The sequence below is a fragment of the Symsagittifera roscoffensis genome, unplaced genomic scaffold, assembly GCF_963678635.1.
Source record: "Symsagittifera roscoffensis unplaced genomic scaffold, txSymRosc1.1 SCAFFOLD_93, whole genome shotgun sequence".
Taxonomy (NCBI): Eukaryota; Metazoa; Xenacoelomorpha; order Acoela; family Convolutidae; genus Symsagittifera; species Symsagittifera roscoffensis.
The window spans coordinates 94,220-166,308 of NW_026971600.1; the positions used below are offsets into that span (position 1 = coordinate 94,220).

At 36.0% G+C, this 72,089-nt stretch overlaps 3 protein-coding genes across 4 annotated transcripts; all 3 read left to right on the top strand.

Moving 5' to 3' along the window:
• Positions 1–336: 336 nt before the first annotated feature.
• LOC134856541 (proprotein convertase subtilisin/kexin type 7-like) lies at positions 337–32,832 on the top strand. Its single transcript, XM_063872809.1, has 13 exons — positions 337–838; positions 21,617–21,751; positions 22,341–22,429; positions 22,798–22,871; positions 23,000–23,145; positions 23,709–23,847; positions 24,061–24,173; positions 26,129–26,222; positions 27,585–27,884; positions 30,868–31,024; positions 31,306–31,599; positions 31,870–31,996; positions 32,199–32,832. The coding sequence occupies exons 1-13, from the start codon at positions 404–406 to the stop codon at positions 32,499–32,501; spliced, it is 2,406 nt and encodes an 801-aa protein (XP_063728879.1). The 5' UTR covers positions 337–403; the 3' UTR covers positions 32,502–32,832.
• Positions 32,833–57,231: 24,399 nt separating this feature from the next.
• On the top strand, positions 57,232–59,274 carry LOC134856534 (nose resistant to fluoxetine protein 6-like). The gene has a single exon (XM_063872802.1). It carries the CDS (start codon positions 57,302–57,304, stop codon positions 59,054–59,056), a length of 1,755 nt encoding a protein of 584 aa, XP_063728872.1. The 5' UTR covers positions 57,232–57,301; the 3' UTR covers positions 59,057–59,274.
• A 169-nt stretch (positions 59,275–59,443) lies between these two features.
• LOC134856538 (uncharacterized) lies at positions 59,444–68,939 on the top strand. Of its 2 annotated transcripts, none has more exons than XM_063872806.1 (4): positions 59,444–59,779; positions 63,879–64,074; positions 67,457–67,673; positions 68,589–68,939. In XM_063872806.1, exons 1-4 carry the CDS (start codon positions 59,526–59,528, stop codon positions 68,837–68,839), a joined length of 918 nt encoding a protein of 305 aa, XP_063728876.1. In that variant the 5' UTR covers positions 59,444–59,525; the 3' UTR covers positions 68,840–68,939. The 2 variants fall into 2 exon arrangements, with proteins under 2 accessions (XP_063728876.1, XP_063728877.1); XM_063872807.1 differs by having other exon boundaries at positions 67,460–67,673.
• Positions 68,940–72,089: the final 3,150 nt, after the last annotated feature.

The following is a 72,089-nucleotide window of genomic DNA, read 5'->3' on the forward strand; positions in this document are numbered from 1 at the left end:
GAACTATTTGCGTACCGGATACAGTAGCGGAGAACAAGTCAAAATGTTTTTACTTTCTGTGTACTATACACAAACTGAGCAAGTTGAGTTTTCAGTTCTTATTGCTATTTAAATAACAGGAGTTTGAAATGTCAAGAGAAGCTTTTTAATTAAACGCTTCGGTTCAATTTGTTTCCTTTTGCGAATTAATCAGACATTTATTTTTATGCAAGTTTCGTTTTTGATAATAATTTTTCATTAATTGTACTGATAGCGAAACAGTTGGCTCTCCCACTGGTGTAACGAACGAACTGAATCGTTTAAACAATTGTTAATCTTTTGTTTAATTTCAGAAGTGGAATGGAATAGCAATTTGTGACTACAGTTAGCGAATATCTACATGGCGTGCGTAAAATGCTCCTGAATGTTTGTAATATACACTTTGATACTTGTACTGTCATCACTGCTGCCACTAACTCATTGTACTGCTGATTCGTCAACAAAGTTCCGAGAAACAAAGAATGACTCACGAGTCCTCGTTTTCGAATCGTCCTCGCTCTTTTTAGTCCTGAATTTCGACAACTTCATTCCGAAGAACTGTGCCTATAACGTAGACCGATTAGGAATGCTTGACAGCAGTCTGAATTATCAACTTACTATTTCGGACTGTGATTGGAGTATGGATTTGTTGAGGTCATCAATTGAGGATTTGGACCTTCAATTTTATAATAACCATGATTCGGTTCTGGAGCGGGAAAAGCGAACTCCGACTGCGGAAGACCTTATCAAGTTTGAAGATCAGAATCGACTCAGGTTGGACAATATCACGGACCCCGAGTTTGGAAACCAGTGGCACTTAGTAAGTTAAGCTGAATTATTGGGCCTTCGAAGCTATCTTACTTTTGTCCCCACCATCAAGTGGGTAGGAATCATTCACTCCGGTGTCTTCCTTGCGCGAAATCAAGTGTTATAGACCCGCCTTCTTCAGGACTGCGTTGAAAAGTCTGAAAAAATTGTTCTTCGGTGTTGAGACAAAACAAGGTTCTGTTTTTTTTTTGCTTTTCAGGCTACATTTTATCAGTAAAAGTGAGACCAAAAAGGTTCTGAATTATTAACATCTCAGTCTATATGTATGCTTGCGCTTAGTATGCTTCAATCATTTTACCTTTGGTTCATAATGAAATTAAAAGTTAGACGTTAGTATTAGTCAGACTTTAGCAGTATAGTCACATGCGCTTTGACATATGATTGGTAATAAGTAAACACAGTTCGTGCTTGTTTAATTCCTGTTGGACCGGAAAAGCTATTTGTTTCATACAACTGTATAATTAAAATTTTAAAAATTTTGCAATTCGCTATATCTTGGAATGCTTCATTAATACGCAGTTTGGTTTAATATAATCTCAGTTTTTATATAAAAAATTAGTGTAGCGGCCTTTAGTTAATTAAATTTTAAATTATAATTTGTAAATTTGAGTTTTTGTGCATTTTAAAGCTTGTGCAGCCCAATCTCTGGCGATTACTTGCTCATGTTTGCGATCTGCAGTCTCGCCACTGAGATACTATTATTATTACAATGTCCTGCTCAGTGAATGTCCCATAAAATTTTGATAAGTTGTCAAAACCATTGTTAATTAGTTCTTTAAGCAAATATCTGCCTCTCCTCTCGTTAACTTTCAGAGACAAATATGTTTCTTGCATATATGTATGTGATCGGAACTTACCTACAGCTCATTTGTTTCCAATTACCTAAGATGTGCAGGAATTTTGGGTTCAGGTTTTTTATGCAAATCGTGGTAACACAAATAAACGTCATATGGAGTCAAGAAGATTTATTCCTCCTCAGTCGCGATTCGAGCTGCAATGAATTACTGAATTAATTTATCAACTTCTGATTATTTCTGCCTTTCAGACAATGTAAGGTGAATTGTTTATTTACAATTGTTGTTCACTTTTTTGTCACAGATACCTTTAAAAAGTCTTATGAAGAGTAGATATGATCGTAGTGAAGTCTAATATAGTGGAACCTGATCTAAACTACATTTTATGATTGGATAAATTAGATATTTTACCAATGTAAAGTATTTAATATTAACCAATCATGATCCATCTAACTAACAACCCACTTATTTGTAAGTGCTGAAGTTACTTGTAATTTCAGCACCAGAGAGATTTGAATTTAACTTAGAAATTAGTTGGACTCTCCCGAGCACTTCAGCAGCCGCAATAAAACCAGTATACCCTAGATCTATTGAGCCTAGCAGAGACTAGTTAAACAACCTGAGACTAGATAGTATAAGAGTAAGATTAGGATCGGTATTAGACTAAGAAGTTGCACGAATCTATCCGGCCGAAAATAAGATAGCGTGACGAGCAGACGGTGTACCCTATCCGAAATTACTCTATGAGTTAACCAACTCGGTCCTAACTCATCTGGTGCGACCATAAGTCTCGAACAAGACCTTAATAGCTTAGAATTAACCAAAATAGATTAGAAATTAGACAAAAACATTTAAAAAATGTTATACGACAATAATTTAATCGAAATGTCTCTACGACTCAATAGATCAGAGCCAATATTCCGAACCATAACAGAACTACCCGGAATTGGAAGAAGACCTCGAACCAGAGACGACATACGACAAAGTAGAAACTTGCCATATAGCTATATGATAGTTAGGCAAAAACCAGAACAAACTTTTATATTTAGAATACTACTGGCAATGAATTTAGATTTTCATTTGCAAACATAAAACCTTGAAGTTAATCTTCAAAATCATTTCAGGCGCTAAACAAAATTATTAATATACAATAACGATTGATAAAAAGATCTAAGATCGTTTTCCTAAAACTCTGCAGTAATATACAAAACATGTTTGAAAAATATTTATTGAAAAATAAAAATAAAAATTAGTAGCATGACAATAAATGGTTAGTAATCATAAATCATCCTGTTGTTTCAACTCCATCATCTAAAACATAACAGCAATCATAAACCCACTAATATCATCAAAACACTAAATCTTTCCTTTACACACATTTAAAATTTTATTAAAACTTAAATTCACTTAATTTTAAAACCAGATCATCAAGGCTTATCCTTGGATCTTAAATCATTTTCTACTTAATTAAATTTCAAAAATTGATCATCAAGGCTTATCCTTGGATCAAACAGAACAACTTTGTTCTCCCCCACCCAATTAATTAGTGTCTAACGACCTCAAACGTCGATTCACTACCCAACCCTTTCTAAAGACCCAAGACTAATAGAAATTTTTAAACAAAACTAATCATTCAAATTAGGATAAACAGTGAAGAACTTCGGTTATTCATCCTTCACTTGACCCCCCCTCTTACCAGACCCAGGATAAATCTTAGACTTAGTAAGTTTAAAATAGTATCTAACGAACTACTCGCGTTCTAATTATACCTGAACCTTGTGGATCGATTTACTATTCTCCAACCCTTGAACACAATCACTACCCCTAAGTAAGATTAAGTAAGTTAACACCTTAACTTATACTAGCCACGAGAAAGTAAAAAATCATTCTTCGGAATCGATATACTTTTCTCTCCAACCCTGAACAAATAGACCCAGGTTAAGCTAACCAAAAAATCGTAAGAACTAACAGTTTAAGAAAAATAGAAACCATTTAACAACCTTTTGCATCCGTCATCCTAAACCTTATGTCATTTAAAAACCTAGGAAATAAACAAACAATCGTTTTACACAATTGTGAAATAGATAACAAAAAATACGACCTTGTAATCACACCTCATACACAAACAGTTGGATACATTCGAACAAAACGACAAACACTAAAAAGAAAAATAATAACGAAACAAAGACAAATAACACGAAAAAGATTTTCAAAAAATCGAAACGCATTTTCAGAATCAGAAACCAACAGTTTAGACGAACTTTACAAACTAAAAGAATCAATAGATAAAAATTACCCACTTCACGATCAATTATATTTTTCTGACTCAGAAACAACTTCAAATTCATCAAAAAGAGGAAAAAGAAGAATAAAAAAGCAGTATAAACACAAACCAGTACATTTATACAATTGGAATCAACCAATTCGACACATTAATAATTACATATTAACAGTCATCGAACGAAAAAATGAGCTGAACGCACACCCCAGGTGAAGAAACTCCAGATGATGATGAAATCTTTCCTTTTATAGTAGACGCAGATACTGATAGAGGACAACACATATTTTGTCAAAATTTACTCGTAAATTTATTTGAACCCGGAATCAGTCCATGTAAAACAGAGTTCCCAGATGTAAAAATCAAAAGACAAATCATAGACCACTACTTAAAAGATATATGCAACATAACACAACAGTATGGAATCTACTCCATAGAATTCACCTCACCAAACCATAATAATAGAAAATATACAATTCAAACAGACGATCTTGATTTAGAATTTTCAAAAGTTTTTTCAGAATATATAAAAAGCATCCAATATCATAACTCACAAAGAGCAAACTCCATATTCACCAATGAAGTTTTCGCAATAATATATAGTTATATTTCGATATTAGAAAACAAAATCCCAATAACAAATGTCTCACCGACAGAAACATCTAAACATTTAAGAGTACGACATGAAATCACACTACTCTCTAGTTATTTAAACATCATTAAAGAAAATTTCACGAAAGACGACGTTTCACAACATACAAAACACGATCTACAAAAAATTTTGGCATGGTTCATAATAGATTATTTCACACACAATATTGATTTAATTGCACAAGCAAGAAAAAATTTTAGACCCCAAAACTCGAACGATGATACCGCTATCACAGAACAATCAGATTATGTTTGGGACCCCGAATGGTCTCATCCCGCATTTATAGGCTTCCCACAAACAATCTCAAGTCAAGCAATAAGTACGATATCTTACATAAGAGATTATGTAAAAGTAATACCATTAACCATTGATGCAACACCATTAAACTATAATACATTTTTGCCCGATACACAAAATAATAGTTTAAACTCTACAGTAATACACAATGAAAACCTCAATGGAACTAGGAATCTTACTCAACAAGATATCCAGACACCATCACACTTCATAAATGAAGAAATTGTACACACAACAACTACACAACAAAGTATTTCACCAATACGCCCAAATTTAACAACACCAAGAAATACAAATCCTTCACAAACACAAGTAACCTTACAATCAACCGTTAAACCTTCGGTTGCCCCTAAATATTCACATATGGATTACCAAACATACAGACCCATGACAATACCATCAAAAACACGCAAAACATTCACTAGAAACAACTTTGCAGACCATAATTATAAATATACACATCCATTAAAAACATATAATCAACCACAAAGAAATTTTAACCAATATACAAGATCTCGAAATTGGGATAACCCAATGACCCAACCTAATTCAATAAATTTCCAAACAAATCCTCCACAGGATCACAGTGAAAATTACCCATTTTTTCAACAAAATAAAAATAAAAAACAGACATCGTATCAAATGGATTATTTATCCTCAGATGATGATTTCTTACAACCAGATATATTTGCACCAAATACTCAAGAATATCGTAGACAAGGAATACAGAAAACACGTACAAATCATAGAAATTTTTCTCCACAACCAATAGATGCACAACATCAACAACCAATTCAACAACAAAATCTAATTAATACACAATCCTTTCAACCAATTCAACAACAAAATCCAATGACTGCACACTCGTATCAAGCATCACAAATGCAAAATGAAATACCACTCCCATATTATCTCCAACAACATGAAATAACAAGAAACCAACTTTCGAATTTTTCTCAAATGCCAAATGCAGCAGAATCATTACAAATGACAATGAATCCATACCTTATGGGTGGATCATCAATAACATCAAACAAACCTTTAATGGTTTTCACAGGAACAGACCCTGAATACTCTGTAGAAGATTATTTAAATGCAGTAACAGCAAACCTGATTTTAAATATTGGACCTGAACCAATTAATACGCCACTACATCAAAATTGGATACATCGACGCACAGCGTTAATACAAACAACCTTAGATGGCGCAGCCCAAAAATGGTTTTCAGTACTACCTCTAGAAATAAAATCAAACTGGAAAAGGTTTACACAAGAATTTTCAAAAATGTTTGACTCCGAAAGAAACAAACAACAACAAAGAGTTTTATGTAATGAAATTCGCAGATTACCAAACGAAACCATCAAGCAAATAGCAGTACGAATCGAAACACTAGTTCGAAAAGCATATTCATTAAATACACATGACTATAAAAACACAAAGATGACAGAAATCTTAATGATGACCTTAACACCACAATTAAGGAAAATAGCAATAAAAAAGAGAGCATCCCATCCTTCTTCAATTCGCGAACCCGATTTAGATTTTCGAAAACTAGTAGACAAATTAGAACAAGCAGAAATCACGATGAAACTAGAAGAAACGGAAAATCTGAAATTACAATACGTTAACAGAATTGAAACGACTCCCACTAATATTAATAATATACAGGAATCAGAGACAGACCTCGTTGAAAAAATCACTGAAATTCTCAATATTTACGAAAAGAACCCAAACTTTAAAGGCAAACCATCTTTCAAAAAATGGTGTAATTATTGCCGACGATACGGACACAGTATTTCTGAATGTAGACAAAAACAGCAAGACAATCAAAATAAACCTCAAAATTATAAAGAACCAAATAAATCATTCTATCAATACATGAAAAAAGATCAAAATCTACCGAACAAAACAGTCCACAGCAACAACAGTTCAGGAAAACCACTCCCGAACAATACAAATTATACAAGAAATCAATCACCATATAACTCAAGTTATAGAGGAAGATCACCAGAACGAAGAAACACGAATAATTCATCACAAAATCACTACTATAGACCAAATAGTCGAAATAACTACTCCAGATCAAATTCAAATACACAACGATTTGTTTCTAGATCTAATTCCCAATCAAGAAATAACTACTATCCAAACAATCAATCACGAAATTCATCATACAATAGGAATAGAAACTACTCCTATAATCGAAATAGAAGTTATTCAAACAACCGAAACCAGAATTACCCGAACAATCGATCAAGGAATAACTCATATAATAGATCGAACTATAACAGACCAAACAATAATTACCAAAACAGATCGCGAAATAATTCACAAAATCGACACTCAAGTTATAATAATCGTTATAGAAATTATTCCCAATCACCACACCGGAATAATAATAACTATAATAATTCTAATAATCGCCACAGAAGTAGTACACCTAAACATCAAAGACAAATCAATCAAGTACAGTCTAATCCAGAAACAACATCAGACCCTCCAGGTATTGATGACACAGTAACTGATACGTTACAACTCAATCAAATAAACTGTACATCATCAGATTCAGAAAGTGATACTGAAAACACTCTTTCTATCAATATGATAAAAGTCGAAAATGACTATGAATCTGTCATATATGAACAACCCTTTCCATCACACATATATGAAAATCAATCAGAATTTCTTCAAAATTATTACACTACACCCATAAATTCCACACCAACGACGCAAGAAACAAATGAGATTAACACTACAAATCAAATCAATAAAAATACCAAAACAAAATGCTTGAATACAAACCATATTTATCAAAATATACAAAAAGAACAACCCAAAGAAAAAATTTGGACAATACCATTTCTCTTAGAAAGCCCAAGAAATAAAGAATTTCAACCACCAGACCTTGAAATAGATTTTTTAATTGATTCAGGAGCAGAATCAAACATAATAAACATCCCCACATGGAATGAAATAAAAACTTTACACTCAAAGCTAACACCTCTTGAAACCTCCAGCAAACTAGCAACAGCACAAGGATCAACATTGATAAACTACGGAAAAATCCAATTATTTCTCCTCCCCACCAGAACAATGGAACAAAGCAAAATTTTAAATAAGCCATTTAAACAAATATTCCATATCACTGACATTAAATATAATATCATTGGAATACCATTTATTTCGAAGTATATACCAACAATTAACATACTAAATAGTAAAATATTAATCAAAGATAAATATACAAAAACAAAAGAAACATCCTTAACATTTTTTCAAAGATTAAATAAACAACCACCATTCTTTTCAAAATTCTACCCGATATTTAACCAACAAAGAAAACACCTAAAACCACTATCAGGAAATATCTATAATTTTTCAATCAAACAAGTTCACCAATATGATAAAGAACAAAACAAACAAAAATTTTATATGTCAGAATTTGAATTCAAACCTATTCACAAATTTTTCAAAATCACAATCTCATCCATAAAATATTTGAAAAATTCGAATTCCGATATCATTTCCTTACATGTCTATAATAACACACCTTACCAAGTAACATTACCTTTAGGACTTTTAGGATATTGTGAAACCAACGCTACAATATCACCAATACACGAAAAAGCCTATCGCGTAAATAATATACTCCAATTACTAGATATTTGCCAATCTACAATTCTTAATGAAGAATTATCTATAAATAATATAATAAGTAACGAAAACAGAAACACGGATTATTTCACAAAAACTCCATATTTCAAACCTACATTCAACATAAGTAACTACACAGAGGACCAACAGAAATTTTTAACAATGTTTAATTTCCAACATTCACAAATCACACAAGACGAATTCGAAAAATTAGCCAAACAGCTAATTAAATATTCATCAGTCTATGCAACATCAAAATTCGATGTTGGGAAAATCAGTTCATCACTACATCTCCCGTTAAAACCAGACGCAGTTTTCAAAAAACAGAGAGCAAGTAAAGTACCAATTCACTTACATGATAAAGTGAACAGATTACTCGATATTTTAGAACAATACAACATTATATCACCAGTTAATAAAGAAGAACAACCAAAAGGCAACACATTTATCAACCCCGTTATCATTCTAGCTAAAGGAGAATCATTAAAAATCGTTCTCGATGCTAGATACCTCAATTCACTCATAGATGAATCAAAATGTAATTGGCCCATTGAACCAATACAAGTTATTTTAACAAAAATAAACGGCAAATACTTTACAACCGCCGATATGAATAGTGCATACAATCAAATGCCACTAGATGAACAATCACGACGTTTAACACAATTTGTTATCGGAAACCAACAATATGAATTCAACCGCTTATTCTATGGAATATCCATAGGACCAGCAGCATTTTCAGCTTTTATGAGCAAAATTTTTAGACCACTGATACTCAAGAAAAACGCAATCACCTATTTAGACGATGTTTTTATGCAATCACAAACAAAAGACGAGATGTTCAATGTTTTAGAAAAATATCACCAAATACTTCAGAACGAAAATCTGAAGGCCGCCCCCGATAAATCACACTTCTTTTTGACAAGAGTTAAATTCTTAGGACATAATATAGAAAGAAAAACAATCACTCCATTGAAATCACGCATTGACGCTATTCAAAAACTTCAACCACCAACAAATAAAAAGAAAATCCAAGAATTTCTTGGAATGTTAAACTTTTTAAGTAAATATGTTTATAAAATGCAATTATATCTACGACCATTTTATAACATCCTTAGACAACAAAATAATTTTGAATGGAACACAGAACATCAAACACAATTTGAAGAAATAAAGAAACTTTTAACTGAACAAATTTCAAACACAATTCCAGATTCAAATCAACCATTTTATGCAATGTGCGATGCTTCGAACTTTGGCATCGGTGCAGCACTATTACAATCACATAATGGTACAAATAAAATGAACCTCATATCAGCAAATTCTCGATTATTCACTCAAGCAGAGCTACGACTCTCAACTCTAATGAGAGAATGTACAGCCATAATATATACACTGACAGAATATGAATTTCTGATACTTGGATCAAAACATCCAACAGTTCTATTCACAGACCATAAACCAATCATCTTTCTCTTTACACAAAAATCTAACCCAAACCACCGAGTTTACAGATTTCAACTAATTCTAATGAAATTTCCAAAATTACATATAGTTTGGACTGCAGGAAAAAATCTTGCATTACCAGACACCTTAAGTCGAAATACACCACCTGAATTACTTACACGAAAAACAACAGTTGAAATACCCAAAAACATAAAATTCTACCTTGCAGAAAACGAAACATCACCCCGATTGGAATGCAAATATGCAGTAAAAACTGATATTGAACAATCACAAATAAATAGTTTACAACATTTCCCACTTTATTTAGATTGTCAAAATAATCATTATGAAGTTGATTTACTTGGAACATCAACTTTCAAACCAATCCCATATTCTCAATGGATAAAAAATAACACCCAACAAAAACGAACAAAACAACACCCGCCTAAGAAAGACCATTTTCCACTAATTGAAAAAGAAGATTTAACTGATAAAATAAATTTATCAGGACCACAAACAAATGATTCAAAATACACAATAAATCAAGTTTTTGACCTTCACGACCCACTTGATACAATACCCTTATCTAAATTCGAAATTGAAAACATTTTTCTCCCTCCAACAGAAACGATTACAATTTCAACACTGAAACAATATCAAAATCTTGACCCGATAATTAGACAACTAAAATCATGGCACAAATATAAAACTAAACCTGTCAAAGCAGATTCAACCATTCTAGGAAACAAAACACTCCTCCGATACTTTCGCAAATTTAACAACACAACAATTAACGAAAATACAGACCTTTTAGAGTATAACCTGAATGAATCTACAGTTCCATGTCTCCCTTTAAGTATGATTCTTATAGCTTTTAATATTTCACATACACAAAATATTAAAGGACACTCTGGATCAGAAAAAACATATTCAAATTTTATACAAAATTTTTACTTCCCAAATGCACCAATTTGGATAAAAGTACTATGCAATGACTGTATAGTATGTCAACTAAATAAACCTTACCCAAATCAAAAACAAATAGCACAAAAACAAGATTTTAAAGGACAAAGTTTGTACTTTAATCATCGTATCTCATTTGATACTAAAGGACCAATTTCACCCTCATCAGAAGGAAACTCGTACATTATGGTAATTGTTGACGCATTTACACATTATGTAGCACTTAACCCAGTACCACATTGTAACGCTTATTACGCTTACACAACACTCTATGAACACTGGATAGCAAAATTCGGACTACCAGAAATTTTAGTTACAGACAACGGTACAGAATTCATAAATAATGAAATTATCACACTATGTCATTTATATAACATTAAACACAAACCACGTACATCTCATGCACCTTGGACAAACGGCTTAGTCGAAGGTATGAACCGTTCATTACAAGAATATCTTAGATGTATCATCAACAGAAATGATACAAAATATACCGAATGGTCAGCAGATGTAAAATTATTTCCCTTAGCATATAATTCACAAATAACGACAACTTTAGGAATGTCACCATACGAAATGGTTTTTAACCAAAAACCACGCAAACCAATAATGTTTACAGCAAATTCTCATAAAAACGCACAAGGTTATTGTCAACCAAATAAAGACTCAATTTGTTATAACCTACCTTTACATACACACGATGAAGATCATTTTCATCACCCACAAATTCTTAAACTAGCCTCCGGTACACACACCGAATGGATTCTAAATAGAGATAAAAAACACAATGAAATTTATCAAAAAATAACAAAAAAGTTATTACAAAGACGAAACATTAATGAACAAATCAATTCACGTTTTACACCAGCCTCCGAATTAAAAATTGGAACATTTGTTTTAATACCTAATTTTAATACTCAAAAAGGAATTTCTAAAAAATTACAACCCCTTCGAAAAGGACCATACCAAATAATTGCAAAACCCACTGATGTCACATATAAAATTACCGACTCAAACAAAAAAGAAATCGTTCAACATCGAAACAACCTATTACCTTATTACCCAAAAGAATACGCACTCCGCGAATTAACTCAATTATATTCTTTCACAGGATTAAAAATCATTCAAAATGAACCACATCTGAAAAACACAGAACAAAATGATAACCCCACCGAAAATCAAAACACAAAACCAATCGCCACCAAAATCAATACACAAAACCATAAAGAATCACCAAAACAAAGAAAAAATAGAAAAATGACCGAACAAATAATACCCCAAGAACAAATCGACAAATCAGAAAATAGAAAAACAACAAGACTCCGAAATCAACCACGTAAAAACTATAAAATATTCATCCCCCAATCTAAAATTTTAAAGAAAGTGGAATTTCAAAAGTAATTTTAACATTATACTTCACTATCTTGAAACCTTCGAAACATTTTTCATTTACATTTTTCAAAATAACATGCTGACAAGTACGTAATAATTCTAGTTCAAAATAGACCAATAGGATTCATCCAATCCGTCACTTTCTCTAACTTAAACTAAGACCAATTAGACGAATCATATAGAACTCCAGGCACATCTATAACTATAACTTTACGACCTCCAGGTCAAAAATAAGCAAACCACTCCAACTTGACAACTAAAATAAATATCACCATAATACCGTACCCCTCCCTTATCTAATAACCCAAAGATCAACAATATTTCCCCAACTCAGACCACGAATACCCCCAAAGCAAATTTGTTAACTTAGCCTAAAGTAACAAAATGAACATTTTAATTAGCCTAAAGTATAAAAATCTCACCATACCCCGGATCATTTGACAAACAAAAATAAAGAAAAAGACGACCTCCCAGTCACCATGAAAATTGCCCCCAACAATTTTTTACAAAACTCAACCCACTTGTCAAAAAACTAATAAATAATCCGACCACACTAGAAAATCGCCTCAAACAGCAAAAAATATTCGACCAAGAGATCATTTCTTAAATGCTCTTCTCTCAATCAGTTACTCAAATACTCATAAATCTTAAACATTTTTTTACAATACTTGAAACCTTGATAATATTTCTTTTTGATATACTTGAATCTTTTCTAATAATCCTAATCATTTTTTGTAACATTTTTTTAATTTTCTACACTATACTCGAACTATTCCTCCAACTTTCCAAAACCCTTGATTATATCCACAGGTACGATTCATATAACTTGTCTAAATGATACGAACAATTTTCAGTAGAACTGATATTTTTTTATTGTTTGTAATTTTCATAACATTTTTATCATCCCTCATTTTGACAATATGTAAATGTATAAAGAAAGCAATCCTCACATTTGCCCTAGCAACAATCCTTCTAATTCTTTTTTTGGAAGAATATTATAATAAACACAAAATTTCTCACTAAAGTAATAATTCAAAAAAAACTATCAAAAATTGCTACCCAACAGTCACAAAGTCAGTCTTCACCGACATCATCCCAAGATAACCAAACACCACCTTCACATACTCAAAATCCTCAAACATCTACACGAATTTCTTTTCAAGACAATCCATACACTTTTGAAGAACGACATGCTCGTTTATCAGAACCACTAGAACCAGTTCAACGACAAGCACCTTTAAGCGAACCAACATATAACCTATACCCAACACTACCACAAGAACTAAGTAGAATAAGAAATTCTAGTCAAAACCAAAATACAGTCGAAATAAATAGACAAATTATACATCCTCGACGAAACAGAAATCTTCAAACTCCCCGAGTTCATTTTGATATACCTCAATCCCCATCACAAAACACTCCAGAAAACCCCATTGGTATATTACCAGAAACCCCTACGCTTCTTTCACAACGTAGCACCTCAAGCCTACCATCAGATTACTTAGGTTCAACACCAACATCTGAGCAAATACGTGAAAATCCTTTCAACCCCACAAACCAAACATCACGATTTCCATATTGGACTACACATTCATTTACACAAGGTGAACCAAATTTAGTCAATGACCCCATAGATATTTCTACGGATACAACAACATCCTCATCACTACCAGAAACATTATCACTACCATCAACACCATCAATAAGCCAATTTTCACCACCACCCTTTAACTTAAATTTTCCAAATAATCTCGACGCCAGATATCGAGAACAATCATCAATAAATATTCCTTTAAGACTAGATTGGAATACATTTACAGCACCTCCACCACTATTTGGACAACATCAAGAAAGTAACCGCCTTCATAACTGGGCACTTAATAGATTACAATATCGCCAAGATATTCACAACGATATCCGTGATCACAATATTCAAATACTCCAACAAAACAGTTTACAATTAAAGTTTGAAATCACAGTTAAGTTAAATAATATTACCCAACATCCCTACCCATTAAATCCACCTAACATAACAGCTCAATCACTACCACCACCGTTTATAACTACTGAAGTAATATACAAATACGACAGATATACCAAAAACACAATTGGCTACATTACATTTTATAATCCATACTCAGGATTATCATACACATGTATATTCTAAAATTATTAATTTTTCTCCAACTCCTTTTTCTAGTAATCTTAAATCAAAACATAAACCCTTCCCCTCGTACAGGACCACAAGATTTATTAGTAACACATTACGATTGTGAAGAAAATGAACAAAAAAACACTACATAAATATGCAATAAATCAAGTATCACAATGTGAAACAGAACCACAAGCTATAGAAACCACAGATGTAATAGCAACACTCTATTCAAAAGCCCGAGCAACAACAGTTACAGGTTATAAATTCACAGCAACATTTTCCGAAAAGAAAGTACATTGTTCACAAGTCTCGAACGGAAACAAAAACCGACTTGACCATGAATCATTCTATCAAAGTAATATAGAACGTCTTTTACATCTCAATCCCGACGATTGTAAAAATGAATTACTTAGACTAAACATCACACAAAATAAAAACTCCCAAAGAAAGTTAGTTAATTTTCAAGTTTTTCCAGACTCTGTACATCAATCACAACTTGAAAGACACCAAGGACATATAAAACTAGACGAAAAATACCCGTATAACGGCGCACACGGACGATTAACCTATGACCTACACGATAAACATTGGATACCACACATTGGTATAAATGACCCATCAAACTGCAAAGCAGACACAAAAAATAAAGGATACCAAGAAATAATGTTTTTCGATTGGAAAATACAACTCGAAAAAATACAACTAACACGAGATTTATCAGATAATACAATGATCTATCAAGGAATCCGATTACCTTGTAAAAATGATCAAGGTTATTGCGACCCTACAACGAGAACACAAGCAACCATTGTTTGGTTCCCCGAAGATACATGTACAACATTTCAAGTAGCAAAAATACACGCTCGTATGATAAAATTTCACGAAAAATATTTTATACAATCAATTCCATATGAACAAGTCCATCCATCACGAAAACTAAGTTCTAATTTTAGAAACATAGACAATATAGAAAACAAATTGACACATTTCCAAATATATCAAGAATCAGAACTTGCATGTAAATACAGGAATCCACTTCACAGAACACAATATTCTGAAATATTAGTTGAATACGAAAAAGGATTCGACATGACCACTGGAAAAGTAAAAATCGACCCATATGCCACAGGTCATCCTCTAAACGAAGGAACATCCTATATACCAGTTAATTTTGAAAAAAGCAACGGACAACCTGGTGGACATCTAAAACCCCATGACACCAGAAGCACACGCTTACAAGAATTATCACTAATGAATACTACATATTTCGGTAATATCCACTATGATATTCATTTAGATATGAAACTAGATTATACAATTAGCCGAATTTTTCAAGAAATGTCACTCTCCGAATTAGAAACACTACACCAACTATGCGAATTAGAACGAACACAAATATTACAATCACTTGCACTAGCAGTATTAAAAATACCCTATGCAGGATACTTATTATCTGGAAATAGATCAAATTTTTTAGACTATGAAGGAAACATCTTATGGTTTTATACTTGTACTAAAAAAGTATCACCACTATACGTTTTTGAAGATAAACGATGTTATAAAAGAATCCCTATCTTTTATAAGAATAAAGTACATTTCGTGGATACACTTTCACGAAGAACCTATTTCTGGGATACCGCAGTCCCATGTGGATCAGAAAATAGCCACAATGTAGTACAACTAAACCCTGATGAAAATAAATATTATCTTCTCACTCCATATCCCACATTAATGCAATCACTCAAAAAATTTTCACCAGAAAGCATTCGCGCTATTGCTCGAAACCCAAATATAGACTTACAATCAATAGGAATCTATTCAAAATCAGATATTCAACATCACATTAGAACACAACAATTCCAAGAATTATTAACACAAATGGACACTATACAAAGACAATCAATAGACCAAAATTTACGCAAACTTGCAGAAACCGCAGGATTTGCCGATATCTACACGCAAGACTATAGCGGATATTTTAAAGACATTAAAGATTATATATATCTAAACGGTGAAAAATACCGTCCCCAAGATATATCACCAATTAACATTTTTAGCTTTGTTACACTCAAAAATGAGATCCTCGATTTTCTAGGATGGCCCTACTACATCTTAGAAAAATTGACTATTTTATACGCAATGTTTAACTTTATTGGATTTCTTTTCTCACTTTTAAAAGGAATCTACAACACATGTGCTATACACACACAAGTAAACAGACAAGCAAGCGTAGCACGCATACTCTTTGCAGGATTTTTTGGAATCTTTTCTACATCTATAAACAAAATTCTTTTAGACGCACAAATAAAGGAATATAACACAAAAATAGCAACACGACAAAATACATACGACGAAGAACATAACAATGTAGACATAACGCCAACGGCACCACAATTACCACCCCTACCAAATAACCATCCACTATCCCTAGTCCCACGAAATTTTCGAAATTTAGCCATCACACATAATCCAAATTTTCGACTCACCACATCACAAAGTCCCATCCAACATATAATGACACACCAGTCACAAGATGATAATACTTATGAACAAATTATTGAACAACCCCATACCACCGCTTTTCAGTCTCAAAATAATCATTTTTTTAGCCCACGATGAGCCGCCAACTTGGATCACTACACCGATCAAATTCCCACCCAACCAATCTTACCTCTCCAATCCCAATAATACCACTTTTTGCTTTTCCGCCACCCGATTTTCCATCTAGTAATGTAACATCAGGCATGAATTCCGACACTAATTCACACATCTCAGTTTTATATTCCATCTCACAACTCAATAACCCGAATATTGAAACCCCCGATGAATTTGCCGACTCAGAACCATCCCCATCCAATAATTTTCATAACTCTTCTAATTTTTCTCAACCCCCTTTTCAACCCATATTATCCAATAACCCTGACCCCATCACTCCCACACCCTCTTATGCTTCCCAAGTTACCCCAACCTACTCCTCATACCATTCTGACCAATCATCTCATTCTCCAGACACCCCCCGAATCTCCCCAGAGCTAGATAATTTTATTACCCTTCAACAACAACCCTACCACCTTAATACCCCAACCATAAACCAAATCTCCTCCACAATAAATTCATCCAACCCACCTACCCCTACACCCTCTTCAAATTATACTGAATCATTAGCACCATCATCCACATCAACTGAATCTTCACTCAACACTAATAGAGCTTACCGCACTTTTAAAAGAAAGTTCCCCAACCATCCTTTCCCAGCAAAACCAGGAACAGCCCGTGAATACATCAACCACCCCAAGCATACTAACACAAAAGAATTTTTAGCCATCACCTTACCCTCATTCCCACAATACACCTTAAACACCCCCCACGACACTAACGAAACACGCAACTTTGTAGATGAATACGTTTTAATGCCCACTCTCTCTTGGACCTCATATTATCATTTTACTAACCCTCTTTGCTTACCTTTATCTAACACTCACATCGATATAGAGCGAAATACGGACATGCTATATCGACTCACTACACCACTAACCGCTAGACAATTTACTTACGTTGGATATAAAAAATCACTAAAAACACACACTGCACCTAGAGCTAACGAATATACACTCGAATACTATGATCACAACATCATCAGAGCTAACCAAGATCAATTCTTAGACGACGATCGCTTCGCTAATCCACAAATTACTGAGAAATTTTTCATCAAGACACCATATATATTTACACTAAACATCTTCGACCGAAAGTTTGATCACATTATTTCAGAAGCACTAACAGACACACAAGCATACGAAAGTTTTAAAGAACGCTTCCAAATATTTTCACTAACCTTTCATTTCCTTGCACCACACGAAAGAGATTTACACTGCTCACACGATATTATGTTGCGCACTAAACAAACCCACACATATAGTTATTATCGCTTCATCCAAAATCACTTTGACCTACACACACCCTCCAGACAACCACACCATCGTTTTCAATTCATTAATTCCAAATACACTTCACCATTTTTCCTAAATTTCACATATTGTTTTAAAGACACTAACCTCCATGGTATTCTTCGTAATTATGACCCCATAACCCAAATGTACATCTTCTGTCCCATCACCAAGACCTTCAACGCCGAAGAATCCCGACCCTTCCTTATCCCGCACGAGTTTGTACAACCTATAGAAATCCCAATTTTAGAATTCATCCACAACACTAAATTCAATCACAAATTATATAATCTAATCCAAAACACACCTTATGAGTTTGCAGTTGGCACTGAAGAACTAACCACTATTAAGGCACTTCAATTGCTTTGGCCACTGCTTCAGACTAAAAATATCATCCGCATCTTAGCTAAACTACTAACAACTTCAGAACTAATTCATGACATCTTCCCCCACGGTTTTTTCCCCGACGACTAACAGGTAAGTATGAATTAAATGAATATAACTAACTAATTGAAATATTAAAAACTCACCATACTTTATTCATGTTTTCTTTAGATTTTTAGCCTTCATCCGACGATCACCTACAAAAACCACAAAAGACAAATAAAAATCGCAAATTTCATCAAACAGATTTCAAAAATTCTATTAATCTCTTACACTTATAAATTTATAAATTTAATACCAATGCAGTAAATTCATTTCTAAAATTTTCCCCACAAGCAGTAAATCTAATTATAATGAAAATTTGTATCTTAAAATTCCCCCATAACTAGCAGTAAATTTCCAAATTCTATGCAGTAAATTAATAAAATGCAATTGCAGTACTAACCTTTTGATATTTTCATTCATTCGCACAGAAATTCTATCCACACTCGCACAGCTCGCCCACGAAGAATTGTTTAAAATAATGAATTTCAGTTTCAAGTTTTCACACTCAACAACTCTAACATATAATAACATGTTTCAAACTTTCCTTTAACCCGGTTGGAAAGGAATCATATACTAAACAAAACTAACCAACGCAGCTTACTAAATACCACAAATCATAGAATAACAGCATGACTAAGAAAAGGAAACCAACGGTACCCAAACCGGATTAACCCAGTTTAAAACTGGATAATTTATTCTTTTGAAGACTATTATAAAGTCTAAGAAAGAAATAATAAAACACAAAAAAGTCGAAAGACAAACCCATACCACAAACAATTTGATTTTTGAAAAAAGGACACAACCAACAAAACATAAGAAAAACCACAACAAACCCAACATAAAACGTTGTCACATAACAGGACCCCTCACAAAAACCGCATGAAATCATACTCCCACTCCTGGCCTAACCCACCAGGAAGGACGTCCTGAGCATGCTCTATAGCCGGCCTAACCCACCGTGCTACATCCACGCTTCGTGACCACACCTCTAATTTTAATAAGAGCTACTCAAGTGTGAGTAACTCTTCAAAATAACCGAACTAAAACAAAAAGCTTTTGTGAAAACAACTAACTAAAATCATAATTAAAAAATATTAAACTAATAAATGTTTTATAAAATGTAAATTACATTATGCAATACATAGATCAGAATACAACACCAAGGACGAACATCTAAAGACAAAACGACCCCACTACGCTCGAGAGAGAATGGCCAACCACAATCGATATGCCACTCACAATCACAACTCAAAGGATTTAGAGTACGACTTGACTTCGCAGAAAAGGACTTCATTGAACTAGACCAATGACCACCTCGATGTTCAAGTATACGTACAGATCCGAGTAACCAGGCATCCCCTCCACGCACAATCTCCACGCCATTCCCAAACTAGATCAGACACAAAAGAAGTTCTCCACGCAGAACAGAAAAACCTGACATAGCCAACCATTCTGAAATCAGATTTGAGTTTGTTGCAAAGACTTAGTCGTTGTCACTAGAAGACACAACGTCTTATGTCTCTAACTCCAGCTTCCTGGAACTTCTTTAACAAAAAGGAAACAGAAGAAATAAGATGTTCGCCAAACACCAACTTCCATCATCCATCCTTCGAATTGCAGAAGAACTATTCTAAAAAACTCTGTAAAACCCGGATGGGTGGAACCTGATCTAAACTACATTTTATGATTGGATAAATTAGATATTTTACCAATGTAAAGTATTTAATATTAACCAATCATGATCCATCTAACTAACAACCCACTTATTTGTAAGTGCTGAAGTTACTTGTAATTTCAGCACCAGAGAGATTTGAATTTAACTTAGAAATTAGTTGGACTCTCCCGAGCACTTCAGCAGCCGCAATAAAACCAGTATACCCTAGATCTATTGAGCCTAGCAGAGACTAGTTAAACAACCTGAGACTAGATAGTATAAGAGTAAGATTAGGATCGGTATTAGACTAAGAAGTTGCACGAATCTATCCGGCCGAAAATAAGATAGCGTGACGAGCAGACGGTGTACCCTATCCGAAATTACTCTATGAGTTAACCAACTCGGTCCTAACTCAATAGGTCCTGATGATTTTTTAAAGGACGAGTCTTAAAATGTGTTCATGCTCTATTTTTCGCGGTTGGAGTTTTTTCGGTTAAAAGTAAGGCAAAGCCCTCTTATTAACACTAAAATGTAACAGTCACAAGAAACGTGCTTGACTTCTAGCTCCAAAAATGGACGTAATTTTCTGAATTCTCAGTGGGTATTAACGGGATGCATTTTATAGGCATCTTTTGGTGATGTTTCTTGTTTGCAACCCAGAATAAATAGGTTTTTTTTTTACTGGAAGTTGAATTGAAAATCTCATACAGAATATATAAATAGAGAATGTATCAATCATATTTTTGCTTAAACAAGTGGATAAAAAGTGTTTTATTTATTTTTTAAGTTTCTTTGATAATAAAAAAGGTAGACATGAAGCAGTTAGCTGATCTCGTTGCCTATCTTTTCAAAATGGGAGTATTGACAAGTGAGCATGAACTCCATTATTGTGTTTTCCGCTAATAATGGATGGATTTGTGTCAATTATTTCTTCGATAACAATTGCTGAGAATACAAACAATCTTAATTGTGTTTTGACTTTGAGTGATACAGCCTTGAGTTTGAAGAACTTTTCAGTTGCCAATAGTAATGCGACACCGTTTTTATATTCGACTGTATCCCTTTAAAAACTGCAGAAACGTTTATAAAAGAAAGCACTTGTGTTGTAGGTCAATAGATTAGTGCCTGGCAATGATGTGGAGTGCTGGGAGGTGTGGGAAGCAGGCATTCTGGGAGACAACACTCACGTCGCCATCATTGACGACGGAGTGGAGTGGGAGAACCCAGACATCCAAGACAACTTTGTGAGCCACTTCATTTATGATTTTTTAGCAAAAATTTTTATGTTTTTATACTGGAAGAATTAAATATGATACTCCTGGCAAAGAACTGATAAGACGAGAGCGCCATCATAAATTGAGATTTAGGTGACATACATCTCCTTGTCATTAAATGTTCAGACCAAAACTTATTTTAATTTCTCTCTTGTCATGCGTAAAAATCCGCTTCACATACAAGTTAGGTTGATGCACATTTTCTAGACTGATTTAAATAGCCTAGAATGTCATTAGTTTGGAGTTGTTAAATTAAGCATCTCAATAAGGTTTTCCTCAGATACCAATTTAATATCGGGGATATGGATTTTATGTCAATCAATTGTGTCCCAATTTTATTTTTTTTGCTCACTTTGGATCTCAGTTATTTATTTTGAATGTGCTGCCTTTTCTCGGATATCCGTATTGAGCTTATAAAAAGTAAGTTTCCCGCTATCGCAAAAAGGTCAAACACTTGGTACTAGGGAACATTGACTAAGTTATATGAAAATTCTGTCATGATTTTTGAGCCTAGATTTTGTTTTAACAGCCAGTAGAATAAATGGATTGTTTTGTATAGTGTTGGAAATGCAGCTATGATCTCAATGGAGAAGATGGGGATCCAACACCTAGACTGGACATTGAGAATGGCAATCATCACGGGACACGGTCAGTTCCCGACATGGCTTATGAATTTGGCTACTCTGCGGGATAAATCGGCTCTATGATTGCATCGCACGAAATTCCTGCTAGCTTTGCTTTTCCATACAGAATTTTGTGTGATCGGAAAAAACGTGTCACCTAGAAGTATCCATTTAGAAAGTTTTCCCGAGTTCCACATTTTGGTCGATCATTTTTTGCTATCTTATCGGTAGGTATCCAAGTTGTCAGATCGCACTAAGCAATGACTGCTCAGTTTATAATGATGGCTGATGTAAGGTCGAACTACTGAACATCAGAATATGGGGGATGGCACTGTCTTCATATGCAGATTTCTTAAACCTAGTCGTATGATTTAATTTTTTTGTTGTTTACAGGTGTGCAGGGTTGATTGGAGCTGTTGCAAACAATGTGTGTGGCGTCGGCGTTGCTCCCCGCTCCAAAATTGGAGGCAAGTCATCTGCATGCTTTATGAATCTTGTGAGGCGCTGGCAAACACAATTTTTGAATGCAAAGCGTAAAAAAATAAACATCTGTGCGAGTTATTCTTTGAGTGTAAAAAGTTTTTGTCTATCTTAGGTATCCGCGTGCTTGATGGAGTAATCACTGATGCATTAGAATCCCGTGCTTACCATGTTGGGTTTCATAGCAACGATATCTACAGCTGTTCCTGGGGTCCAAAAGACAATGGAACAGTTATTGACGGCCCTCATAAACTCACCAAGGTAAGAATAGATTAACATAATTGTAATGGCCCTGATGGGATGAACATTAAGGGTGACAATTAACTCACTTGAAACCTGATCTGAAATGCGATGAAATGCGGTTTCTCTAAATGTCTTCATGTTAAGTAGGGGAAAGGGTTATTCGTAAAGAGCTGAACAGCTCGTATGGTAGTGCTTCTCTTCGTGGATGAATAGTTTTAGGTTATCAAGGGTTTAGGTTCCAGAGTGCGGTTCTGACTTGAATACTCTGTTTCAATGATCTTAGATAACTCTGTTGCACCTTTGACTTCTGTTACTCTTCTGTCTCTTGATTAGATCTCTTGACCTGTTCGGTGTCAGTTGGTAATGGGTGATTGATTGAATGAACCAATGCATACTCGTGAACACGTCGAGGGCTAATTCTTCTTTCTACTCTCCTATTCTCTTCTCGTCCGGCTACTGGGTGCGAGGTGATTTTTTAGTTGATTAAACCAACTTACTCTATTTCTTCCACTCCAAAGTGAGGAAATCTGGCTTAAGTTGTTAATCTGCCGCATGTTTCAACGTACTCATTTCCTTTCTAGGAGGCCATGATTTATGCGGCCAATGTGGGACGCAATGGAAGAGGTGCTTTGATTGTGGTAGCAAGTGGCAACGGTGCTTCCTACGAAGACTCCTGTGCATTCGACGGATACGCCTCCTCTGTGTACACTCTAACCATTGGTTTGTCCATGGAAGATTTTTTTTTCAGTTGTACGCTGAAGCTCTTCTAAATGAAGATTACAGTCAAATCAAAGGTATTAAGATGTGAATGAATTTTAAGGTAAAATGTGATTTATTTCTCCAATTTCAAATGCAAAAATAGGGCGATTGAAAAAGGGATACAAAGATGAAGCTGTTTAGATGAAAAAGAAAAGTCATTTGAATATTGCCCAGGTGCCATTGACAGTCATGATCAAGTTCCTGGTTACTGCGAGAGTTGCTCTGGTCTGCTGGGTCTGGCATACAGTGGAGGAGACTCGTATACCGTTCCTTTCAGTCCTGGAGTGGTACGTGTGTCATCGCTACAATATATACAAGCATAGCCAGTTACTATCCAAGTAGCACAGAATGTTCCCACTATAGTCAATATGTGCCTTTTTTCTAACCTAACTCGCAAATGAAAGTGTTAATTCAAAGTGTTCACTTATATAGAAATTTAACTGTAGGATTGGAAATTGCATAGCATCTGTTCTCTGCTTTATTTCTGGCTAGTGTTTGTCATTAATTAAGTGTCCGTGGCTGAGTAGGTAGTACGTGAGACTCATAATTTCTAGGTTGCAGTATGTCGCAGGTTCGAATCCGAGACAAAGCCGAATTTTTACTAATTCGAGGCTAATTTCTAATTTTTCCTCTTCAACTTTATATAGTTGCTTTTTGTCCGGTTCTTGCTAGTGTTTGCGGAGCACAGCTTCACCTCTGTGTGAAAAATACAACTAAAGTTTTTTTAAATTAGTGTAGTTTTTTCTGCGCTGTGTGATAAGACCTCAACGAAAGAAATAATTTAAAAAAATTCGAAATTTTGAAGAAATTTTTTGAATTATTGAAGTTTTTGATCCCGAAAATGGCGCTAAATACATCAAAAACTAGTTTTAATCAAGTGAACTAAGTTCCTACGGCTTAACAAATTAAGCATTATTAAGCTCACCTTATTAGCTCGAAACAAATATCAAAAATTTCACAACGGTTTTTCTCGACACTGAGGAAATCTTTTCAAATCACGACTGAAAGTGATTTTATGTGACATATCACTCGACCCATTGCGCTGGTTGTTTGTGGTAGCTGATTGCATGCCCGAATACAAAGTTCTCCCCCATTTTTCAAATGGTCGGAACAACAAGAGTAATCAGTTTTCAATTTGACAACTTGTTCAACAAGAACACGTGAATCATTTGTTCAACTCTAGGATTTTGATTACTGATGTATTTTCCGGATATCTGAGTTTTAATTACACTATATTTTTGAGGTTGTTGTTTTTAGGTTGGTTAAAAGTCCGATTTTTTTTGGTAAGTTATCTTTCGGTTTGAATTAAACAATGACAATTGTTTTAGTAGGCCTGTTTTTCTCAAAATGAACTTATCCATATCGAGATGAACATATAAATCATATTTTCAACATTTTTTCAAACATGTAAAGGTCAATTTTGTAAGAATCAATCAACGTTGTGAAGACTCGTATATAGGTCGTGATGATTTTTTTGAGGAAAAGTCCACATTTTCGCGGTTTGACTTTTTGATTTTTAGGTTCAGTTCATTTACTTAAAAGGAAGGAAGGCGAACTCCACTATCGAAAAGTGAATTTATAAAGAGCACATAAAACGTGATCAACTGCCAATTTTGAACATGATTTTAATTATCAGATTTCCCAGCAAAATATAAATTTTGTCTATTTATCCAGTTTTCTCAAATTAGGTTAATTTTATCAAAAAATAAGTTTTAATTGAAATTCAGTTTTAATGCCATATTTTTTCTGGGAGTGTTTTCAATAGAAGCAAGCCAGTATATATTCTGTTTCCTTGAGTTCATTGACATTTTTCCGGCTGTTTGTTGGCCATGTTGATTGAGCGGCAATGAAGACACATATTAGGACGTGTTTAAAGAATTATAAAACTTGCCATGCTTGAGTTTATTTATCAAGCTTGTCATGCTTTTTTCAGGCAGATTATTCTCTCAATAAAAAAATTACAAATGGTTCAAAGAAAAACGAGATTGGTTGTAAGATTCAAAAGTGGATGTCCCAGTGGAATAAAAAATTATCTTTTGATCATGTTGTCGCAAAATCGATAAGTTGTATCGCAAAATTGTCTGCCATAAAATATACTCCAAAATATTTTCCATCAGCAGTTTTTTTGTTTCTGGATTTTATGGAAACTTTTTCAATGTCGGATGGCTGATTCTTTTTCCTGAATCCTACAACTTCTCTATTTGCCTGTTAGTTATGTTTTCTTTACTGCTGTTTGTTTTAGACTACTACTGACTGGTTGTTGGGTCTAGGAACTGGGTGTACCGATTCGTTTTCTGGAACATCAGCGTCTGCACCCCTAGCTGCTGGCATATACAGTGAGTACTATGCGGAAAAAAACATTGGAATAGATTGCAGTATTGCCATTATTGCTTACGTTTTTTCATGACCACAGAGCCGTCCCGATTAGAAAAAGCTCTCAATTTAGAGAAACGCTTTTATTCGTGAATAATTCTAACAAAAAGCACTCTCAAACAAATTAGATACCTTTTATGTTTCAAAAGCTTCTTTCGAAAAACGAACTGATCCAGATTAATTATAAATCACTTCAAATCTCAACAGCGATTATAGATTTTTCCGGGTTAACAATTTGTTTAACATAATCATTAGTATCTAGGTTCATTAAGAATTTAAGTTTTCATGCATCTGAGACACTTAACCTGGAGGTGAAAAATACGCCTGGGAAGCAGAGGTTGTGGGTTCGAATCTGACCTAGGTTTTTTTTCACACTGGAAAAATATTCCTTTCCAAAAACAATTGTCGGCCTATGATTTGTATGCTTATGTTTTGTCGTCTTAGTTGCCACATCGTAGAATTGCTCTGTTTGTACGCGATTTTACATAACAAAGTGCTTTGAATTACTCATGCAATGTTTAATTTTACCAACCATGACTTCGTTTACTTCGCTTTTTTTTGCTTTAAAACTTTTTTCAGCTTAATTGACTTCTGCTTATTTCTATCGGCTTGGTGACCTAATTTAGGGTCGTTTCAGGGGAAGCATAACTTTTTGGATTGCTTCATTTCGGATTGCACAAAATGCTAAAATGCTTAAAATAGATCTATAATTTTCATGCCAATAATTTTATTTTCGGTTCTACGGGAAATTGTTTAAATTTTGTCGGCTCAGTTGCCGCTCGATAAATAATTTTGAAATTTCATTAAACACCGTCGATTGTGTTTCTGGAAATTTTTCCGCAAATAAATCATGATTTCAGACAACATTTTGATTTTTTTGTTGTGTATTTGAGTTTTTTTAAATTTGTTTCGGACTTAGTGGCTTTTTTCCTGTCTGTTAGCTTGAACTGTTATTTTCATCTTGAATCGCAAATGGTGCGAAGATCCGCTTTGCCTCTGTGTCTATGACAAGTACTATGAGGCACCCTTAATGAAAGTCGCCCTCAATAAAAAGGCCTCTTTCAACCAGATAACATTAATTACATAATAAAGTTTTTGTTAAGATACCCTCCAGTAAGCTTCCTTTCCGAGGTTGTTCCTAGAAAGTATTTCAAATTGTGCTTTTTTGGCAACGAACGAATTGCTAATGATTGCTCATCTGTTCAATTCAGTTAAATTGTTTTTCACCTTGATTCGAAAGTGACGTCTTCGTGCTTATATTCTTAGAATTTGGCTGTTCATTGATCTTGAAACATATTTGAGTTAATCAAATAAAACTCATCTAGGTCTCGTTCTCGAAGCGCGTCCTTGTTTGATTGTGCGCGACGTGTTCTGGATAACAGCATTAACTAGTCGACATGTGGCAATGATGACAGCCGAAGTGAGCGAACCGTGGTCATTGAATGGAGCCGGGCTGTACCACACGAACAAACACGGTTTCGGAATCCTATCTGCAACTAGACTGGTCAAAGCGGCTTTGGTATGGCCCGGAGTTCCCTGGATGACGATATTTTCTACACCGGTTTTGAATGGAGATGGTGATTTGAAATTCACAGTTCACGATGAGCTAGAAGTCACCTACAACCGTAAGTCCTTCTGTTAGAGCAAATCTTTCATGGCCACACGCTCGAAAATTAAGTTTCCCAATCCAAATTTATAATTACACTAGCAACTTTAGTGAGCGTTAGTGTTATACTACTACTTTTTTTCTAACCTAAGTCGCAAATCTTGGTGCCAATTTTGGGGCACCTTTACAGCTTCTTCATAGCGTGTGCTTTGACATTCGAAAAGCAATAAATCAACACAGCATTTTTAATTTATCAAATGAACCGAAAAACAACAAAAATCATGAAAACTCTATCTCCGAATTTTTCTAACTCAATATATCTCGCAATATTTTTAAATGCATAATTTATACATCATGTGGCTTTATGCTTTGCAATTTGCTTCACGCAAATTTGGTGTGGATGCCTTCAGCTTGTTATATTCACAATTAATACTCGAAAAATTGAGTCTATTTGTATTTGGTGCCACTTTTGCTGAAATGCATTGGCAATTTATTATCATATGTAGCTGCTTTATTCGTGACTAGTGTTTGTCGGTGGTTAGTGCGTGAGAAAAGCTCATGATTTAGCGGTTAGTGCCTGGTTAGCAAATATTCTTGATTGCAGTAGGTCGCATATCAAATCCTAGACCTAGTCGAATTTTTGCTAATTCGAGGCTTATTTGTATTTTGTTTTTTTTAGAATTTTCTAGAGCTGTTTTTTGTTGTGTTCTCGATAGTGTTTGCGAAGTGAAGCTTCGCTTCTTTGTAATTTCAAAATGAACCGAAAAAAGCTGTTTGTTTCAAGCAACATAACAATCATAAAACTTCGATTTCAGATATTTTCTAACTCGATATTTTCTAACTCAACGTAACAATCAAAAAACTTCGCTTTCAGATATTTTCTAACTCAATATATCTCGCAATTTTTTAAATGCATATTTTACACATAATTTGGTGTTATGCTTTACAATTTGTTACATGCGACATTATTCTGGATGCCTTCAGTTTGTTATATTCCAAACTATTACTTGTTTATTGTGTCTATTTGTATATGTTGCCACTTTCGCTGCATGGCATTGGCAATTTGTTAGCATATATAGCTGCTTTGTTTGTCTAGTGTTTATCGGTTGTTAACCGTTCGTGGCTGCGAGGCCATGACGTGAGAATCCGATTTATGAGGTCCCAGCTTCGAAGGCCATACGTAGCAAAGGTTTACTAATTCGAGGCTTATTTCTACCTTTTCTTTTTCACCTTATAAAGCTGCTTTTTGTCGTGTTCTCGCTAGTGTTTGCGAAGCGCAGCCATAAATACGGGAACTGTTATCGGGTACTAGACATTTTTCAACTAAATAAGTTTGTTCACAAAAAGGTCAAAATTAGAAATGGTAGTCTTAGTTTCAGCTCATATTGATTTCACATTTCTTTGCGTCTCCAGAACAATTGACCTGGAGGTAACAAAAACGCTTGGGACGGCAAAGTTTTTGGGCTCAAATGTGACCAGATTTACTTTTTACTAACGCGAAATATCACGTTTCTGCACATGTTTCGTCGAGTTTTTTTGCTGTTTTTTACTGTTCGCAAATTAAATTACTTGATTTTAGGGTTTTGATTTTTTTCTGTTGTCAGTAATTTTTCTAACCTTGACATTGTTTGTATATATAAATATACTTTTTTTCAGGAACTTCTTGCCGGATTGCACAAAATGTTAAAAACCTTAATAGAAATTATAGTTGTTCATCACAGCCCTTTTTCTTTTCTTACCGCTTGATAGATTTCGGCGTATAATAAATCGGCTAATGGTCTAATATTGCGACTTTCGACGAGGGGAAACGTATGTGCGTGTGGTTTGAGGTTGAAGACCTAAATGTTTTTAATACAACTTTTTTTGGATTTTTTTGTTATTACTTTTTTAAATTAGGTTAGTAGGTTTCGGCCTATATAATATCGGCTTAGTGACCTCATACTGCTTCATTTGACGAGCAAGTTAAGTTTTGTGTGTGTTGAGGGCGAGGGGGATTTTTTTAATATTTCTAAAATCTTAAGTATTGTTAAAGTATTTTTGGCTTGGTTACTTTTGGTAAACCTTCTTCCGATGCTTATTTCGGTAACTTCCCAAATGGCATAATTCCCAAATGGCATAAAAAAGAAACTTTTCCCAAATGGCATACATTTCAAGTTTTCATTGTAGTTTAAACGTTTTCTCTCAGTATCTAATTCTAATATTTTGCCAAAAACGAAAACATGTGAACAGTATTTGGAATTAATTGCTTCCAAACAAATTTTATGCGTTTGAGCACAAGACGCTTATCAATAACCGCAATCTTATGCTTTTCGCTTTTGATAAAAAAATTCTACAATTTTTCCAGATGAAAGGTCAACAAAATTTGAATTGACTAATTTCCTCACATTTTTCACAAAAAAGTTGCTCTCGACTTTTTCAATGCAACTGTTGCATGAAATTTATGCCATTTGGGAAATTTTTCATTTTTATGTCATTTGGGAATTATGCCATTTGAAACGTAATCCTTATTTCACATTCTATTGTCCTGACATGTTTTTGTTTCAAACTAGACTTGTTCTTTTGAATAGATCTAGTTTTTCGACATTTTTGCTTTTTTTTCGATTTAGCGGCTTTCTTGTTTTGTATTGCAAATGGTGCGAAGCTCAGCTTCGCCTGTGTTTAAAAATTGGAATGAAAAAAGCGTGAAATTCAGCCAGTTTTGGGCATTTCTAAGAGCGTCGGTTCGTTGAAAGTTTTCTGGCAAGATAATAGCGCTCCTTTCGTTAATTTTGTGAAAATTCGAGTTGCTATTCGAATCAGTCAGCCTATAAAAGTAGTACAGTTCGGGCATCAAATAAGCAAACTTCCGTTGAAGTGCAGCTTCGTTACTTGACAAGTTGTTCTTGGTATTTATTCAAACATTGTTTCAGTATTATTCCTCTTGAGCTAAGCGCATCAAGGTCGAGTTTATCATTGAATGAGGTGCTGGGTTATTGAAGGTAATAGGCCCTCATTGTGTTTAGTAAATGAAGAAACGTCGAGTGAGTTCTACTTATACACTATAGAACAGGTCGTCCTGACTATCAAGGCCTGGGCTCCAGCGAGAGGCGCTATCTCAGGGGTGCTGACTTCCCCAGCAGGCTCCAAATCACGTCTAATACCCACTCGCAAGAACGATTTGTAAGCAGATGTCTGTTTTGAAAGGCTGGTTTTAAGAAAAAGACTCAATTTTAGTCCCTGGCTCAAGATTTTCTGGTGCATTTTCTAATTATTTCCAAACTTTGCTTTGATATACAAAGCAGTTTGTTATTGAAGTGAAATCGCACAGAAAACTTGAATAAGAGTACTTTTTCGTATTAAAGAGGCCATTAAGCTTCAGACCCATTTATAGGATTTCAAGTTTGCTTTGAGTTCTAATGCCCGAAAGAAGTATTTCAGTTTTTGTTTTGTTTTGTTTTCAGAGATGAGCAACTTTTGCAGTTCAACTTCAACTCTCTGCATTTCTTTGGCGAATCACCCGTGGGTGCGTGGAAGCTTACCCTAACTCTTGAACCGTTCGCTAAACACGGTCGTATCTCACAAGGATCCATATCAGATTTTCTTGCCACTGTAAAGGAGACGCTGGGATTTGGATCTGATGGTGCTTGTCTGGATAAGTATGGAGAACAGTCTAAAACATGTGCAGTCCTGCATTACTGGAGATTGACTTTTCATGGGTCACCACTGCCTCACGAGGAAGTTGCTAAGAGAATCAAGTTAGTTGTGATTTTTTGCAAAATGAAATGTTTTTAGGTTTGTTTTTTAAACTAATCAGAAAAGCGCGAACTTTGTTCTTTTAAGTGTACAATTTTTCGCCCTAACTGACCAACTGAATATTGTACTCGCGGATTAATTGACGAACTTGTGCACTGCTCCAATGCAAGCCTAGGGTGCTCTTTTTCACTCGTTCCTCCGCAGAAAAATGTCATACATCAAATTAGTGGAGTTTCACTCATTCGTTAAAGCAATACGAGTGGCATGTTCAGATTGGTGGAGGAAGCGCAGAGTTTGGACATTGATGACCTGAAGACGCTATCAATGAACTTGACCTGCAGTCAGCCACTGATTGACTTCGGCCACAACGAACATCTCATTCCTTATTACGTTCTTAAGGTCACATTGAACTTATTTCTATAACCGTTTTCGCAATTTTTTCGGATTTTTTTTTCCGTGCCACTCAAGTAATTTTGAGATGGTTTTTTGTGAAGCGTATTGTTCAAATGTTAAACATAACATAATTATTAACGGTTTTTACTCAATAGTTCTTGCAATCGAAGTTTTAAATATTAACGGTTCCAAGTTTGCTCTGTTTCAGACACTCTGCCTGCTTGAACTGTTCATTGGACTTATGGGTGTCTGGATAATACTAGAAGATCTGGTCATTCCAATGTGCTGCTGTGTCGAAGAAGACGAGAACGAAAACCTACCCCTCCTCCCCCACCAAGCAGAACCGGCAGTGTCGGAAGGAGAAAAGTTGCGGGGTGCATGCGAAGACAGGGCAGTGCATTGTTTGTCGTCAGTGAAGTCTTGTTGTAATAGATTATGCGCAGGAAAACTTAACAACAGATTATCTCAAGTTGTGAATGACGAAGAACTCCTTCCACTTTCACCGTCATAACCTTTTTATGTAATTGACTGTGCACATCAAACGTAGCCTTGTCATCTTCGCAGAACCTTTCTTAACGAGGTCTCATAGCAGTATCTTAAAATAAAGGCCATTTTATTAACATAGGAGCTTTTGAGCTCTTTGCGGAGAACTGCTGTTGTGACCGCAATGAAAAATTTTTGCTTTTTTGGTTAATTTACTGTGTTTACACGAACCTAGCGTAGTGTGATAGTACGATGCATCTTTTTTTTTCAACCAAAATTGCAATTAAAAGTTCCACTTTTTAGTGGAACTTATGAGTTAGTAGGTTAGCATTAGGTTACATTTGATTAGCAATAAACTAACACAGATGATGCTTTTTTGATTCTTCAATTGAAACCGAACAAAGCAGTTTTTAATAAAGCTGTTTAAAAATCATTTAAGAAATTTTCCAATTCGAATTACCTCGCGAGTTTTTTGAAATGCTAACGCAATTTAGCTTAATACACTAATTGATTGCATGCAAAGTTAGCGTGGTTGTCTTCAGCTTACTACTTTCAATATATTACTTGAAAATTTGTCAGTTGTTGTGCTTTTTAATGCTCCTGGAGGCTTTGTCTCTGTGTGAGAAATGTTGCTTCACACTCAGGCAACTGATTTGAACCGCGTGGTTCCAGCTGGGATAAGAATATTTATATAACAAGCTAATCTGCTGGGCTCTGAAATTTGAGACTATATCTCAAAATTTAATTCCAGCATTAATTAATAAACATGAAAGTAGTGAATACTCTTATATAGGTCTTGGTGAATTTTTTCCTTGTTTTTGTTTTCAGGAAAAATTAATTAAGCTTGTTCACGCTAAAGTTTGATTTTTTTCGCTGTTGGACTTTTGATTTCTTTTTAAATCCATTTCTTTTTTTTGCTGGAAGGAAGGCAAACTCGACTATTGAATAGCAAAAGCTCAAAGGTCAAATAAAGGTCTAGTTTCGAATTGGTATTTCAATTATCAGATTTCCCAGCGGAGTAAAAAGCTAACTGGAACCAGTTTAAAACAAGTATTTATAACCAATTATATTCTTGATAAAACTATCACGATAAAATATTCCTTTCTAACCAATCATGATCCATAACTAACGCTGACAATTATTTGTAGTGCTGAAACTTTTTGTAGTTTCAGCAACAGAAGAATTTGAACAAATCTTAGAAGACAGTTGTTCTCCTTTGGAACAAGTTCCATAAACCTAACTCGCGAATACCATTATACACTAGATCTATTGCGACTAGGAGATATAAGAGTATTAAGATTGGTATTAGACTAAGAAGTTGCACGAATATCCTGCCGAAAATAAGATAGCGTGACGAACAGACGGTGTGCCTTATTTGAAATTACTCTATGAGTATGATACCTCTAGCAATAACTCATAACCTATTGATCCGTTTTTTCTCAAATTGGTTAATTTTATTGAAAAAAGATAAATCATCAATTATTCTTGAAACTCAAAGAGCTTGAAAGTTTTTTTTTGAAGTTTTCAAGTTAAAGTTTTTTTTCAAAAAAAAAACAAGTCATAATTTTTTCTCTAGTTCCTGGCGTTCATGACTCTTTTCCAACTGTCTTTCGGCCCTTTCTTTTTTTAAGTTCGTTATGCAAACTTCTGTTTTCCAGCCCGCAAATAAAAGTGCTCTTTTGGTTTTTTTTTCAAGGCACAGCATCGACAATTTAATACCATCTGTAGCTGCTTTACTGCTGGCTAGTGTTAGTACATTTTCAAGTGATCGTGTCAAGTGTTCTAAGGAAGAGGACTATGTTGCTGCACAGGAAATGCTTGTATTTCTCTTCTCATATGGTGCAATAAGGATTATAAATTATCATCATGTAAATATGTGTAGCTTCCATTTTTGGTTATGTGTATAGAGTTATTCAGTTGTTTGTTTTGCTAATTACTCAATTTGAATTTTTGAATAATTGTCTTAATGCTTTATAAATATTGTAATTCACATAATGCGAATTTAACCTTTATTTAGACAGACGAAATGGCAAAAGTTTAAAGTTGAGAGATGGGTTTCGAAACTGTTTACACTAAGTTGTTTGATATTCAGCCATTGTTTGTTGTTTTGTAACTTGGTCCACCTGATGAATTGTTTTTGTCTAAGGAAAGGCATTCAATGTGAATAAAGTAAAATGAAATGAAATCAAAACTCATGAGAATCAAATATTGACCAGTCTCTATTACAAAACACCTTCGCTAACGCATCTCCATCTAAAGTATTTTCGTTCCAATAGCTCTGTAAACAAGCAGATGTAGCATCTAGCAATCAGTCTCTTATGATTTGTTGGTACTCTATAAGTATAATGAGTGTTATGAAGATATTCCTTGTTTTCCCTTTTTTGACTATTGTTGGCGCCACTTCGATCGAGTTGCTGTCAGTCGAGGCGGAAGCATTCGATGTCCTGGAAAACTTCGACGCCATGCAATTGATTTCTACATTTCTACATCTCGATCAAAGCAACATGAACATTTCGGGCAAGTGCAAAGGTGACAATCTGTTGATAGCAGAACACTACAGTAAAAGGAATGTAGATGCTCTGAAAGTGTTCGATGCGTGGGGCAAACCAAATCCAGGAATCCTTCAGGGCAGTAGTATTGTATCGTGTCCCGGATCCTAAGGGGGGGGGGGGGGGTCCTTCCTAAGGGGGGGGTCCTCACGTAAAGCAAAATCCTAGGAAAGGGGTCCTTAATTTTTTGGAGGACCCTCATCCTAGGATTTTGTAAACGAAAGAGATTTTCCACCCAAAAAGCAGAAGACCCCCTACTTAGGATCTTGCTAAGTTTAGCTTAACAACAAGGGACACGATACAAAAATCTTTCTAATTCCAAATTTTGGGGTCCTAATTATTGGTCCTGATTAATTATATGAATCATATTAATTGTTATGCTTGTTTAGGGTAAATGAACTTTCGACCTAGTTGAAATTTGTTAGTGAACGGGGAATTGACTTTTATGGTATATAATAAAAATTCGCCGGCCATTTTGGCAGCGTAGCTTAACTGTTGGCAGCAGTAAACTAATTCCTTAACTTGACCTAAATTTTATGGTGAAAAGGCAGTAAATTGAAATTACTCTCAAAAGGCGGCGGCCGTTTCTGGGCAAAATATACCAAATGATAAAATTGTCAAATTTTGAAATAAGAAAAATGAAATTAGAGGGAACTTGGTGTACTGAAGATATTGATAATGAACATTTACAATTAAGAGTGTTTTCAACCGCAGAAAAAAACTCATTTTTCAAATTATGTAATGAACGCTACGTCGTCTTCCTCGAAAGGGCAAAGGAAATTTCAAAGAAAGAATACGAGTTGATTTTCAAAGAACAATTTTATTTGAGTGAGCTTCAACAAATCTCTTGGTGCATTTCTACAAAACAAAAGTATGGCACTGTGAGCGATTTGAATATTGCTGATTATGAAAACGTTTTCGACTATTCGTTTGACTTTAACTCATTATGGGTTGATAAAGACTTGGAGAGAAAAATCCGTCTATGTTTCAACAAGCTATCAAAATACAAAAAACTTCCGGTGGTTTATTTAATTATTTACCACCGTTATCTTAATGAGTCTAAATGGTATTTGCAAGGTCACTTTTATTTCCACTGGCTTGAAATTCAGCAGGTTGGAGAGGTGTTGGAAAAAATAAATAATGAAATTGCAAAAAAGCAGAGTAACTCCTATTGATTTGAAAATAATTCACGAAATTTATACGTCTTTGAAACAAACTTATCCTGATAATTCTAACCGACGCAACTATTTTCTAGCTGCATGTTCTCTGTTTTTTGTTAGTTCTGATAACCTTAACTACGACATTTTAATTAAGTTGAGACCTTATGGTGGCTTGATTGGTATTGATAACTCTTCCTTGGACAAATATTTGAAAAATTCCAAAATTTTACGATTGCACGCTATTTTGCACGATGCGGCCGGATTTATACACGAATTTTATCAACAGGGTCCCACGTACTGTTACATGTTGCCCTGGAACTGTAACAACAGCTTATTGGGACATTTGAGTGGAATAGCGTTCTGCCTTTTCATTAAGTTGAAAAAACCAGAAGTTTATCATTTACTAGAATGCTAGGCGAGAGATCAGTTGTGCTTGATGTGGAAGGCTTTCGTTACAAGAAAAACGCCTTTGTGGTTAAAGAATTAGCAATAACAACTTCAGACTACAGCGATCGACTCATTTTCCTACCTCCAGTGAATTTCAATATACTACCAAAGCTTGAACAAAAAGCTTACAACTGGTTAACTAATTATTTACACGGTCTCCATTGGGAAAACGGTGATTATCTTTATATAAACTTGAATCAAATACTTCAGAGTTTTGTGCTGAGAAATCCTGGTGCCGTTTTTTACGCTAAAGGAAAAGAAAAGACAGAATTTTTGGCCAAGTACTTGGACCGAAAGATTGAAAACCTAGATGATTTGGGCTGTCCTCGGGTTGAAAACTTATGTTTTAAAAATTATCCAAGTTGCAATAAACATATTCCACATTACAACTCCAGGAATCATTGTGCCTTGAAGAAAACCAAGGTTTTTTATGATTGGTTGAAAAATGAACAACAGCGAGAGATCAGCGAAAGTGGAGACATACCTATCACCAAATTCAATGCTTTGTGCGTGGATGACTCCAGAGGGTGATATTAAAATTTCATTAACGAGAATAGAGCGTATTGATTGCAGTGGCCAAATTGTTCAGAGGAAGGAGCAAATAATAATTTCCGAAGAAGAGTTGTCTACGTTGAAGAGGTTTTTTCCAGTTATTGATCAATTTGTATACTTCCAGAGATTCAAGTTTATCAGAAATGTTAGCCAGCAAGCGAGGAGTATGTCTTCCCGAACTAGTCTTAGTACCCAAACGTCAGCCAGGAGTTCAGATGGATCTAAACAGCAGTGAATTGCCAGATGAGATTAAGACGATTGTGAAAGAGGATACTGTGAAGAAAATAATGTACTACAAAAAAACCGCAAATATCCCAGCAAACTTTGTTTTAGAAATGCATGACATAAATGATAGAGATTTCACACGTTATGAAATTTTTTACTGTTCTCAAAAGTAATTTAATTTTTTACAAGCTTCATTCGCAGAGAGAAAAAGTCTAACGCAGTCTGTAGAATAAATAGTTTCTCAAATGTCAGAAGCAACAACAGCAGTAGATGAACCTGACGCAACATTAGTAACAGAGTTTGTTTATAACGAGACAAACAGTGAAAAAAAATCATGGAAGTTTTGTAACAATGTAACTTTGCCAAGGTCTGAAGTAGTTTTTGTTGCGCAAATGGTAGTAATTCTAATTTTACTAACTTTCTGCATTCTCAAACTTTCTTTCACTAAATTAAGTTGCGAAGAAACGTCAGTTTGGTTCTCGATTTTATCAGGCTTGGTTGGTTACGTACTACCAAACCCAAGAATATGAATAAAGTGATTGATACTTCGACAAGAATTTTTATGGCGATAGTGGGACCTTCAGGATCCGGGAAAACTGAGTTAATTTTGAAACTTCTGATGGGAAATACTTTTTACCCTAAATTTGGAACCGTTCTATATCTTTACAAAGAGATGCAACCTGCATTCTCAGAAAAAGTGTCTTCTCGCGAAGTGAATATGGAGTTCATGAAATTCGACGGATTCGAATCTGTGAGAAAATTAGAAAATGTTCTTCTAGTTTTCGATGATTCATGTGAAGACATCTATAATGACAAGGAATTTGTTAGGTTAGCGACAGCGGGTAGACATAGAGGGATAGATGTAATATATGTTAAGCATAACTTGTTTCAACAAAGTCGATGGTCGCGTACGATTGATTTGAACACTTCACACATCATTCTGTTCAAATCGCCTCGCGACGTTCAGCAACTAGATCTATTAGGAAGACAATTGAATTTATCAAAATTTTTGAGAAACTGTTACGAATTAGCTACCAGAGACTCTTTTGGACATCTTCTAATCGACTTGGACCCCCGTACATCAGATTGTTTGAGATATTGTTCAAATATCACACCACCTGGGCCAACAGTTTTTTATTTACCCTTATCTGAAGCAGAAACTACTCCAATCACAAATGAAAAAGAAAAACTTATCTATTCTGCGGCATATGGTACAACTGAAACCTGACCAGCTAAGAAGATTAATTAGAAAAACTTCAAATCGTGAGATCATAACACTTGTTTGTGAATGTTTGCTCAATGTAGTCAATGGAAACGTACCCGTTAAAATCGCAAACATCGAACGATTCGAGACAGCATACAAATACTTATTAACTCCAAAAACCAGTGTTGTCAAAAAACGTGCGATTATTTTGAGTAAAGAAGGCTTCCATTTAGTTCGACAAATACTTTATTTTTGTTACAAGTACCTCACAACTTAATGATGACTGCTGAAGAATTCATTCTAATTCCGAAACATTTATATGTTAAAGAGCAGCCACATGCTGCACGTGTTCTTCATGATAATAATATTAAACATAAAAATGCTCAACTGTCCTATCTTAACCGGCTTAGACCCCAATTACCTCCACAAACTAGTAAGACTACTGCAACGAAGGAAACATTTACGGATAATGTTGAGCCCCAACAAGAACAGCTTAAACTGTTAACGGACGATGAAGAAGTACCGGTCGAACGTGTTAAAGACGAAAAACTAGAAGAGAAACACAATAGACAGACCGAAAGCATTTTAGGACAGTTACAAGTTTTAGAAGACAAAAAATTTGTTAGAGCAAAAACCGTACTTGAAATTATAGAAAATTCAGAAAGAGTAACCATAAACCATGACAATGAGGTGATATATGTAGATAAAGTACCAACAGGACTTAAAGCTACAATATTTTTATACGACATACAACAACCAACGAAAAAACTACACAATCCGGCGTTCATTAACATTTTAACTGCTCTCAACTTGAATGAAAACCTGGTAATAAATCGAAATGCCAAACACGCGGTTCAGTCAGCGTCTTTTAACGCTCAAGAGAAACGAGAACCCGGACCCTCAAGAACCCGCTCAACATCGCCCACTTGGCAGGAAAAAAGTAGTGCAAACCTTAAGAGAAGTAAAAAACACAAACGAAAAAGTCTCAGCGGTAATAGAAAAACCCAAAACCAAAAACGTGAAAAAGAGTCAGAAGAAGGCTCTGACTCATACGGAACGCCCCATAACGATTCAGATTCTCCAACGTCAGAAAAGACGAAGGCGCAAACAAAACAATGGGAAAATTACCAAGATTGAAGAAAAATTGTTGAAAACTAAATACAGTGACAAAGGTCCCGCGTTATTTGGTAGTGTGAACAACTTGATAAAAGCAAGCAATTTGTCGCGAAAGAAAGTTAAACATTTCCTTCATACTGAACCTGCTTACACAAAATATCGAACTGTGATCCGAAAAACGCCGCGACTCAAGGTCATAGTTTACGATATCGACGAAATCTGGTCATTAGATCTGGCCTTTGTTGATAAACTTGCCCAGTACAACCATGATGTTAAGTATCTGCTTGTTGCAGTTGACTGCATGTCCCGCTATCTCAGAGTGCAACCCTTGAAATCAAAGTATGCTACTACAACAGCAGAAGCGTTCAAACTAATGATAACGACAAAACAACCGGAAAAAGTATGGGTGGACAAGGGCACAGAGTTTAAAGGGTCCTTCGAAGCATTATGTAAAAAGAAAGGCATAAACACATATAGCACAGAGAGCGAGAAAAAGTCCGCATTCGCTGAGAGAAATATCCGTTCCTTGAAAAATCTTATTTATAAGTACTTGGAGGATAAATGGACTTACTCATACATTGACAAATTGCAAGATTTTGTCAATGCAATTAATTCGAGAACAAATCGTGTCACAAATCTTGCACCAAATAAAGTAACTAAAAAAGATGTTCCTCGCCTGATTTCATTAAGAGCAGAACAGTCTTTGAAGTTAGTTCGACGTCCAAAGCTTTATGTTGGTGATTATGTTAGACTTGCCAAAGTAGACATACGTTTTCGCAAGGGTTACAAACAATCGTTCACCGATGAAGTGTTTGAAGTTTTTGACATACCAACACGAAATCCCCCAACATACAATTTGATTGATTCTAACAGAGAACCGATTGAGGGAAAATTTTACGAGTCTGAACTGATTCGCGTTCTGGAGAAGGACAATCATGACTGAGGGCACTTCCGACAGTCTTTTCACCCATAATGTTCCCCCTTCCTTCACAATTACCCTAGTTTCATCTGCATCAATGAACGTTTTTAAGGATAACACTCTGGCCAACTTCAAAAATCTCCTGAGTGAAGAAATAAATTTGCAAGGTGAATGGAGAGTAGCAGTTACAGAAATTACCTTCCCTACTCAGATAAACAACGTAACTGACAACAACATTGTGTACTACAAAAAAGATCGGGTTATAGCAAGCATGAAAGTTGAGAAAGACAAGATCTCCAGACCTTACCTTGGAGAAACAGCAAAATTAACAAAAGGAGAATATACGAGCATTGATCAAATACTGGACGAGATTCGTCGAAAGACAGAATTAGAGAAATTGGATTACGTAATAGATCCAATAACCAAACATCTTTCCTTATGGCTGCATTATTGGGAAGGTATAACTTTTTCAAGCCCGCAAATTCCTAGTCTACTTGGATTCAAAGGCGTCAGAGATGGAACTGGTTATCATATAGGTTACAAACAAGGAAGCACGAAACATAGCACATTCTCTACCCAAGATCTTATTGCTGACTATCCCGTTGATGTATGCGCTGGTACTCAGCTTATGTTTATTTATCTGGACATAATTCATTATCAAATAGTCGGAGACACAAAAGCACCCCTTTTACGAGTCATTGATACAAATCGTCGAGTGAAAAACGGTTACGCATGTACAATTGAACCGAATCATCGTAAAGTGTTTAGTAATTTGGATTTTAAAAAACTTTTGGTCAATAATATTTCCAATATTTCTGTGAACTTGCGCACAGAAACTGGAGGACTTGTTCCTTTCGCTGGAGGGGGAAAAGTTGTTCTGACTTTGAAATTTCAAAAGTTTAGCAATTGATCAAAATGGATTCATATTACCACAACCAAGCAAACCTACCACATTTCTCGGGGCATTATAGACAACGAGGCAGTGGCTTCGGTGCATTAGCCTTGGGAATAGGAAGAGTCGCACTTCCACTGGCTCGAAAATTTGTGATACCCGCGGCTAAAAAAATCGGAAAAGAACTACTTCTTCAGGCAGCTCCAGAACTGATAGAAGTTGCAACAAAAAGAAAAAGTCCTAAGCAGGCACTCAAAAGCACCGTTAGAAAAACAATCAAAAAGCAAGTAGGAGGAGGAAGTAGATCTCGGAAAAGTCATCCGAAAAGAACGACGGCGTTTAAACGAAAAACGAGACGCGTCATTCCCAGAAAACGAACTGCACAGAGAAGTCGCTCCGATTTCTTTACAAGGGTTAAAAATGATTTCTAATTTAATCCCGAGTGAAGCAACTCACAGCTCCTTGGACTTATTTGAGAAACCGCCTTTGCTTGTCACTTTTGAAAATGCATTCACCCAAAAAATTGGACCTTCCTACTCCCCTGATGGTCCTATGCTAGAGTTTGAAGTACTCGGCGACAGAAATAATTTCATCGATCTTCAACGTACTCGTTTGGAAATAGTTGCACGAATTGTTCGAAGCAATGGAAACGTGCTTCGAACACATGCTACAGAGGCGGCAAACAGAGATACGCCGTATTTTGTTAACAATCCTTTATCTTCATTATTTTCTGAGTGTACACTGTCTCTGAATGGTGAAAAAATATCAACTACCAATGCTAATTTTGCCCATAAAAGCTTTATTGAGACCGAGTTTTCATACGGTAATGATGCCAAGAAAACATGGTTGGCTTGTCAAGGTTATTATTATGAAGAAAATCCATCAGCCATTGACGGTGCTGGAAGGAGAGCTGATGATGTTACGGAGCGTAAAGGTCTCGTTGCGGCCTCGAGCGAGCTGAAGCTATTTGGTAAAATTGCTTGCGATTTTTTGTCGTGTGACAAGCATCTACTTAGCGGTGTGACAATAAGATTGTCTCTTAGACGTTCTCCTAATGATTTTGTTGTCATATCTGAAGATGCAGCTAAACACTACAAGGTCCAAATAATCGAAGCTAACCTCTATGTCAGAAAGATGACTGTGACTGACTATGTTCTCTCATCAATAGAAAAAACTTTGTTGAAGAACCCGGCAATTTACAATTACATCGAAGTAGTACCAAAAACGTTTCTCGCAACTGCAGGAGTACAAAGCTGGCGACAAGAGGATGTTTTTGCAAAAGAACCTGTTCGAAGAATGATAGTAGCAATGAGCATAAACGAAGCATATTTGGGTACTAATAGAACAAACCCTTTTCATTACCAGAAATTTGGGTTGAATGAGATCATTGTTTACAGAAACGGTCTACCCATTGCCGGAACTCCCATCTCAACATCAGACAATAAAAGAATTTATTACAATACGCTTGAGGCTCTTGATTTTGTTTTAAACTCTAGTCATGGAATCAGTCTCGCTAATTATGATAATCATTATATTATGGCTTTTGATCTCACGTCTACTCAGGAGGCTTCACACGATTTTATTCATCCTGAATTGACCAATTGCACTATTTCGCTCGAACTCAAGTTTGACGCAGGTCTCGCTAATAACGTCGAGTTATTGTTTATGGGAGAGCGTGCATCAACAGTTTATGTGCGTTCAGATAGAAAAATTACCAAAAACACTCTTATGACCTAAGATAGACATGGATAATCTTCAACTAGTAGAAATTATTAACCGTTGTAAACATTTGAAACATCGCTTTAGAGGTGTTTTTCCGGCAGATTTGCCATGCTCTTCAGTACTGAAAAACGATAATACGTTCATGATTATGAATGCCTCACCATCGGATCAACCTGGAACCCACTGGTTGCTTTTTGCTCAAGCTGGAGGACAGATATTCTTCGCAGATCCTCTAGGTAAACGATTATGTGATTATCCCCTCGTGTACAAGAATATGCGACGAACAATTCACGAGGGAAATCAGCTACTGTTGAAAAAACCAATACAATCAGCTGATTCAGTGTTATGCGGACTTTATTGTATTTATGTTGCTCATGTTATAATTACAAACAAATTTCCAATAGGTTTCAAACTTAATGATCATGATTTGATAAGATTTGCCAAACATATGTTATTCTAAATTAATTTATTGATGTTTTTGTAAAATTTATAAATTCGTTTTTTTTTTTCAATTCATTCTTATTAACAACAAAGTTTTTTTCTGCAAGTTTATGTGAACCGCGAAAAGTTTCATATCAAGTCCTTCGAATTATTAAGGCATGGCCGTTTGGTTTAAGGGGCAATAGCTAACCCGGCGTTGCTCGTCGCTACGCTCCTCGGGAACGCCTCCCGCTTGTGTAGTAACAATTTTTTTTTATATACAAGAGCGAAAGAAAACCAATATTTAAAACTTGAATTTCTTCTCCATGATAAATTTCACAAACAAAGTGTTTGAATCAATTTCCATACAACCATACCCACTTAAAATTATGTCAATTATTTTAGAAAACTCAGCAGCGTTTTCACCATTCAAAATATTAGTAAAGCGTTCAATTGTTACGTTAGTAATCAGGTCAGTTTGAGTTTGAACAGATTTAGTCTGCGAGCCGAAGCAAACTTGAGGCAATCGTCTGCGAACTGGAACACCACTAACATCTAAGTTGTTGATAGAGTTATAATTCACAGCTATTTTCAGTTTTTCCATCAGAGGGCCAGACAATTCATAGTTGGAGCAACCCAAAATTAAATATTTGAATGTAGAGAGAAGACAAGGAACAACGAAGGCTTTTGAAGTCATCTTGTTAAGTAAATCGGTAGACTCTTTCGTAAATTCGACCAGCACATGATAATGTTTTTCGTTGTCAATCGAATGGTTGCAAAAATCTAATTTATTCGAATGGGAGGATACTGCAAAATTTGCTTTTGAAGCGAAGCCTGAAAAGTTGGGTTCATGATTCAGGATGAAAAATTTGTAATTTTTACGGAATTGTTTGAAATAATCAGGGGATTGCTCATACATTGCTTCAACCATTGCTTTGAAGTTTCAATCGAATAACGAGTTGATAATGTTACACAACCCGACAGTTATCATCGTTTTCACTTTCGCATTCCTTTTCAGAGCATGAAGATTTTTTAGATTTGTTTCGATTTTTTCTAAGTTTTTCAGTCACGTCGCAGTTTTTTGCTTTCGTCAACCTTTTAATTTTTGTGTAATTGTCCGCCAAGGACTCGAATTCACCAGTTGACAAAGTTATTCCTTGTCGATACTTAAAAGTTCCCTCTTCGTCTTTTTTGTACAATTTGATAGTTATGTAAGTACCGGTCTGTGCGAATGTTTTTGCACCGACTCTAACTAAACGTTTATCATTCGAAGATATATCCCTAAAATCATCGAAATAGTCTACATCCGTGTCAAGAGAAGCGTACATTATAAATGAATAACAACCAACTGGTTTTTAGTGTGGAACGTTGAAGAATGACTGATCACAGTATACGAGACAGATCATGCGCTCCCAAAGTAAAAATTTAGGTGATAAAGTTTACGAGCGCCCTAAGCCATATTGATAAGACTTAATCACCAAGGATATAATTTCTTTAACGATAAACCTCTTTTTATATGGGTATTTAGTTACTTTTTCCCCCGGCTATACTCTAAAAATCTTCTAGTGTTATTTATTGTGACGGTTATTTTAATGACTGTTATGAATCATGGTAATGAATTTCTAACAGCATAACAATGAATGTCTGGCAAACTATCATGAAAACTTGATTTTGAGTGCTTTCGCCCGTAGCCACTATAATAAAGCTGTCACATAAATCTAAAAAATCGGGTTTTCACATTCATTCCTAACATGACCTCAGGCGTCATGCTTAAAAGAATGAATAAAATTTGATAGCCTCGCCTAAAAAGTTATTAGCTTTGACCTAATTGAACTATGCCACCCCTTTCCTGATCTCATTTTCATTAATAAACTTTTCATACTTTTCATTCTCTCAATTTCATTTCGGTAGTTCAGTCATTTCATTTTAACAAAACTTTAAACCTCTTCAAGTCATGACTAGTCCTTTACAAATAATCTCAGTGTCTGATCGAGAAAGAACCATTATCTACCAAACATACACGAGAGAGTCGATTGCAGTCATCCATCAACAGAAAGAGAGAGTCTCTCCGTCTACAGCAAGTCCGTTCAATGACTTGGCTCCCCGAAAAAACGACGAGAATCAAAACGAGGAATGGACTACAAAAAGTCATATCATGCTACCAAACTACCTCCTTGATCACATCGATCTACTTAGACAGAATCGAAAACGAATGTACGAGAGTTGCACTATTCACGAGAGCTATCCGGCATTAGAAAAGACGGAGATAAACGACACAACCTCGCTCGAGCAGTCTCCAAGAAAAATTCTCTTCGCGTATGACTGCGAGTCAATGCCGTTGTATGAAAATCAGGAGGGATGTATTCGTGACTATGCAGAGCGCGAAGCGTACTGGGATATTTCGACAGCAATGTCTCCCGAGTCGTTTGTTAGGGGACCAGTTTCAACTCCAGAACAATCAACTTCCTATTCGGATGCTCGGGTTTCATCTAGTGCGGAGACAATTGATCTAGTCACCCCAGATCTCATTCAAGGCACTCCTCCAAATGCAGCTTGCTATGCGCCAAAAAAGAGAAAACTACAGTTTCGAGGTTTCTAATAACTTAAACAAAAAACTTTCCTTCTTTTGTTTCAAATATTATTCCAAGGTTTTATATTTTCATTTTTGTTTGATTTGACTTCTAAGCTGTTTTAACATTACTGTGTGTATATTTTTTGTCTCAGTTTTTATTTTGCTTAATAGATCAATTAAAGTTTGCCCCGTAAAGTTTTCAGCAAAATCTTAGAGAAAAACTAGAAAAAAATCAGAAATCGAGAATAATTTTACGCTAAAATTGTTGTTTGAGAAAGAATGAGAGAGAGAGAGAGAGAGAGAGAGATAAATACACTTGCTCACTAGTGAACCCCATTTGGAATATCCTTTTCGGGATATTGCTTTCTTTTCAAAAGAAAGATAAATATGGAAGGGTCCAACATTTTCTTGTTGGTAGTCCAACCATATTTATTTGGCTTTTTTATCAAACACTCTCTGTCCTCTCTCTCTCATCATACTTTGTGCCCGGTGGGGTTAGCCAGGTCTTACGCAAAGTAACAGAGAGTGTTTTAAGCCATAAATCTGCATTATATTACATTCATATACATGTTTTGGGTGAAAAACGGACAATTTTTTGGTAAAAATGTGAAAAAAAAAAATTATGTTTTTTTTTCGAAAAATGAACATGACCCTTAACCCTGCTCAGAAATTCATGGCAAATTGATTGAGGGTAGTTTCAATGGATTTGGAGAGAAAAAAAATTTTTTCCCAATTTTTTTTTTTCAATATTTTCACAAAAATCAGATTTTCTCAAAAAATCACAACTTTTCAGGCGTCTACTCTCATTGATTGGGCTATAATTGTTTTTTTTTTTTGAATTTCTACGCTTGTCCTAATTACGTATCAGATAGCTCCTAAAAATTTCAAACCACATTCACTTGAATTTAAAACGAACGAATAATTCAAGCTAAAAATGAAGGAAAAAAGAAGTTAAAAAATTATGTTTTTTAAATTTCGAACTTGACCAGTAGAACTGTGCTCGAGGTCCCACAAAACTTACTGGTTTTTTTGTTGATAGATTTAAAAGACACTTTTTTAAACATTACTTTTCCTTTTTTCACAACATAAAAAGTTTGAGGTTTTCCTTTATTTTGAAAAAAAAAAATTTCACTTGAAATTACAGAACGGGAGGCGTTCCCGAGGAGCGTAGCGACGAGCAACGCCGGGTTAGCTATTGCCCCTTAAACCAAACGGCCATGCCTTAATATTTCGAAGGACATGATATGAAATGTTTCACGGGACACCGAATGACATGAAGGAAACTTTGATTCCGATATCTTTTACACATTCAAATGACAATCTATGCTTATCATGCATCGGTAACTATCAAGGTGTCAAATTTGCAAAATTTTCATTTTTTAAGTTTACTATTTTTTTCAACTTAATTAGTTAGTTGAGGGCTTTACTTTCTGAATACTTTTATCTCATAAATCTACTTTTTATTATACCTATTTACGCAAACCAAGAAGTGGGCTTGAAATCATTAGGAAATTACTGTTTCACGGTTAAAATTAGTCAGAAAAAGTTTTAGGCTCTATCTGAATCATTCTAAGCATTAAATTTTGTAATTTAGTGCTGAAATGTTAATTGAAAGTCTAAACCAGTCGCCTAAAAAAAGCCAAAATTTTATCGCTAACCCTTAAAATTAACAGCAAAAGTTTGAGGCTGTAAATGAATCAGTTTTTAGTATACAAAACCCCTCCACTTGAGCAGAGTGATGAGACATATAGAGCTTAAAGCTAGAATAAACCCTGTTTTTGGAAAGGAAAAGACTTATTGCCAAGACGGCGAAGTATAACTCTCGTTAATGGCTTCTACTTGCCCTTACCCGCAAAGTTTTTTGGTGCTAGTCACTTCTCGCTTTTGCTTTTCCATAACCAGTTCTACTTGAAATTCTCCTAAATTTTCTTGAAATTTTCCTGAATTACTTCAGTAACTTCAACAAACAATGCCGAACTCTACTTCTATCGCGACACCTGTTCCTTGCCAGCAGTGCGGAAAAATACTGAGCTCTAAAAGGAACTTGAGAAGACATGAGCAAAAAGTTCACAAGATCCTTCCTCCCCCTCCTCCTCAAACTGTTTGCGATGAGTGTCTAGAGTCATTCGAGAGTTTGTCGGAAGCCCGAGAGCACGTCGAGCTGGTACATGACATGACTTCGAATAGTCATTGTATCTATTGCCATACAATATTTCTCACCGCGGAAAGCTATGGACAACACTTGCTGAAGAAGCACGCATTGCCTGTTTGGGACGGCATTGAGACGACGTCTTCCTCTGCCCCAACGGAAAGCGCGTTCAGAGGCAAATTGCGTCGATACGATCTCAAAGTTGGTGAAAAAGAAATGGATTTGCTTCAAGTCATGATGCAAAACAAGGAGGAAATAGATGCTCTTATACTGGAAAGGGTCAAAAAGGGTCCGAACAAGGTGCAATTCCATGTGGAAGTGGGAATGATCAAAATTCCCACTGTGCAAGACGGGGACAGTGGAAACTTCGAAAGGACCATGCTGTTTCTGAACACTAAGACATTGACAGTGTACTTCGAGGGAATAGCTGGGGTTCAATTCTTGGAACTGATTGAACATATGGCCAACCAAGTCAATTCGTTCTCTTCTCATGGTAGCGGATGGATTATTGACAGAATTGAAAAATTGCAAATCAGTTTCGCGGCCTTCTCACCAATAAGAGCAGGATCCTACCTCGAGCTACCTGATGCACTCAGCGCAGCATCTACTCTGCTCACAAATATCAACACTAAAGATGATGACCGTTGCTTTCTCTACTCCTTTGTTGCCGCATATCACAATGTGAATGAGCCGGCCCTCTACCCCACATCTAGACGGTGGCTGGAGAAAAACAAAGTCTCAACCTACAATCTCGACAAAGAAGGAATTGTGAAAATCAATGGGGAATACGAAATGCCAATGGGTCTGATGGATATGGACAGATTTGAAAAGTTGAACAATTGTCAAATCAACGTCTTCCGGTAAGCAAATTCTAATTTCCTTCTAAAAATTTTAAAATTCCTTCAATAATGTTCTTCACCTATTCAAACACCCTTTTTATTTCATTTCAAACCTAGGTATAAAAATTATTTTTCTGTTCAGGTACAACGATGGCGAATTGTTGCCCATAAGAGTATCGAGCAGATTCACTACTAGCCTGATTGTGGACTTGTTGCTGCTGACAGATGGATCAAAATATCACTATGTGTTGATAAGTGATCTCCAGAAACTGGTCGAGTACGTGCGGCACAAAGTGCACCGATTTCAATCTGAGATTTGTCGCAAATGTTTCCACACATGCGCTTCATTCGAAACTTTGAGAAGACATCAAGAACTGTGCTACCAAGACGAAGATGTCGTCATAACAATGCCCAAGCCGGGAAAAGATGACCACAAGTTCAAAAACTTAACAGCTCGTTGGTACGTACCCAGAGTAATCTACTTTGATTTGGAGTCACTGCTCTTACCAGTATACGGACCGCAACCTGATCCGCGAAAATCTAGCACGCAAACAATTGAAATCCATCAACCGTGCGGCTACGCGTTAGCAGTAATCGAATTTGGGAAAAAAGACCTGTTAAAGTTTGAGCTTAAAAGAGGACCGAATGTGATGGAAGAGCTAATTAGCTCCCTTGAATCGTTAGCGAGACAAATTTACGTAGAAAAAAGGAAATATTACACTTTCACTGGTATAACAGACCAGGAACGGGAAGATGCTACAATTTGTTGGATATGCGAGAATGATTTTTCCGACAATGATCAAGTGGTACTTGATCATTGCCATTACACCAACAAGTTTCTGGGTTGGGCACACAATGAGTGTAACGTTAATAGAAAAACAACAAATTACATTCCAGTGGTAGCTCATAATTTGTCAAATTATGATTTACACTTTATAATCAAAGCGCTGGCAAAAAGCGATTCGGAAAACACTTTTTCCGTAATACCCGCATCTGAAGAAAAATATATATCCTTGACAATCTCAGTCTACATAAAAACGTACACGGACAAAAACGGAAAAATCAAAAAACTCTACGAAAATCTGAGATTCATCGATTCGTATAGGTTCATGCTGGCATCGTTGGCAAAACTTGTCGATAATTTGCCCAACGAAAAGTTTTTTCTGCTGGAGAACTATTTTGAAAAACTCGGCCACTCACGTGAAAAAGTCAGTCTGTTGAAACAGAAAGGGCATTACCCCTACTCATACTTCAACTCATTCGAAAAATTCCGAGAAACTCGCCTTCCCCCACGAGCAATGTGGAAAAATAGTCTAACAGGAGGGGATGTGAGTGTTTCAAGAAGCGAGTACAATCATGCCCTTAAAGTTTTCACCGAACTGAAGTGTGGCTCACTTGGTGATTACCACGACTTGTACTTGACTACAGATGTGCTATTGCTTGCTTCCGTTTTCGTTAATTGTTGTGATTGTTGTGATAAGCCTAATTGTTGTGATAAACTTATTAAATAGTTTCATATGTTATGACTGATCCTGAGGGAACACAGCCTGCCCCCCAGCGGCTCAACTCCACATCTGGCCTTGTGACCGCTGACTACTACCCAACCGTGGATGATCTACTTCGGGCTGACGGCACTGAGACGTTCGGAAAGCTGACTGGAAAGCTGAAAAAAGACAGCATACTTTGCCTGTTGCGCGAAGCTGTTACGCAACTTCGGGAAGCTAAGTATAATCAAAATAGTTGTACTCATGCTGTTGATGCAGGGGAAGATGCCGATAAACGTCTTGATGTTATTGAAAAGAAACTTGATGTTGTTGTTGAGAAGCTTGAAAAGACCGATCCCCAATTACCCCGAATCAAAGTTTCATCTGTTTCGTCACCGGAGCTACTTGAGAAGTTGGACGAGATCAGGATTCAAGGCATACCTGAAAGCTCTGCCAATTCTGCTAACAAGCGCTTTGAGGATGATGGGAAATCAGTGACTGATATACTTGAATATCTCGAGGCAAATTCTTCTACGGGGATTCAGGAGGTCTTCCGCGTGGGAAAACCCAATACGGATCCAAATAAGCCGAGACCTGTTATAATCAAATTCAATTCTGTTTGGTCTACAAGGAAGATTCTAAGCAAGAGTTACAATCTGAAAGAGTATTGTGATGCTGTCTATATTTCCAAGTCCCTAACCAAAGCTGGCCAGGAACTTGAAAGGCAGCTCCTGAAACGACGTCGTGAACTAATCGAAGGCGGCTATGATCGCAAGCAGATCAAAATTCGTGACCTGAAGCTTTATCTTGATGACGAGTTGCAACAACTTGAGCCAAAGCAAAATTGACTAGAGAAAAAGTTATCGATTGTCTTTTTCAATTGCCAAAGTATGCTCTCTTTGGAAAGAAGATTGAAGTTTGTTAATATGTTATACAAATGGAATTGTGATATTATTTGCTTGACTGAAACCTGGTTGACCAGCACGGTTGAATCATCGTTTGTTTTCCCGTATGCTGATTACACTGTTCTTGCTCGCTCTGATCGTAAAAATGGTGAACACGGAGGTAGCCTTATTGCTATAAAGGGCTCAATTCCTTCTACGTTCCATCTTCAACCGGTTGTTTGCGAATCCCCTGTTGGCTGTGCAGTTTTATTGGTTTCAGCTTCGCTCCTTATTTGCATTGCTGTCATCTATAATCCTCCCGCTTCTTCGCATTTCAGATTATCCGTTATAAGCATTAGTGAGTTTTTGGAAACTGCACATATTGCATTCAAATCTGAATGTGCTAAGCGCGGATCTCTGCACGACAGCTACTTCCTTGTCTCGGGTGATATGAATCTTCCCAATATTGACTGGTACTCTTGCTACAGCTCCTCGAGCTATGACGCAAACTTGCTTTCTTTGTTTCATGATTATGATCTAGAGCAGCACATCTTTGAACCAACACATTGCAGTGGGAGCATTCTCGATATCCTATTGCTTAACCGTGCTAATCCTGGTGATATTGAAGTTTTGGAGTCCGATTTCTCTGATCACAAGCCTGTCAGCATTACGTTTCCTACTAAATCAGACGATGAAATTCGACCAGTAGCCTACTCCAAATCCTCCTTTGACTATACTACGTTCTCCGTGATGCTTAATTCTGGTTATAATGCTCTGCAGTATGCCCATTTGTATGATGACTTCAGCGTGGTGATTTTCTCAATTCTAAATGAGAGTGTGCGTGTTTCTTCCTACCGTAAAAGACTCAAACGTCAAAATCTGCCGTTTTATTATTCTTCACATACGGTCCACCTTTTAAATAAACTTGGCACCCAGAAAAAGCGCAATCCCATGCACGATCATAGCACTCTTGTAGACAGTCTAAATGTGTCAATGGAACTTGACAAGGTCTGCTTCCTGCAATCCTATGAGACTATGGACGTCAATTCTTGCTTCAAGATTTTGAAAAGCTTGAGCAATTCTTCTCCCTACCCAGGCACAATGCATTTTGCAAAAAGATCTGCTTCCACTACTATTGAGAAGGCAAATCTTTTTAATGACTTTTTTGCGTCTGTCTTCAAGACCTCCGGGGATATTCAGATTACCAGCCTTAGTACTTCTTCTACCATTGAGTTGTGCAAGGTGTCTGTTAGTCATGAAAAAGTCTTACATTTTCTTCAGTCGGCAAATGACTCTGCTTCTGTCTGCTGTGACGATGTCCCGCCGGCTTTCCTAAAACATTGTGCATTTCAACTGAGTCCTCTAGTGGCTGCTCTCTATGAAGACATTTTAAAGCGAAAAAAGTGGCCCGATGTTTGGAAAACTGCGTACATAACTCCTCTTTACAAGAAGGATAGCCACAGTGATGTGTCCAATTATCGTCCCATCAGCCTGCTACCGAAACTTTCCCTCGGTCTGGAGCGTATCTTATTTGATTACATTTACACTAGCATTAGGCCGAAAATTACGAAATACCAATCCGGCTTTATGTCAAGGCGTTCAACTGTCACGCAACTGTTAAACTTCTGTGATGAGCTTCATAGGAATCACGAACTTGGTATTTCGTCTTTTGTTTTTTATGTGGATATCAAAAAGGCGTTTGACTCGGTTCCTCACCATAAATTGCTCAAAAAACTTGCGGATTTCGGTTTGGATGTTAGCTTTCTCCAATTACTTAAAAGTTATCTTTCTGGACGCTTTCAACGTGTGCGAATCAATGGTGTGCTCTCTGATTTTGTGAGCATTATGAGTGGTGTCCCGCAAGGTAGTATTCTGGGGCCGTTATTGTTCTTGTTATTTGTGAACGATCTTCCTGATTATCTCTTATCCAAGCCATCCCTCTTTGCTGATGATCTGAAATGCTGCAGTACCTCTGTTCCCGTACTTCAACGCGATCTAGATGCTGTTATCAATTGGTGTGGCGAAAATTCTCTCGATTTACATCCTGTCAAATGTAAAGTCCTGAAGTTTTTTAACCACAGCTCTGAAAACCCAGATCTCTATATTGGTGATCACAAAATCGATGAATCTTTAGACGTCAAAGATCTTGGGATCATTTTCAGTTCTGATTTATCGTGGTCGCACCATGTTTCTGAAAAGTTATTCAAGTGCAACAAAGTGTACTTTATGTTAAAGCGAAATGTTCCGAGCAGTACTCCGAGACAAACGAAGGTTCGGCTCTACAAAGCATGTATTCTATCTGTGCTTACTTATGGTTCTTCTATCTGGATACCTAACAAGACCGACTTATCCAAGCTCGAAGCTTTCAACAGAAGATGTGTGAGATGGATCGGTCTGTCAGGTGATTATAAAACGTCACTGATAAAGTTAGGAATCTATCCTCTGCCATATCATATTGAAATCTCAAATCTTCTGTTTTTCCATAAACTGTTTCAGGACAAGTACGATTTAAACCCCTTCGATTTTGTTGATATAAATGACCCATCTGTATCATTACGGAGTGTTGATATATACTCTTTCAAATTAAAGAAGCGAAAATACGAGAAGACAAAGTCCTTTTATTTTGACCGTATTCCTAGACTATTGAATTTCATGAAGCTTGATGTCCGTCTATCATTCCCCCGGTACAAGCGTGAAGTTATGAAGTTCTATGATACGAAGCTACGTCAAACATTCGAAGAAAACATTCCGTGTACTTGGTATGGAAAGTGCTGCTGTACCTTCTGCCGGTCATAGTTTATTTTATATATTTATATTTTTTTTTTTCGTTTTATGTTTGCATTTCATTATTTGTGATTGTAAACTCCCCACGGGGTAAATTAAGCCTTCCTCTCTCTCTCTCTCTCTCTCTCGAAGCTTTTCGTGAAGTTTGCTATCAAACATACGGGCTGGATTGCGCCTGTTACTTCACGGCAAGTAACCTTTCCGGGGACGCCTTTCTAAAAGTTTGTAAGCCCGAACTGAAACTCTTAACGGACCGTGAACATCTAGACCTTGTGCAGCGAATGATACGAGGAGGCATGTCGTCGATTTACGCGCGCCGATTTTACAAAGCAAACAATAAATACCTCGACGATTTTTCGCCCTCAGAACCATCAAGCTACATCCTCAATATTGATGCAAACAATTTGTACGGGGGGATAATGAAACACTGCCCTTTGCCCTTAAACGATTTTTCAATAGTTGAAAAAAGTCTGGCAGACATACTGCTCACCAGCGAAACATCAGAATGGGGTTATATAGTTGAAGTCAATTTAACCATACCCGAAGAGCTTCACGACTTCTTTGCTGATTACCCCCTTGCCCCCTCTCGTGAAGTAGTGGACATCGGTGCAATGAGCAACGAGCAAGTCGACATGTTGGGAAAATTGGGAATCACCACACTGCCAAAAGTGCCAAAGCTTCTACAGACCTTGCATCCTAAAGAAGGTTATGTTTTGCACTACCTTACCCTAAAATTGTACCATGAGCTAGGAATGAAAATAACTCACCTCGGAAAAGTTCTTCAGTTCCGCCAAAGTCACTGGATGGCACCCTTTGTTGACCTCAACACCCGCCTACGAAAAGCCGCGGTAAATAAATTCCAGGAGAACTTCTACAAGCTAATTGTTAGTTCAGCTTTCGGTAAGACAATGGAGTCTAAGTTAGGAAGAAAGAAGCTGGAGATTGTAAGGAATGAGAGAGAACTTTTACAAAAAACAGCTCTGAGCACAATGAAAAGCTTTCAAATCATTGACGATCAATTAGCCACAATTAGCTTTTCAGTAACAAAAATATTGTGGGATAAACCTATGATAGTTGGTGCGACCATCCTAGACCTCGCCAAGCGTTTCATGTTTCAGTTTCACTATCAAAAAATGAAACCAAATCTAAACTTGGAACTCCTTTACTCCGACACGGATAGTTTTATTTACGCCATAAAAACTGATGACGTTTACCGAGACTTGGAGAAAATAAAAGCTGATTTCGACTTTTCAAATTACGATAAGGACCATTTCTTGTTCGAGGATACCAACAAGAAAGTTGTGCTGAAGTTCAAAGACGAGACTGGTGGGAAGCCGATCAGAGAATTCATCGCCCTAAAACCGAAACTATATTCGGTCGTCCTTAATGGTAAATAAAATTTAAGCCACCCTTCCACCCCCCATTCCTACCTTTTACAGAACAAAAATACCACCACCAACCTACCTACACCCCTTAATTTGTTGCATTAAACTATGGGCATTTAGCTGATTTAGGCAACATTATACAATGTTGCCTAAACGTTGATTTATCTGACAACATATTCCCCCTTGTTTCCTCTTTTTTAATCATAATTTAGAGTCTTCTGCTCTTTTTTGGTAAAATGAATCAAATTTTGTTCGGTATAAATTGAGTTGCTGAAGTGAAATGAAGCTATCCCCAACGTTGTAGAAAAGAATAATAATTTTGCTATTGTTTAGAAGGCACTCAAAAATTGAGTGCCAAAGGAATTAAACGGAGTGCACAGAGAGAACTGGTCCACCAAACCTTCAGGGACACATTATTCACTGGAAAAACAATGAGAGTATACAACTATAATATAGTTTCGAAAGGTCACACCAATATGACAGTGAAACAAAACAAACTTGCATTATCACCATTCGACTCAAAACGTTTTCTACTTTTCGACGGAATTTCGACAGTGCCCTTTGGCCATAAAGCCGCTGAAGAAAATGCTTTTCTAGAAGACATTTACATGGACACCGAGTGGGCCAACTCATACAATGAAACTGATAACAGTTCTCCCGATTTTACACTCCCGGATTGGGGATTTTTACAGCGGCCCTACTCAGAAGCAGAGCTGCAAGAAGAAGAAGAAGCTTCTAGTAGCCGAGTCCGTGAACGTCCCCCTATAAAAAACCCATTTATTTTATCTGAAGCTTCAGAAGAACGACCATCTAAAAAACACCGCAAAGAAAACCAAAACAATAAACATTAAAGTCTGAAACATATATTTTCAGATGATTTTTACTCTTCGTCCTTTTTATACTTCGACTTGTATATGTTTTGGTTTTTACCAATTTACAACTAATAAAATGCTCGTATTGAGCTCAATCACTGTTTTAACATAAATAGCTTCAGGCAAATAAACTAGTAGACATAAACCAAGTGTTAATTCAAACAAATGTGTGAAATCCTTAGGCTTGTTTTGAATAATAAACTTTAATAGCATGACAAATCTTTGACGAAAAGAAAGAAAGCCAGGAAATGATATCCACATGAAACTAGGACGAAAAAAGAAAAGTTCAGGAATTAGGACGATTAATTTTAATTATCGCGGGAAAAGGGACCGCTTTCAAAGGAATTAGAAGGAATTATTGTATCGCGTCCCGGTTGTTGAGCTCAGCTTAACAAGATCCTAAGGAGGGGGTCTTTTACTTTAGGGGTGGGAACTTGCGATCATTTACAAAATCCTAGGATAGGGGTCCTCCAAAAAATTAAGGACCCCTTTCCTAGGATTTTGCTTTACGTGAGGACCCCCCCCTTAGGAAGGACCCCCCCTTAGGATCCGGGACACGATACAATACTACTCAGGGCACTCGGCAGTGGCTCGGTCGCGCCAGTGAATGCCGTGATGTTCAGTTGGTTCCACATGAACAAAGGCTGATTCAAATGAAGATCTCAGTGGAGGTTTGGAACAGAACGATGCACCCATTGTTTACTTACGGAGTCTGTTTTCCTCAAAGGTGCTCTGACCAAGATGTCAAAGTAATCGCTGATATACTCATAAATAATGACAAAAATTTGAAAGATGACATAAGTGTTGTAGCTGTATATAGCACTGACAATGGTGAGTTTGATTTCACTTTTGGACTGGCTTGTTTCGTTTTTGGAATCATCGCGTTGCTGATTGCGGTCGGAACCGGCATGGACTATTTAATCGATTACATGAAGGAACAGCTTGTGAAATCGGAGAACAGTTATCAATCAACTGACGATGGCGCAATCAATGAAGGGAATGAAGAGAAGGAAAGCGAGAGCTCGGTTCTGCTGGAGAAAAGTGAGCGGAGACGATCTATGAAGGTTGAGCATCTAGCGTGGTGTAGATTCCTTGTATCTTTCTCACTTGCGACAAATATTCCAAAACTACTTTCGACCAAGAGTGGCGAAGGTGCCATCTTGTGTCTGAATGGAATCAGAGTTCTCAGTTTGGGCTGGGTCATTTTGGGCCATACCATGTATTACCTTCTCTTCACTGAACCGGCTGGTCATCTCTACTGGAACAACTACTTCTTCTCTTTCAATTACTTCCAAGTGTTCGGCTTTCAAGTAATCGGCAACGCCACCCTTTCGGTCGATTCCTTTTTCGTCCTAAGTGCCTTTCTGCTCACTTTACTCACTCTGAAGAAGATGCAACAATACGAGGGCAAAATCAAACCCATGTTTTGGGTCATGTTTTACGTAAGAAGATACATCCGGCTAACACCGGCATTGTTATTGATCATTTTGTTCACAGTGGGAATCTGGAAGGTGCTCGGAAACAACACAGTTCCTCGATGGCAGCCGAATTTAAACGAAGTGGAGGGATGCGTGCATGCTTGGTGGGCAAATTTGCTGTACATTAACAACTTATACACCACTTACGAATGTCTTCCCTGGACATGGTACCTGGCTAATGACTTTCAATTCTACTGCTTGTCTCCTGTTTTGGTAGTAGCCATGTACAAACGACCAATGCTTGGTGTTGGGTTGACTGCAGGCCTAGTTATGGTTTCGATGCTTTCAAATTTCGTTGAAAGTATGGTCAACGATTATCCGGCGGCCACTTCGTTCCTGTTAAACTACGAATCTTTTCCCGTCTACAATTTTGATGGAGTCTTCAATGCTCTGTACATTAAACCGTGGAATAGATTCTGCTCTTATGGAGTCGGAATGATTTTGGGTTTCATAGTATTCAAAAGTCCAGCGAAAATAAAGGTTGCCAACAAGCTTTATATCGCTCTAGGTTGGCTTGCTTACACTGTGGTTTCAATGTCCGTTTTGTATGGCCTCTATGGCGTGGCCCAAGGTCATTTTCCTTCTAAATTCATGTCCGCGGTGTACAATGCATTTGGAAGGGTCGGATGGAGTATCTCAGTCTCATGGCTAATCTGGGCCTGCATGTATGGCTATGCTGGATTCATAAACTCTTTTCTATCGATGCGATTGTGGATCCCATTAGCCAGAGTGACGTACATGACGTATCTCATTCATGTTCTGGTCATTCAGTACATATATCTAACAGCAGATAGCACTTTCAACTATACGCCCATCACCTATGCGGTCCAGTTTTGCTCCAACATAGTGCTGGCTTTTGGCTTTGGATTCATAGCTGTTCTTATGCTGGAATCCCCTATTGTGGGAATCGAGAAAATTCTGATGGGCTGATGGGAATGTTAGGGCAGTGAAGTGAGGGGCTATTAGAAGAAATGGATTTAATAGAAAGAAAGGTAAAACATGAATTTTCAGCCAGACTTAGCCGCTTGACTGACAGCTTCTCTTTCTAGCTTTTGCCAAATAAATGTCTTTATTTTTTTTGTGTAAAATAATAATGAATCCGTTTTGGAATGCATTGTTTGCCAATAATATACCGTCCTTGATTGTCAATACTGAAATATTTAAATTTTCAATTAAAAAATTTTAGAAACTGCTTTAATAATTGAAGCGTTATAGATCAAATCATATTGGAATCAAAATACGTGATAAGCTGTAGGGAACGTTTTTGGCGCTCATCGCTAAAATGTGAATTATTAATTCAAAATTTGAATAAAATAAGGCCGCTTTCAGCAGCCTTCCATCTGGTCACTACTGTTCTGTTACACTTCTACCAAAGAAGATACATTTAGATGCCTTTAAAATGACAGAGAAGTTGCAACAACATTCTCTTGTTGAAATTGAACCATACCCGCTTTCAAAGTGCGCTGTGTTAAAACGTGTACACCGCTCTGGAAGCAAAGAGACCTCAAGAGAACTGTCGCGAATCTCGGAGAGAATAGATTTGCACAACCCAGAATGGAATTGTAGTTGCGGAGATTTAAGACACGATACTGATGATGAAAATCGAAGAAAAAAACATCACCGATACGGTTGCAGAAACTTCAAACGAGTAATGTGAGTCAGCGATGGTTTCTAGATAAAAAATGGAGATAATGTTGGTTCTCTGCAATCAATTTATAAAAGACATTTTTACGCTTGCGATCAAATCCGAGAAAAAAGATGTTTTTGTTTGGGTTAACAACTTGACAGCTAGTTTAGCAAAACCAGTTGAATCACGAATGATGCTACTGAAATGCTGGTTTTCATGAAAATTCATATTTAACTACTGGTTACTAGTACATACTATATCTAGAACTTAAGCCATTGTAGGTATAATTAAAGTTCGATATGAATTTTCTGCTAATGATTTTGTCTTCATGGTTGTCGAAAGAAGTCTGTCGGTTTTGATGCCAAATTCTGTAGTCCACTTCGATTTCGCGTCTTATTTAGTGATCGTGGATCTTATCTAGGCGTGTCATGGAATTTTTTCTAATATAATTTTTTGACATTTAATTGAGTTTCAGCATATTGGCTGTCAGCTTACTTGCTAATTTTTTTTCCTGAAAAAACATTTGAGATCGATAAGACTCTGGCAATAATTTTAAACGCCCAAAGTCAACTCCACTAGGATCTCTTCAAAAAAGTTTAATAATTTCAAAGACGAAAAATGTTTTTAATCTTTTTTTAGTTATTCCCATTCCTTCGCCCATTGTAGCGTCGTTCGAAGTTCTGTACGCTAATTTGTGAGCGTCTTGGTGCTATCATGATACAATTGTTGTATCACAAGTGGTTTGAAGCTCAACTTTGCTTTTGTGTACGAATGACCTTTTTTGACTAGTGAATGAGTGTTATAAAACACGAAAAACTATAGTAGCTAAAGGGCGGAAGTTGTATCTGCATAAAATGTAACTTTCTCTTATCTGGTTTAATAATCATACGAAATAAGATACTCTACTACAAGGTGCTTTTACGAAGCGAGTGTATTAGTACGAACCTTCTTTTTTTCTAACCTTTACAAATATTAGTTCCATTTTTGGGGCACCTTTACAGCTTCTTCATAGCATGTGCTTTGACATTCGAAAAGTAATGAATTAACACAGCATTTTTGATTCATCGAATGAACCGAAAAACCACAACAATCATGAAAACTATTTCCAAATTTTTCTGACTCAATATATCTCGCAATTTTTTTGGAATGCATAATTTATACATCATGTTGCTTTATGCTTTGCAATTCGCTTCACGCAAATTTAGTGTGGATGCCTTCAGCTTGTTATATTCACAATTATTACTCAAAAAATTGAGTCTACTTGTATTTGGTGCCACTTTCGCCGAAATGCATTGGCAATTTATTAGCATATGTAGCTGCTTTATTCGTGACTAGCGTTTGTCGGTTGTTCAGCTTGCGTAGCTGAGTGGATAGTGTGTGGGACTCAAATTCTCTTGTTTGCAGTAGGTCGCAGATTCGAATCCTACACGTATCCGAGTTTTTGCTAATTCACGGCCTAATTTTACTTTTTCCTAATTCACTTGATAGAACTGCTTTTTGGTCGTGTTCTCGCAAGTGTTGGCGAAGCGCAGCTTCCCCTCTGTATAAATTTTTTTAAAATAAACAATCTCTCATTTCACCACTACCTAATTTGTTAGCAATAGGCAATAAAAATATTTCCAAGTTCTAATGATTCGTGTGATCAAGTTTGCCGAATTCCAATGATTCAGTTGATATTTTTTGTTCACGTTTTTTTTTGTGTGTTAATAGAATTTCCTTGAGCTCGACAATTCCAGACAGCGTTGAGTTAGGTTAAACGGATGAATCGAATAAACGGACTAGTTTTTCCAAACAGTTTTCTACAGATAGGGCATAATTTAGACAAAAAACTATGGAATTGAAAATTGCGTGTTTTAAGCTGGAAACTTAAGGATGCAAATTTTACTGACCAATTTTGTAGAAGAAAAATCATCCTTAAATCGTTCCCAATCTATCATTTTTCTTAATAATAAATTTCAAGCAATTTTTGTGGCGATTGTTTTTCGCAACCCAACAACGTAACTCAACTTTACAAAAATGAACTTGAGATAATTAGTTTTGTTTGGTTTTTCCAGTATTTTTGACTCTTGCTATATAAGCTTATTCAGCTCAAAATGCGCTGAAACTTCAATTAACCCCAGTGCACTGGAGTGCTGTAGAAGCTCAAATAAGGGCGAGAAAAAGAACTGATTGAATCATCAAAATTTTATCAATTTTTGCTGCTTAATTCAAAAAGTATTCAAACTGCATAAGTATCGATGAAATAAAAGATGCTTAGTAAAATATGTTTTAAAAACATCCTGCAGATTTGTTCTGTACGGCAGGTTTCACGTATGCTTTGTTTTTATTTATAGTATAGGATTTTCAGCATTTTCTCAATGAGCCGAAAATTATAAATAATGGAAGTGACAATTAATAAAGAAGCTAGTCAGAAAAAACAAGCGATAATCGAATGAATCAATTTTTGCCGCTTCGCCTAATGCCATTTTTTTTTATGTCATAGAGACAGAAAACTGGAGCTAAACCTCACCTATGTAGGCAAAAAGAGCACTGATTTGCCTTCATCTGCGCTTTGTTTTCAAGTTTTAACCAAGCGTTTTATGATTTATTAACTACAATGCTGATGCAACAAAAAAACGTTAATTTGAAAACGAGTTTTCATATTGAGTTGATTTGAGCCAAAAGAATGAGGAAGAGAAGTCTTTTTTAAGCTTAAGAACAATGTGGTGCAATTTTGCAAAATTCGGGCACAAAATTTTACCCCAAAATCGATCTCTGTTAGCTGTTTTTGATCAACTAAAGTATGAACCAAGAAGTGTTCAATTGCTGAAAAAAATAATTTCTAAAATTGGTGCATTTTTTAAAGAAATTATAGTTTTATTTTGGTCGTGATAATTTTTTGACAAATTGTAATATCAAACAAAAGGTATAGAGGTCATGAAAACGTAATGGACTACTAAATGGACGTTTTTGTTGTGAAGTTTTACCGAATCTTGGGTACTGATCAACAATGAGCTGATTTTTTTTGGACGGATTATTTTGTTTAGTAAGCTGAAGCTGCAGATACTTTTTAGCTTTCAAGATGAGTAATTATTCTCTTCATCAAACATAATAATAATAAAAAAAATAAGTTTTGTGTTTTTCCTCAATAGTTTTGTCGGCATGAAATTGTTAGTTCAGAGTATGCCATATCTGTTTTTTAATGAGATCTACTTGTGTTGAAGGATAATCCATTTCTCCTTGCATTTGTATTTTTTCCTTTTGTTGGGGTTGTACTGCAAGGATCCACTTTGTTCACTTCAATTAGGTTGTTGAAAATACAATTTTTAAGTAGTCGTCACCTGGTGCTTCTGTATACGTATGAATCGATGTCTCTGCGAGTCTCCTGAAGCTTAAATAACGGTGAAGGGCGTGTCGGCAAATTATGAAACACTCCTTTATGAAACTGTCCTTTGCGGGGCGCCAAAATGTTTGCTCAACCTGAAAGTTTTGTTTATAGTGAGTTTAATTATGGCCATATTTTCGGTAAACGCACTCACCAATAATAGAAACATCTTAATCGGTTTAAAAAGTCGGGATCACAATATCAACTTTTTTCGTTACAAGTTTTTGTATGAGAAATTGGCACAAGCTAGCCAAAACAACAGGCGAAACAAGCGTCTTAATTATGGCTGAACCGAGTTAGAACTAAAAAAAAAAAACAGTAGAAAACGACGGTCAAATGAGACATTAGCCACTCGCGTCGACTTGTTTCAAGATCAGCAAGCTAATTGTTCTAGATATTTCTCGTCTATACTCAAATCCAATTAAACAGAAGTTAAAACCACTTCTGAATCATAAACCATCTCGATGGCAATAGATTTCTGAGAAAAAAGTACATTTATGGAATACGGCTTAAGTCTTAGGTAATCTTCCTTTTTTCTGGTTCTCTTCGGACGTGATTCCGGTCGCTACCTTAAGTAGGAGATGCTCTTTATATTTTAATTGATCTTGTAAAACCGGGCTAAAAGATCACAAATGGAAGAGGACAATCATTTTCTCCTCTTTTGCCTAAGACAGATTTAAGAGCAGATCTGAAGAATCTCATTTTCTGTCCAGTTTTGTGAGTCTCGTTGTCAGTTTCATTATTTTATGATGTTTGGAAAGGTACACTGAGTGGGGCAGGAGCAAGAGACACGTGCTCCTTTCCATCCCCAGACCCATCGGCGGAAGAGGGAGAGCCATTTCCGCTAACGAGCCCCATGTGTCTTTGGAAGAACTGTTGCTGCAGCAGAGCCAGGCCAAAAACAAGGAAGGGGTCAGAGAAATGGTCAAAATTGAGACGTCTATGAGTCAGCGTGTTGTAAGTAAATGATTTTTCTAATCCATTTTCAAAATTTTGCCTTCTCATTGAGAAAAACTTGTATCTGCCGCTGGGTAAAAAAATAGTGTGGTAGTGTAAAGGGCAGTATAGTGTGTGAAGGGCAGTGTAAAAGTGTGTGTAAAGGGCGAAGGGTAAAAAGTTACGGGGAACACCCGTAAGGAGCTGTAAATGATTGACATGCAGGTAACAAAGAATACATTGTTAAGGGGTCATCGCGATGCAAGAGGAATAGCCCTATATCAAAACAGTGAAATACTTTTGTGATTAAATTCAATGCGAGTAAAAGAAAACGTCAATCATTTTGCTTGATATTTGTTCTCAGATTGTTTTATGATTTTCAGAACTTAAAAATTACATTGGTTTATTGCATTGCATTCAAGAATCAGGCAGGTTTTTTCAAAGTGTTGCTTTATAAACAAGCTTTTTAAATAAGACTTTTTGTTCTTTGCTAAATAACCTAATTTTGATTACTTCTACGACTATAGAGTGTTATCAAATCGTTGATTAGTCTTTATTTCTGTAAATCACTTTCAGGAACATTTTTTCGAGCTAGTTTATAATCGATATACTTACGCATGCTATTAGCAAGCGTTATCAAATCGGAATGTAGACTTTTTCGTGTTATCAACTAGTTTAACAAAATCACTGAATCATTTGTGCAGCATTCATTTCTGCAGCCAACATATTCGATTTCCTAAAAATTCAAAATTGACTATTTGTTACGAACCCTAGTTGACGGCTACAGGCCTAGGCTTGGATCCGGTTAGGACATATTTTTTTAAAAACATAAGTAATTAGTACCAGAAAATCATCGCCCTCTCAGTTGTCTGGTCATGTTTATACGGTTTAGCTTTCACATTTCTGACGTTTCTTGCGCTATAAGCTAAGTTTTGCATATGAAAGTGTCTTTGATTCTTTTTTACCTTTGCGATAAGCAAGGGCATTGAAATCGGGTACTAGCTTTTTTCCCGTTATTAAATTGTTCACAGAATAGCCAAAATTACAATGGTAAATTTAGGTTCAGCTCAAAGTAATTTCCAATTTCTTTGCTTCTGCGGCGCACTTGGTCAGGAGGTAACGCATACGCTTGCAACGGCGAAGGTCCTAGGTCCAAATCTGACAGGACCTGGTTTTTTTATCAAACGAAAGTATTTCGTATCAAAAAAATTGTCGACCCATAGTTTGTCTGCTTATATTTTGCCGGCTTAATTGCCGCATCGTAGAACTTTTTTCTATACGCAATTTATATTGTAGTTGCTGCTAGCGTTTTGATATACTTCGGCTGTTTGTAATTTTTTGAATTTTTTTCGAAATACTTTTTGAAATTTTTGAAATATCTGACAGACGTAGTTAAAAAAAAATTTCTGCCAAACTGATTTTTTTCGGCTAAGTGAACCGTACATTTTTTCGGCTAAGTGAACCGCATTTTTCGACTGAGTGAAACGTAATTTTTATGCTCAGCTCTGGATAGTACAATTTGCGAAAATTTTAAGAAAATTTGTAACTCAAGTTTTTCATGGCAAATTTTTTTTCCTTTTTAGTTTTTTATTTTTCGTTTCTGGCTTGATTGGTTTCGTCCATTATTATATCGGCTGAATGGCCTCACATAGCGTCTTTCGACCAGCTGAAAAAAATTGCGCATGCGTGCATGCTTTTAGATTGAGGGGAACTTAATTATGTTTCATTAGTCTTTATTTTTTCAATTTGCTCTTTCGTTTTTTGTTGTGTTTGCTTCTTTTTAAATTTCTTCAGATGCTTATTTCTTATTCTTTTGTCTTGGCATATTGTTGTTTCAAAAACAGCCTGATTTAGTTTGATAGTTTTAGTTCTTTCTTACTTTCACACGTGTGCAAATTAAGCGTTTGATATCGCTCTTTTGGACTATGGCGTACAAAATATGTCCGGTATCGGAATCGGCTAGGAGCTGAACTTATATTTTGGTTTGAACATTTTTTTTTGGATTTTTGTGGTTCTTCATATCTGCCTATACGTTTTTCAAAAAATATCATTTTTTTCTTATTCGCGCCAGTTTGTGATTTTCTCAACTGTGAAGATTAATGGTTTCCTAGATTTTTTGTGGAAATTACAGAACATTTTCCTGGATTTTCTTCACACATTTTTTCCCACAGATTCAAAATTTGAACAGATTTTCATGTCGTTTTTATTCCGAACTGATGAAATAATCTAATTACAACACTTTGAAAACAATAACAATTATGTTTCATTGTTTCAGGTATAATAACTTTGCCTAAATTGTGAAGTGAGAATCTTATTTTTATTAAACTTGCGAGAGCATGTGTCTTGTAATAGTGAACTAGGCTTTATCCCGGAAACAATTTTTCTAACCCATCTGTAAGAAAATGTGAATTTGTTTTATTGTTGAATCTTTAGCAGTCACTGGGTTCGAGTCCCGGCCGGACCTTGTTTTTTTCTGTATATATGACGCTTTGTCGGCTGAGTTGCCACATCGGAGAATTTTCTTGTGCTATCAGCGAGCTTCATCGTAAATGTAGGTGTTTTTGGTTATTTTTGGCCCTTTGCAATATTGATACCCGTTAGTTATATATTTTTCTTGGTTTTATATTCTCTTTTTTTTCGCTTAAACATTTTTTTGACCTGAATAGGTTCGGTCTGTTTTTTATTGGTTTACGTACTTTGTTTGGAGTCGCTTCAAACCCAAAAACATTTTCTTATGAGACTTCTTGTTTCTGGCTCAAGTGTCGTCTGCAGACTTGTTTTTGACTTTGGTGACACTCGGCAAATACTAGAAGCCTATTTAATGCCCGTGGTTGTGTTTCTCGACAGTTTTTCTCAAAATAATGTCATGTTTTTTCTTAAAAAAGTGTTTTTTTTAATCAATTTTGTTATTTCAGTCTCATTATTTTTTGCCTTTGTATGAAATCGTATTATGATTTAGTGGGTTGGAAATGGGACTTTTCATGCTCTAAGAGATCAAGGCTGTGGAAAACACGAAGTTTGCCGCTGTTTTTTTCCTCGGACATTTTTTTACATCTGAACACTGACCCATGTTTTAGTATCACAAGTGCTCTCTGTGTAGTTTTTGATCAACTGGTTTCGCATTTGTTGAGTTATTCGGATATGTAGAGCTAGGGTCATGATCCTTCCATACTCTTGGACAACAGCTTCCACCTCTGATTTTCACTGAGATTAGTAGCCCCATAGATCGTGACCCTTAGAGAGTGCTGTTGCTCTTGCTTAGCAGTCATTGTAGTTGAGTTCATTGACTCCCACTGTACTTCATATGATAAAATTGCTCTCATAGAGTAGGTCAGCCAATATCAACGGCTCAATTTGGTTATGTGGGTATACAGGAGCCAGTTTTATTGGTATATATTGACAGCAGGAGCCAGATAGGAAGTACTTCCGCTACTCGCGTGAGTTGGAGAAGAGGGCGATGAGAGAATGCAATTTAGAAGATATTCTGGTGGAGAGACTGACTCGCTATGACCCCAGACGACCTCCGGTGGAAGTACCTACTGCTGGCACTCTTAGTGGCAGCAACGAAGAGGGCACAGCCAGATATTACCCGGAGAGCAGACAGGGCAAATTGATTCAAGGTTCGAGTCCCAGCTGAGAAGTTCGAAAAAGAACTGTTTTCACTAAATACAAAAATTTAATTCTTTCTTTTACCATTGTTTCAGTAAACAGAACTTCATGCAGGGGCCGATCTAGGATTTTCTCCAGGGAGGGGCCGGATTTGCCAGAAAAATTCAAACATTTTGTTGACTTTTTTTAGGTCAACCACATTGATTTTTTGAGCACTCCTAGAATTCTGACCAAAAACTGCGTTTTTTCTGCGCGCGTTCCGCTTCAAAATCAGTTTATAGTGGAGCCCAAGGTGCCATTAGAAAATTTTAGGGTTGATCGACCGAAATTACGTCTCAAAAAATAATACCAAAGGGTGAGCCTTTGTCGTACAGTGCTAATTCAGTTCATGAGAGTCTAAGTTCTATCCGCCAATCAGTTGTCAAATATAGTGCTAATTAGTCTACTGGCAGGTGCTGACCTTGGTATTGTCTGTCACACTTGGTTGACCTCTATCGTCACTCTTAGCAATAACTTTGTGAGATTAAGTGACTACTCATCGGAGTTTACTTATTGATTGAATCACGTTTTCAACACCTTTTTGAGAGGATCGAACCCGTGCCAAAAGGGCGTTCGCCCCCAGTCCCCCCTTAATCCGCCCCCGATTTCATGAGTCCTGTTGGCGAGGTAAAATTGGATGAACAATATTGATTTTTTTTGCTCTTAAGAATATTTCAACTATCATATGCACTGAACTTAACTCATCGTTAAGAAAATCATCGTTCAAAATTTTATTGAGATTTAATCTTAATTAAAATCACAAATCTGAAACAATACGGTTAAAAGGCATTTTTTGACCGCTCACCTGAAGTCTTCGCCCGTAATGAAACTTGTTTCTTAAATCCTTATTTACAAAAAATAAATTCGTTCTTCAACAAATATTTCAGAAATGCCACCGAATAACCACGGAAGCAACATGTCTCAAAGCGACAACAACACTTGCCTACGAATCTCTCTTTCCAGATTGGGAATGGCGGGAGTAGGTGGAGGCAAAGGCAGCCAAATGGGCACTAACAGATCCGAATCTAAATTAGCCGCAATTGCATTTGGCTCTCGTCCCATGGTGGTTGAAAAGAGGATAACAGTACCAACTCCATTGACTCGGGAACCCGTCACGTTCGATCATGATTTCAACTGAGGCTCACTCCAAAATCAACTTAAGTGATTTAGACACAATCTCAAACCCTTAAAGTAGTTAAATTGTATATCGTTGAACAATTTACCACTTTGAAAAATCTCATCAATGCCAACTTCTTGAGATCGTAGAAACAGCTTTTCCGCTCCTCCTCCAAATTGCAAACCGTCCATTTTTATATGGCCTTACGTTTTATTAAGGCTAAATGCGTGACGTTATGAATTAAGGTATGAAGAAAAAATGTTCCCACAATAGTTGGTTTGTTCATCATGCGAAAATTCATTACATAATGACTACGTTAAATAGAAATTGAAATTTGAATTACTTTACCAGCTACATATACAACGCCAAAAGCAATATATTATGCCTGGAGGGAGATCCTAAAGAGCAGTACTGCTCATCGAGTAGGATATCCTGGAGAGTAAAGAGAAGGCAGCCAGCATCAACTCAAAAAACAAATTAAATTAAGGGCTGAAATTGAAAAACAGTTTGTAGAGGTCCTGATTGTCTTTAAGGTAAGTTTGAAAAAACTGTTTATAGAGTGTCAAACAACTAACTTCTGACATTTCATGTATTTTAACAGGTATGCAAACATTTTGTTTTAAATAGTTAAAAGCCTGCACAATTCTAACTGTAAGCGATCTCTGTTTAGCGGTAGTAGAAAATTTTGACACTTTAATTACGCCTTTCGCTTTGCTCGTGGTACATGGTCCACTTTTTTGGGAGTAAATCTGAGACAGAAAACTATTTTTTGTCCAATCGCAATTCCATAAACAAGTACTTGAACATCTCAAAAAAGTATAAATCAAAAACAGTAAGCAATTCGTTTTCGTCCATAATTTCTTTATTTGACTCATATCTACGTTTGAAAAAAATGCTCTCAAGATTCTTTTTTGTAGTTTCATTATCTCGGTAAGCCGAGATTGGGATGTTTTGCCGTATAATAAAATTCCATAAGTGGTTGTAGGATTTAAATATGCTTTGTAGAAACGAAGCATCTGCTGTTTAGAAAAAACATACCTAGCTTTCCAGACAATGCCACAAAATTTAGTTAACTTTTTGCACACAGGTTCAATGTAAAAATTGAAAGTAAATTTCCTATCAACAAAAACGCCTAGATATTTACACACTTTTGTAATTTGAACTGTAGTACCAAAAGCAAAGTAATCTTTTGAAAAGTTATTACCAAATTTCATTATTTGAGTTTTACCAGGATTGACGCAAAGTCCTTTCGTTTTGAATCATCTATTCACTTTATTTAACGAACTATCAAAGCTATCGCATCAATTTTTTTCTGCATTGCAGATTGTAATATTATCAGCAAATAGAACAAATTCAGATCCTTCAGCATTTTTCGGATGATCATTTATTTATATTAAAAACAAAAACGGACCTAAAACTGACCCTTGCGGTACTCCACATGACATAGAGCGACTAGAAGATATTTTATTATCAGTTTGAACAAATTGAAACCGGTTTGTAAGATAATTTTTCAGAAGACAAAAATTTCGGCCTCTAAAGCCGTATTTTTCCAATTTTGCCAAAAGAAGATAATGATTTATGGTATCAAATACTTTTTTGAGATCATAAGGCATGATTGACTGACCAATTTTTTGTCCCATCGTTCTCTAATAATTTTGGCGAATTCGATTAATGCGTCTACGCATGACTTTTTCTTTTGAATTCCAAATTCTTTTTCATAAAGTATCTTCTGCTTGTTAGCAAAGTTATACAATTTATTGAATTTTATCCTTTCAAAAATTTTGCTGAGTAAACTGAGTGAACTAATAGGTCTATAATTTTACAAACCTCCCTTAAAAATGGGAATAACTTTTGCCATTCTTAAGCCTTGAGGAAAATAACCACTCTTAACACATTGGTTGAAAAGGCTGCAAATTCTTACAGAAATTACAGGGAGCGATAATTTTATTATTTTGTTATTTATGCCATCTTGAACATTTGAACTTTTATTTTTCAACATATATATGGCATTTTCAATTTCTTTGTGGGTAATTTCATAAAAAACTAGTGATTTTTCGTTGCGATCTACATAACCCAACCCTTGTTTGTAATCAAATTCAGTATTTCTCAGTTTCTCGCCAATTGAGGCAAAAAATTCACTAAAAACATCAGCACTAGAAAAAAACTCGTGTTTTTGGAGTTTCCTTTGCAAAATTCATTAAAGGCCTGGAACAGCGTTTTCGAATTTCGACAATTTCTAGCTTTTTTGTCGTAGTAAATCCTTTTTCAATTCTTATTACTTTGGTTGCCAAATTTCTAGCTTGACAATATTTCAATTGAATCAATTCAGTAGGATGTTGTACCCACTTACTGAAAAGCCGATCGCGGTTTTTAAGGATCTTTTTGGTTGAATCGGTGACCCATGACTGTTTTTGTGACTTTGATTTTAGGTTTCGGGGAAGTGGAAAAGAGCCTCTAAAAATTTATATTAAATAAAGAGCAGAGCGCGCTATTGACGCATAATATACAATAGCTTGCTAGCATAATGTATGTGTACTAACCTTCTTTTGTTCCAATCCAACTCGTAAATAACAGTGCTCATTTGGTTCACAAGCTGTAGCATTGAAAAATGTGCAGCAAATGTTCTCTGCTTTATTAGTGACTAGTGTTTGTGATTGTTTGAGCTTCGTGGCTGAGTGGCTAGTGCATGAGACTCATTAACTAGGGAAAATTTACTACTTAGAGGCTTCTTTCTACTTTTTTTCATTTCACTTTTTAGAGCCGCTTTTCTGTCGCGTTCTTGCTTGTGTTTGTGAAGCGCAGCTTTGCTCTGCACCTAAATTTCTGCCGAGCTTAACCAGTATCTAAAAAAATGAAAAAAAAAACTCTAACATGGAATTTTGTGGTCTATAATATTATTAACGTAATCGATTCCCATGATGCACTCTGAAAACAAAATGCAATAAGCAATCGAATAAAGTCCCTTGTTTTTTATCAAACTTGAATTATTTTTTTAATCCATTTAAAATCAATTAAAACAGATTGTATTCCACTTTAATTTTGTAAAGCAACGTGCAAAAAATTGCAAGAAGTTCTGCATTTATTAAATTAGTAATGTGGAAATTTTGCAAAGCAAGTGTAGTGTACGGCCTAGAGGGGCTAGTTAAATCTAAGTAACATTTTTAGTAACAAAAATCAGTATTGCGCCCAAAAGAAAAAAATGAACAACAAATGACCAACTTTGTTATAAAACAGAAAAAACTGCATCTCAAAAAATGAAAAAAAAAAAATT

Bases quoted from the DNA above. Each gene is read 5' to 3' on its own strand.
- LOC134856541 (XM_063872809.1), top strand. From the start codon at position 404: ATGTTTGTAATATACACTTTGATACTTGTACTGTCATCACTGCTGCCA. The intron at 22,872-22,999 runs GCAAGTCATCTG...TGTCTATCTTAG, and splicing joins TCCCCGCTCCAAAATTGGAG to GTATCCGCGTGCTTGATGGA. The intron at 27,885-30,867 runs GTAAGTCCTTCT...CATTGTGTTTAG, and splicing joins GCTAGAAGTCACCTACAACC to TAAATGAAGAAACGTCGAGT.
- LOC134856534 (XM_063872802.1), top strand. From the start codon at position 57,302: ATGAAGATCTCAGTGGAGGTTTGGAACAGAACGATGCACCCATTGTTT.
- LOC134856538 (XM_063872806.1), top strand. From the start codon at position 59,526: ATGACAGAGAAGTTGCAACAACATTCTCTTGTTGAAATTGAACCATAC. The intron at 59,780-63,878 runs GTGAGTCAGCGA...ATGTTTGGAAAG, and splicing joins AGAAACTTCAAACGAGTAAT to GTACACTGAGTGGGGCAGGA. The intron at 67,674-68,588 runs GTTCGAGTCCCA...CAAATATTTCAG, and splicing joins ACAGGGCAAATTGATTCAAG to AAATGCCACCGAATAACCAC.